Below are 54,481 nucleotides of genomic sequence, written 5' to 3'. Positions count from 1 at the left end.
GCGACCCCCGCCTCTCCCCCCTTCCTCTGCCGGCACCCTCTGGCAATTTGGGGAGGGTTTCAGACGCGTCCCGTCGCCTTGCAAGCGCCGCGTAGGGCACCCCAACCCCCGCACCCGCCCTCCCCCCCGGTCCCCCAGCAGCCGCTCCGTTTGCGGGGCGGCTTTGGTGAAGGCCAGGGGTGTCCCCGTCCCCCCGGGCCCAGAACCTGCCGCGGCCGGGCTGAGGCCCAGCCCCGACGGGGCGCGCAGCCGGTCCCGGCCCCCGAGCCCCGCTGGCTGCCCCGCACTGCTCCGGGGCGGCCAAGGGCCCTTTCGCCGCTTCCCCAGGCCCCTCTCCTCCAGGCTCGGCCCTGACCCCGGCGCTGAGCTCTCACGTCCGCTCACATCCCAAATTTCCCGAGGGCGAGGGGTGCCGGCTCGGTACCCGCTCTGCTCCCCGTCCCCCAGCATCCGCCAGCCCGGCAGGGATGCTCGGCCTCCCCCGGCCCCAGCACGGGAGATGAGACGGGGAGCTCGCCCCAATTTAGCCCTTCAGCGAAAACACAGGGGGAGGAAGGCTGGGGATGGGGCCACTTCTCTCCAAAACATCTCCTCTCGATGTGCTTTATTTACCTTCTCTTGTCCCAAAGCAGCCCACACCCCTTCCCTCTCTCTCAGCATCTCCAACAATTTATTTTGGCTCATTAAATTTAATTAAGAACGGAGTAGGTGTTCCATATTTAATAAAAAAAAAAAAAGAAAAAAAAGGCAAAAAAAAAAAAAGCAGGGGCATAATAACCTCCAAGAGGACTAAAATAAAGAATTGCTATTCAGATGCGGGCAGCCACAGTGCAATTTTTTATTACTCTTTTTTTTTTTTTTTTTTGCAGTGTCTTTTTAAGAGCATCTAAGCACACACACATAAAAAGCTAGAAGGCATGCATTCCGGAGTTATTCCTATGCATATCCCTGCAATAATTTTCCGCTTTCCTTCGATAAAATTGCCAAATAATAATGAATCATTTCATAAATAATGGGTTTAGAAGCTTATCAGGGCAGGCGGGCCACTGCTGGGGTTTTATCTCTCTCGGCCACATTGCAGTAGTGTTCCGCTCTCCATACTAAATAGGAAACTGGACGTGATGTGGAATTAGAGCCTACCCAGCTGAAGCCACCCAACACTTACTACAAATATAGCCGCGATGCGTAGGCCACAAAATGGCTCCACTCACTTTTCCCAATGAAAAGCAAATGGTGAGTAGAGAGGAATCCGGCCCTGCAGCAGGCCGGGGTGGTGGGTGTGGCGGGCTGGGGTTTCGGGGGGCAGCGAGGGGTGCTTGTGGGGCTTCTTGCCCCATGTAAGAGACAGGCGAGGGGGGGGGGAAAACCCCAAGTCTTTTCCGCGGTTGGGTTTTAATCTTTTTTCCTTCTTTGATGCGGGGTGGGTGAGGAGGAGAAGACGCTTTCTCCTTTGAAACTGTGGGGTGCGCTCCTCGGCACCCCCACTCCCCCCAACACCCCCCCCCCTCTCCCCGGGACCCCCGGGCTGCGGCAGCGAGGAGGTGGGTGGGAGCGGCCCCGGGGGAGCCGGGGGAGAAGCGCCCGCCGGGCCCGGCTGCCCCCAGCCTCTCCCCGGGGGGGGACGACCAGGACCCGGCCCGGCCGAGGGCCAGGGCCTGTTCGCTTGTTCCCGGGGGGGTCCTCCCCCCATATACCGCTCCCTTCCGCCCCTCCGCATTGGGGCAATTTCCCTACAAAAAGCCCCCGGGAAAGGTGCGTCTCTGGGCTGGAAATTTCCTGACGATCCGCTGCTGGAAAACAAAAGGATTTTGCGGAGCAGAAACCAGCGGGCGGGGAATTAATCTCCCCCCCCCCTCCATTTTTCTAAACGAAATCACCCCCAAATGAAGGCAAAACGCTGCGGGTATTTTTGCGGTTTTGTGTATTTCGTTTTTTAACGAAAGCGGGAGGACACGCCATCGGGATTATTTCGGTTTTTACGAAGGGGAAAACCTTATTTTTCATTATTTCGTTGGCGGGGCGGGGGGGGGGGGGGGGGAACCGTCCTCGCCTTCCTGTTGATCCGCGGCGGGGGAGCGGGCTCACCCCGCCGGCTGCCCGGCCCCGGCTGTCGCGGCACCTCGGGCCGGAGCGCTGCCGGTAACCGGCCCCTTTAGGAATTAAATTTTCCAGCCTGGCGTGGGACAAACGCCGCCGCCGCTCTTTGCGAGCCCGTCGGGAGAAAAACAACTCCGTCTCCGGCCCCGTCTGGGATTTCCTCCCGGAGAGACTGGGCTTGCAATGTGTCCAAAATACCTCCCAATTCGCCCCAAATATAGGGCTTGGTTTTTGTCCTTCCCCCCCCCCCCCCCCACTGCTTTTTTATCCGTTTATTTTTTCCACGCCAGGCCGTGGCCGCCGCGCGTTGTGGCCCCGTGTGCGAGGCGGCGGCTCCCGGCTGCGTGGCGGGGACGAGCCGCCCGGCGGCGGCGGGGGGGGACCCGGGGGTGGCCGGCTGTCCCCTATCACAGGGGCCGCCCCGGGGTGCCTTCCCCTCCTTCCCTCTCCCCTGCACCCCTCTCTCCACTGGTCTCTGGCAATCCGGGCCCACGAGATCCACCCTCTCCTCTTTTTCTCCCCCCCCCCCCCCTTCTCTTCCTCCCAGGATTTAGCAGTTTTATCCCGATGCGGGTGTCCTTCCTCTCTGTAAAGTCGTAAGTACCTTGAGGTGGGAGGAGTAAATTCAGCCTGACACTGAGAGCGCTTTTGTTGAAACAGGAGAGACTTGCGGTGTCCCTACTTAAATATGACACATGTGAGTAATCTCTTCTTATACAATATCGGAATAGGCAATTAGATTTTTCTTTCTAGAGGGCTGGCGGGGAGGGGGCTGGCGGGAAGGCAGAGAGCTTGTGCTTTAGGTTGGGTGGTTGGTTTGGTTTTTTTTTTTTCCCCAAGAGAGATGGTGAGATATGGCCAAAAAAATGGGGTTTCTCTCGCAATTCAGCCCAGCAGAAACGAAAAAAAAAAAATTACCCAAGGCAAAGGAGCGAGAAGGATGGGGAGGAGACCCCGTGTGTGGCAGCTCTCTGCTCCACGAAGCCCCTTATTTACAGGAGAAAAAAAAACCAAACCAAAACAAACACGAACGAGGGCAGGGAGGGTGCGAGAAACAGCATGGCAATAATCGCGATATCACTGCCTGCCCTCGGCGCGAGGTGTCCTGTCGCGACAGTATTCGTTCTATGAGAGAAGGGGGACAATGATCGTGTGCGGCGGCGGATGGAGGGCTGCTCCGCGCCGGGCCCCTTCCTCCTTCCTGCGGTAGCGAATGCGCGGGGAGACTGACTCCGTAACGGACTGGTTTAGCCCCCTCTCCCCCCAAAAGAGGCTTCAGGTATATTTCGCTGTTTTAAAAATAATAACAAAAAATTAAAATGGGAGGACAAGGCGGTCGCCCGTGGGACTGAGGCCGCTGCCGGCACGCCGAGCCGCGACGGGGTTAGCTCCGCGGGGCGGCAAACACCGCTGAGGTCCCCAAAACGGGGAGAAATTCCCCCAAACGGGAGGGGAAGGGGGGGGGGGGCCTGAGCCTCCTCCCGCCCGGCCGTAATTTGGCTGCATAATGTAACACCCCGCCGCCGCGGCGCGCCGGGTGCTGGCCGAGCCCCTCTCGCTGCAGCAGCCGCCCTGATGGTGTCAGCCCTCCGCGTGTAGCGGCGTAAATCACCGCGGTGCGCCGGGCGCCGCTCGGGCCCCGCTGCGCGGCTGCGGAGGGGGGCCGGCCGCCCCCTGCACGGTGCGTCATGCGGAGCCGGGGCGCTGCACGACGTCACAGCGCCGCACCGTTCCGCGGGGCTCCGTGACGTCACGGCAGGGCCGGGGCGCTCCGTGACGTCACAGCACCGCACGGCTCGACGGCGTGGCCCGGCGTACCCCCGGCCCCCTCTCGCAGCGGTGACGGGGCTCGTCCCGCCGGCAAACTCCAACTGATTTGGGGTGATTAGTGCCTCCCCTGCCCTCCCCCCCTTTTCCCCCCATTTCTCGCCGGCGAAGCCCGAGCCCCGAAGCGCCCCCCCCCCCCCCCCGTCGGGGCGGTGCCCGGGGCGGGGTACCCCCCCGCCCCCCGCCGGGGCCGCCCCTCACCGCTGCCTCTCTCCGCAGGACGATGGACAGGCCGCCCGCCCCGCCGCCCCCCAGTGACCCCCGCGATGCCCGCCCCCCCCGGCGGCACGACTCGGAAGCGGAGACCACGAGCGAGCCGGAGAGCAGCCGCGGGGGCATGGAGGCGCCGGCGGACCCCCAGCTGCTGCTCAACGGGGCGTCCAAGGAGGCGGGCCGGCCCTCCCCCGGGCCCCCCGCCGCCCCCGTGCCCGTCATCGAGCTGGTGCGCCGGGGGGGCTCCCTGGACATAAAAAGCCGGGAGGCGGCGGGGGAGGCGATGCAGAGAGCGCCGGGCGCCGAGCCGTGCCGCGCCGCCGAGGCCGCCTGCGAGGCCCGCATGGTGCAGCTGAGCCCCCCCGCGCTCCCGCTGCAGCCCCCCGGCAGGGCCATGCTCTACAACCTGGGCCAGCCGCTGGCCACCATCAACAGGTCCGTGTCTCCGTCTCCCACCCCCATCCCCCGGCGGGGCTCCCTCGGAGCAGGTCCCCGAGGGGTGCCCCGCTCGGCTGCGGGGCTCGGTACCGGGGAAGGAGGGAGGGGGGCGGCAGCAGCAGCATCCCTTCCGCCGCGCGGGGCTCGGCGCTTAGTCATCGCGGGTTTGTATGCAACTTTGCAAAGGAAGAAAGGGGGAAAAAAAAAAAAAAAACCGAAACGAAAAACTGTCGTTCCTGGGGGGGGGGAAGTCACGGTAGAAATGCCCCAGGCAGAGCAAAGGGGTCCGTCAGTAAGCGCGGTACTTGTCGAGAGCTGGTTTAGATCCTCGGAGCTACCCGGGCTCTCTCTGTCCTGCAAATAAGCGCAAGGGACAGAAAACGCTCTCGCAGGGGCAGAGCGCAGCCCGCCTGTGCGGGGACGGACCCCCCGCGCCCCGCTGCCGTCTCCTCTCCCGGGGGAGGCTGCGGTGCGGACCCGGCCCGGGTGGGCGTCCGTGCCCGCCGGCTGGGGGGCAGAAGGGCGCGGGGAGGGGGGGTGGGTTTTGCCCCGGAGCCGCTAGTCTGGGTGCCCCACGCCGCCCGCATCCCCCTGCCCACGCAGGGCTGGCGTCCCTCGGTGCGTGTCCCCGGGCGGCCGCGTGTCGTGTCGCGTCGCCGCACGACCCCGGGCTCGGCTTCGTGAGCCGTGAGCTCCCTCCGAGGTCACGGAGCAGCTCGGCTTCCCACCGGCCCCGAGCCGCCCCCGGCGCGCTTCCCCCCCCGCGGGGGCCGGGCCATGCCGGGGGGGATGCCGGGGTGTCCTCACGGCCTCTCTGCCTTTCGTTTGCAGCGGGTTTTTCGGCGAACCGGACTCCTTCTCCATGTACGGCGGCAACCGGGTGAAGAGGAGACCCTCTCCCTACGAGATGGAGATCACCGACGGTGAGAGCGTTTCGCCCCGGCGCTGGCTCTTGAGGGGCTCCCCATCTGTTGAAGGGGGCAAGTTGCTGAGCGGTGCCACACGCTGGGATTAAAACCCGAAATCGTAAAAGGCGAATGGGATGCCTGTGGTGGCAGGGTAGCTCCCCCCGCTGCGGGTCTGTACAGCAGAGCCCAGATCTGTCCCGACTAATGACCGGCAGCGTGCTCGGTGGATTTGCTTTCACGCAGCAAACCAGTTCAGCGTATGGTTAATTACATCCCTGTTCTGCAAATTGCTTAGGGATTAAATCCGAAGGAAGCCACTAAATTTAAGTCTTTGTTGAAGTGCAGGGGCTGGATCAGGGCCACTGCAGTGACATGCTGTGTTTGCAAACCTTTTCAGCCAGGAGACGTTCCTAACGCAGACCACAGCCTTGGGCAGAAAGATCCCACCGCCTTTAAACGGCCGAGAAGCAAAGGGCTAAACCTGTGCTAAGGTCTGCAGGGTCACAGCGGGATTGTGGCTGGTCCCTTTGCCAGCTTGTCTACGGCTCGATTCAGTATATATCCACAGCCTGCTGCAGTCTGCCGTGGAGAAATATCCCGTGTCTGGTCTTGTGGCAGAGCCTGGGAGCAGATGTGGAGGGTGACAGTCTGGTGTCCGAGCAGAGATCCCAGGTGCGGGGATCCCTGTCGGACTGGCAGGATAATTTCAAAGAAAAGAAGGCAGGGAGAAGGCAGGGCAGGATCCCGCTGCCTGCTCCCGGGCAGCCGGCGTGGGTTGCAGGAGGCTGCGTGCAGGCGGCAGCGCTGCCCACGCAAAGGGGTGTTTGCAAGAGCAATTTGCACGTGGAAGGCTGACACGTTTATCTGCAGAGTTAACAGCCCGTGCAAATGAGAGCCATTGAAATGTGTTTCCTCTTTAGCAATTGTAAACACTGTATTTCAATCGCCAGACGATTAATTTTCCTTCTGTCTAGCTAGCTGTCCCTTTCCTTCTACCCGGCTAATCTAAAATCCGATCAAATCATAATCCACATCGCTCTAATGTAATACAGTCCGAAATGATGGGCCCAGGGCATTATCTGCCTTCATCAGTCCCTCTCTCCCCACTCTCTGCCCTCCTCCGTCTGCCTGGGCCTTTCAGACCGCAGCCCCGTGGGGCAGGGGTTGTCTCAGCCCCCGGCACAAGGTCTTTTTGTCTGGGTTTCCATTCAGAGGCTTAGTGGCTACGGTGAAAAGTCCATCAAATCACAGTGTCTGACTGAAGCTTTTGACTTGCTGTTAAATTAGATATTAAGGATTACAGAGATATTTGGTTGTAACCAAGTTTTTGGATATGTGCTTTAACGCAGGTGTAGAGATTGGGCCCAATCCTGCAGGTTCTGGCTTATGTGAATTTCCAGGACTGGTCTCAGAATTTTTTGGGGGAAAAAACAGGTACCAGATGATGCTGTCTAACCAGGAGCAATTTGTAGGGATGTGCATCCCATGCTGAGGCATCTGTGTGGTCTGCCGGGCTTTGCTCATCGCTCTGACTGTCACCTGCCAGGTGACATCTGGAGCATGCCGGAGCTTCGCTCCTGTGGGTCCTCAGCCCTTGGGAGGTGCAGAAGGGCAGGAGAGTCTTGCCGGGCGCTTGGTGTTTGGTTTCCTCTGTAAGGAAACGAGTGGCAGGTTTTTTGCAACTATTTCTTTCTTCATTGTTGGGAAAGTTTGGTGCCTTGAATACCTTCTTAAAAAATAGATATAAATGGAGATAAAAATGTAAAACAGTATCTGCAAGGATATTCTGGAACTTTGGAAGCTCTTCTTTTTATTAGTTTTCCTCAGATCTCTAATTACAATTTAAAAAGCATCAGTCAATGAATTGGAACAAAATCCAGGCAAAAATTCTCAGCCGACTGCTTGAATTAATTATGAGGCAAGTTTCTTTATGAGAAATAAATCTCTTCTATTATAACACAGCTATGGGGCATTTTAAATTTCTCCATTGCTTGACATGCTTTGGCCAAAACCTGATCTCTTTCTAAAAGATATGTTTAATTCTGTTGATACAGGAATCAAAAATATGAGTGGTGTCAGAATTTGTGTTATATACTGGAGCTTGGTTTGGGTGCCCCTGGATGAAAATGAACAGGTCTTTTTTCTGATTTCTGACCTATTTGTGAATAGATGCCTTTTAGTCAGCAACTTTCAGTGAATAGAGATGCATGTTTGAAGCCTGTGAAGACTGGAAGTCTCTTGAGATTTTTTTTGGAAAATAAACAGTATCCAAGTTTTTTTTTCCTCATACCCTTATGGGAGTAAAAAGGTTTTAAGCTGCATCTCCTTCTGGACTCGAGGCTGGTTGCTTTGTCTTGTCTGGAAAGAGCATTTAAGTGTTGAAACCGTTGTATTATTGTAGCAGGTTGTAGCACATTCTCCACTGCCTTACTAGCAGTGCTGGGCAGCCTGGTGTTGTTGAGGTCCCCTTGGTCCCCATCACCTTCCCCACGACCTCATGGCACAGTGGGCTGTGCACAGCAGGGACAAGAAACCTTCCCTTTCCATGAGCTCTTGCACATTAATTCATATGAAGGGAATTAATTATATGTGCTGTTTGGGAGTGGAAAATTGCCTTTATTAAAGCATCAGACCAGGGTCTTAGAGGTCGGAGATGAGTTTCTCATTCTGACATCCCCCAGCTTATCCCAGGGGCTCTTTGCAATTTTGGGGGACTCCCTGCTCCTGAGCGCGCTGTGAGGAGAAGCAAGTTGTATGGCTGCTCGCACGCTGGAGAAGCCGGTAGCTTTAATCTGGCTGCCTGGGAGTGTGTCCCCATGCAAACCCTGCGGTGGGGGGTATTTTGTGCGATGTGCTGGGCTGAAGGGGCTCAGTTTCCCCTGAAGGGAGGAAAGTGTGATGGTGTTTAATCAGCTGGAACGTGGGATTCCTCTTCTTGTGTCGTGCCAGGTGGGATCTGTCAAGCTGCAGCCTGACTAGGATGCCTCAAAAATCACATCTGTTCGGGTGCTCAGCCACAGTCAAAGCAGCCATGAGTTTTGCTATATAAGAATAATGATGTTTAAATGCCCCCCAGGATGCTGGTGTCACTGGATGATAGCAGAGCTATGGCTTAAACGGCTCACCACGGCCAGGGACTTGCTCCCACCAGGAGGGAGTAGTTAGGCAAGTGTCTCAGAGTGGGGGCTACAGGGGAGAGATGGTGCGGATGGGAATATCCACAGCCTGTAATTTGGGGTACGACTCACCGATGTGGTATCTGCAAGTCTTTGCTTCATACTTTGTTATGGTTTTCACTGTATGTGATGCTTCCCATCCTATGGGGGTTTCTGCCATCATCATTCTCCCATAGTTTCATGAGATCGCTGTGTGCTTCCGCTGTTGGTGTCTCCTGGACGTGAGGATGGAAAGGGTGTAATAATAAAAGCATCTTAATGGTAGTGTCTCCTTACATGAACTGGTTTCCACGGACCCAAGGACCTGCAGTCCTGATTTACAGCGTTGCTACACCTGCAGCACGGTACTTCTGGGCAGATGTGCTTTTGGGTCTCTCCTAGCACAGAGACAATGTCTCGCTCGTGCCAACGGGAGTTGCCCTGATGATCTCGAAGGAGAATTGATGCGTTTTGTGCGTCCATCCTGTGTAACATGCTCTATCAGGAATACGGCTGTAAAATCACAGGGATTTAACTGGAGTTCGCAGGTAACTGAGCCAAATGGACACCTCTAGCAATTTAGAGTCCCTTCTCCAGTTACTGTCAGATAGGGAGTCTTTGCCATGATGTGCAGAGAGAGCAGGGAGTCCTCAGGTCAGCTGTGAAACTGCTTCATCCTCCATGCGTGATCAGCCTTCCAGCAAGGACGCTGCTTTCACTCTGTGTGTCTCATTGCTACCCGTCCTCATTGCTACGGGGTGAATCCGGCCACCCCATTTCATATAAACCACCCAGAGGGCTGGTGGCAGTCCTACAGTCTTTATCAGCTCTAGATCCTGCCTACATCAGGGAAGATCTCTGGATCTTAGAGTTGTCAAAGCCTCTGCTCAAGCTAATTACCTCCTGTCACAATGGTATGTCCTTAAGACGTTTTTGGGATAGAAAATAAAACCATCTAGTGAGATAAACTTTTAATAGGACCTTTGTTGCTGAGATACCCTAAAAATATAGCAGCCTTCTGCAGATGTGTCACGGCCTGAGCATTCCTCCTTGGAGAGGTAAATTTAGGCGTCTCAGGAGACATCTAAAAAGACGCAACTCTATTTTTCCTTTCCAGTGGCTTGAACAGAAGTTACGGCTACCTCAGCTTGTCAGGTTAGCTTCCAGTTAGCTGGAAACTCCTGTTTCACTGCCTTGCTGATGTGACTAAAATAAATCGGTTCATTTGGGAAACGGTGACCTATTGAGCAAAGTAATAAATGACCTGTTACGCCCCGCTCCTAATTCTGCATGGTTGCAATTGCAGGTCCTCATACGAAAGTGGTTCGTCGCATTTTTACCAATAGCCGGGAGAGGTGGAGACAGCAGAATGTCAACGGAGCCTTTGCGGAGCTTCGCAAGCTCATCCCCACCCACCCGCCCGACAAAAAACTGAGCAAGAATGAGATTTTGCGCCTGGCTATGAAATACATCAACTTCCTGGCCAAGCTGCTCAACGACCAGGAGGAAGAAGGAAACCAAAGGGGCAAAGTGAACAAAGACTCTGGGATAGTCCAGGAAGACCTCCTGCAGGACATGTTGTCTCCTAACTCTAGCTGTGGAAGTTCTTTAGACGGAGCAGCAAGCCCGGACAGCTTCACGGAAGAGCATGAAACACTAGATTCAAAGCACACGCGGAACCTGCACCACGCCATTCTCCCTGTAGAAGGCAACACGCAGCGGTGATGACCTTCCGCATCGCTCCTGAAGCAGCAAGGGGGGAGGCGAGACCCGAGCGTGCGGATGCTGGAACTTGTGCCCGTGGGATTTGTGACTCTGCCTTTCCCCGGGGGCTCGGGCTCCCTGTCCTCCCCAGCCCGGGACGGAGCGGCCGGCGCGTTGGCCGAGGACAAGACCAAACCAGATGGACATTCAGTATTTAGGTACGTGATCGTACAAAGAAGAAAAGCATTGAAGTCATCTTCATTGTACATACTGCTTATGATGTGACTCTGCAGAGGGGAAGGAGACGCGGCCAGCACCTCTCCAGCATTTAGGGGGTTTTCAGACCATTTGACGACTGACCGTCGCTTTTTAAACAGTCACTGGTTGAGACATGGAACTCCTCTTTCACTGCTGGTGGAGGCCACCAACGCTTTCCAGCTCCACGTGGTGCTGGAGACTGCTGAAACCGGCCAGCGCTGCAGCATTTCTCCAGCCTGTGGCATATACAACTGGTCCGAGCAGGAGCTGGGGCCACGTGTTCCTGTTGTCCGAGAGCTTTTGACTGTATCTTTTTAAAGAGGTGAAAAAATACCCTCAGCAAAAGAACTATTAAAAGGATTAAGACTTTTTCTTTTTCTCTCCTTTTTTTTTTTCCTTTCTTCCTTTCCCTTCTACCTAACTTTGGATTGTTTGGGGTTGTTGTATTTATGACGTGGGATTACTTCTGTTTAACGCTGTCATGCAGTATCCACTGAACGAAAAGGTACATAGGTGTTTTCTGCTGCCCTCCCAGTCCCTGATTTTTCTGCTGGTAACGCTCAGCAGGTGAGCTCCAAGCCTGTTGTGGTCTCCTAGAGTTTTCCCAGCTGTGTCTGTAGGGCCAGAGCTTCTCTCAAGGAAGATCAATTTCAGAATTGGTAAGGGAAAAAAAAATATTTGCTAGTGAAGCATCCCCTTGGACTGGGGGAATTTTAAATTCAAAAAGCAACAAAAAGGCAAAAGGAGTCGATGATGCATCAACAGTGCGCGTGTACATAGAGTTATAAAAGGGTTTTAATGGTATGCTTTGAAATTTTTGGTTTTATTGTGTGAAAATGGTGGTGGTTCAGCTGTGCCAATGCCCGCAGACTGGACTACAGCGCTGGATTTATTCCGGCGTTAGGAGGGTCCTCGCCTGCCTGAGGCTGGTAGGAGCCCACAGCCTCTCCGAATCTTGGGAGGAAGCCCTAAAAGCGGCGGTGGGATTAGCCTCCATTCCCGAGTGCTCAGATCACTGCAAAACTGATGGCTGTGACTTGAGCCGATCCTCTGATCCCTGCTGCCCCCCCCGGGAGGGTGTTTGGGAAACAGAAGGACCGGGGCGCAGGAGGCTGCTGCTGCAGTGGCTGGGAGCTGAGGACCACACCGTGCCATCACCGCTGCATCAGGCCCATCTCTCACCCACCACCTGATGCCTGATGGAGCAATTGCCCCAAGCCCATCCTCTCCCTCTGCAGAGATGTCAAGGCACAGAAAGCTTTACCATGCTACAGTAAAAAAAAAAAACAAACCACCCACAAACATCCTTTGGAAGGGAAAAAGTCCTTTGAGCGGGGACATGTTCTACTGCACTCGTTCCTTTTCAAGGGTGCTGAGGTACAAGGAAACACAGAGGATTTGGGCGGGTGTCTGCAAGCCCGTCCAGGCTTAATTCAAAGCCCCGTCATTTCCATCCCCACTTAGTTTTAATGCCTCTTTGTAAATAATAGGTGGGAGGCTGGTGCGTGGGTTGGCACGTTAGGTGGAATTAGTTGCCTGGGAAGGGGTCCTGGCCCAAGCAAGGGTTTCCAGCGTAGACCCCAAATCCTCCGAAACCACCAACCTCCCCCATCTTAAACTGGGGAAAAGGAGGAAAACTCCTTCCCAGGTCCGGATCGCCCGTGCATGGGGGTTTTTATTAAAGGGGGTTACCTGCAGGGCTGGGCCAGAGGAGATGTGCTGGTGGGTGATGGAGCAATGCTGAGGAAGAGGTTTGGGCTGCTCCCAGTGCCAGGGGTAGGAGAGGCGGGCGGCGGGGGCTGGCAGGAGGGGGCCCTCTGGGAGGGGAGGGGGATGCCGTCACACAGGTAAAGCTGTTCTTGGTTTTCAGCGTTCTAAATAAACCTGGGGTGGGGTGGGGTTTTACACCCTTTTGATTGAACTATTGTAAGGAAAAATCAACACTCGGAAATTCCTCATTCCCCACAAGTTTATTTTTTTTTTTTTTTTAACTTTTTGGTAGCTGAACAGTTGGGAAAATGGTACAACCTTGGTGGCACCCCCCCAACACGCCCGCGCACACGTGCGCCTGCTGGTAGCCCTTAGCAGAGCGCGCCGTAGGTCTCCCGGGGTATGTACAGTTGTACTTTAATTGTGATTTGAATGGTACATTTCCTCTGCCCACCTCTCCTCCTGCCTGCTTCATCCTGCTGTGTGGACCATCGCCCCCCGTTTCTGTTGGAAACAGCACTTTGGGGCAATGTCGTACTGTGTGAGTGAATTCCTGCCTTACGATTTTTGTTTTTTTCAGCCCCATCCCTTTCTCTGCCATCCTCCCCTTGGATTTCTGCATTTTTTCTGCAGAAACGAAGTAACCAGACCTGGTACCCTGAGTCTCAACCCACTGTGGATGTGCTATTTAGAAAACACATTTGTTGTAATGTGTGTGTATATATAAATATATATATATAATGAATATATCAAGAATATTTCTAAATAAAGTTTTACAAAGCAGCCTCCACTTGTTGTCTGCCTCTCTCCCACCTCGTCGCTCGGATCCATCACTACTTTGGTATTTCATTCCTGGGCATTGTGGGGCGAGGATGCCAGGATGGCCCATCCCCAGCCATCAAAAGTCATAAACAGGCAGCAAAAACCTTGCAAAAGGATCTGCTAATTTTTTTCTTGCTTGGCTCATGCCATCCAGCCTGGGCTGGGCTTTTGCAGAGAGAGCAAGCAGGAGGAAGAGCGCGCGGGGCTGGCAGGAAGGAAGACGAGTGGTGAAGCAATCCCCCCGCTGCAGGCAAGCGTTACCAGCCGCTGCCGCGTTACCCCCAGCACGTTATTTGCAGGTCCCCCAAAGGCTCCAATGGTCTTTCCCCCTCTGTTGGGGAGGGGGACAGTGTGGGGAGGGGGCTACTGGCGCCAATGCTGCTTCCCCTTCACACCCCGGCAGTGTTCGGTCACGATTTAACAGGCAATGATAGTAATTCCTCTTTTTAAAAAAAAAAAAAAAAAAGAAGTTATCACAGCCATGTGCACAAATACTTTAAAAACCAACTGAGCTGGTAACATTAGTTAGGGAGTGTTTACAGGCTAAGTGGTCCATTGAACATATGTGTGTGTATGTATGTATTTTTTATATATATGTATAACTACAGCACCATGCTGCTGACAGTGGCCAACACCATACCCATAGCATGGAGCAGGTGAACAGGAATGGCACCGCAGGTATTTTCTTGTCTTTAATTTCTATCATTTTCAGAGTCACTACCTACTTAAACAGGGTCTTTTAGAGCATCTCTTGCTTTTTTAAAGCATCCCCCCAAAAGCCTAGCTGCTAAACCCCCCCACACCCAGCAGCCCGGCAGCCAACGCTTGCTTTTAAAGTTTCTGGGTGACGTTTCCCCCTGGGTGAAAGAGGGGGGCCCTTCTCAGGCTCCAGCCTGGGGAGTGCAGGGAGCCCTGTCCAGGCACAGCCCCATGCTAGAGACACAGGGGACCCCCCCCAGCCAGGCTGAGCAAAGCTCCCGCAGCCGGGGCCGGGCTGGTTTCCACTCCGGGTGCTGGGCCAAGGCGTGGGGTGGGCGTGGGGCAGCGTGTGGCTGCTGGGTGTTTATCTGGGGTCAGGCGATCACAGCTGCACAGCTGGTTTAACCCCCGTCCCCCGTCCTGCTGCCAGCCCAGAGAGAGCTGATAGCTCAACCACCATTTATCTCTCCTTCCCACCTCCTGGCCCTCTCCCTCCCTCCTTCTATCGCCAGGACAATTCTTCCACCTTCCCCTTCTGCTTTTTTTCTTTCTTCAGTTAAAATGTCCTTCATGGCCACACAGCCTTTGCCACCAGCAAAGGGAAGAACATCCTCAAGGTGAAGGTTTCAAACCGCTCCCTGCACATATATATTTAATATATAGCTCTATAGTCTATAGAAAGGGCTTGGGAGGGTGTTGATACCACCCACTCCGTGGTGGGATGGCCAACGTGCATCACTCCTGATGGACCCCACTGGTGGCAAGACCCTGGGAGCTGCCGTGCTGGGACAGGCTCCAAGGAGGTGTCCCCAGCTGTGTGGCTGGTGGCCCCATGTTGGCCATGCTGGAAGGAGCCTCTTCCTTCCAGGACCTTCCTCTCCAGAGTATCTGGACCTCCCTGCTGCTCGGCCACCAAGATGCAAATGTCACAGAAGGTAGCAGACATCATCTGCCTTTTTTTTTTTTTCTTTTTTAAAGTAATTTTTGAAAGCTCTTCCCACTCTTGTCTTCCCATGGAAACTTTCATTCATTTCCCATCAAATGGTAATTTATTTTTTACAATCGTGTTGCATTGCAAGTGGTGATAAGCACTGCTCTGTGGATTCAAATATGTGGGGGAAAAACTCCAACCCAACCTGTCTTTTTCCCTGTTTATGCAAAACAGAGGAGAAAGTTGGGAAAAGCACCTTAGGGTCCTAGTCTCCGCTGCACAGAAGTGATCAGCGCAGCATGAGGGCGATAGCCTGGGTGTCATGGGTGGCGTTGCCCTCGGCTGGGGCAGGGCTGGGGTTCATCTCTCACTGGTGGCATCACAAAGTGATGGGAATTCTGGTCTGTCTCCTGCTGTGGGCAATTTTCTGGCAAATAGCTGTTTCTTCACAAACTTGAAGCAGGTGCATTTAAAGGTATTTTGTTCACCCATGATTCTAATGTGTCCCAGGAACCTGGTGATGTTCAGGCTCCTGGTGGCAGAAAATTCCCCTTACCATTGCATGGATTACACTGGGGAGAGAGAACAGAGGGGATGTGGCATTGAGATAAAATTGAATTTAAAAAAAAAAAGCGAAGGTGGGAGGGATGCGCATGTCCGAGACAATGAAACAAGAAACACAAGAAACCAAAATCATCCCAAATTTGGGCAGCTTTTATCTTCGAGCCTCATTATCTGGTTTTAATTACAGCCTTTCTGGCAAAGCCATGTTGAGGGCAGCCTGCACTGGCACCCCTGCCTGGGAACACCACCGGAGCCAAGAGCAAGGACCTGCTTCATTAAGGGCATTCCCACATTATTGAATTAAATATGCTCACAGAAACGACAGGACCCAAACATTCTCACCGCGGCAGACGATGAGAAAGCTTCACCTCTTCGCTATTACAGGCCAGCGACAACAGGAGGGAGTAATTTATGGCTCTCTGGGACTGCTCGATACGCTCCTCATCCCGGGGCTCGTCCCCGACGTTCCCACCACCGCACAAAGGCTGCAGCTGGCCAGTGGTGCCCAGGGGACACCACGCTGTCACATGCGGCGAGGAGATGAGCAGCGAGCGGGATCCCCTTTCTCCTCTCAGCCCTTTTCTTCCTCTCCGGTCCTCCTGCCTCTCCTTTTGCCTTATTTCTTGCTCCCCGTTTTTTTTCAGTTTCCATCCAAAAATTGGTGCTGGGGTGCTGGGGGAGCTGAGAGAGCTCTGTGGCTCAGCGGGGCTGGGGGTGGATGGGAGAAGATGAGGATGCTCTGAGACCCCGCGGGCTCAGGAGGGGGGACCCACACCACTGATGGGGATGCAGGAAACCTCCCATGGGGGGTCCAGCAGGCACTTTCAAACTTGTCCCCCCTGGTAGACATTCCTTTTCCCCTGCTCTCGGAGCTATTCTCAGCCGCCCCGGTGACCTTTCCGGGGAACAATTTACTATTGTGTTTTGGTGAAGCCCAGCCTCTATTTTTACACTCTGTTTTGCTGATGCAGGCGCAGGGAGCGAGACGGGAATCCAGCAGGAAATGGGAGGGAGCGTCTGGAGTGCAGTTAAAACTGCCCCGGCACTTTGATGTGCCGGGCAGAGCCCAGCTGGCAGCACGTGGTGGGGCCAGGGGCTTCGCTCCCTGCCCATCCCTCTGGTAAATCCCACATGGCACCAGCTTAACCTGGCCGTGCCAAGGTAGGAATGGGTCGTGCAGCAACGGGCTTTTGGCAAAGAGGCCAGCAAAGCTGCAGCGGTACCATGCTCCTCGGTGCGTGCATGGTGCAAAATGAAAGGCAGCTTTCTGCTGGCATTGTGTTGCTTAAGGGATGCTGGAAACGAGGGGAGGAGGTGACTTGCTGACCAGGCTGGGAGAGGTTTGGGGACTTGCCCAAGGGTGTCCGGGAAAGCCATGGCAGAGCATCCTGGGTTGCACCACGTGAAATGAGCAGGTTGACAGCAGGCGGAGGTGGCAGGTCTTTGTGTGAGGCGCCGTCGAGCCATGGTCCTCCCTGATGTGGGATCCTGAGCCAGGCTTGCGGCTCAAATGCCAAGCGTCACAGCCTAGAGTGGCTAGGAGAGCGTGGCTGCCTGCGTGCCCTGTTCACCCTGTGTCTGTGGCAGGGAACACCAGACTGTCTGTCCCCAGATGTTTAGCTGGGAAGCGAGCGCGGCCAGCCCTGTCCCACAGCTGTCCTGCTTTCACCACCGTCACTACCCGCAGCACAGCCCCCGGGCCTTGCCCTGAGCCCACCAAAACCAGAGGCAAGGGCCTCCTGCATGTCTGAAGGGTCCAGCCACAGTCTCATCCACTGCCCATGCAAGGCTGCCTGGGAGGGCACGTGAGCAAGGGGACGCTTTACAGCAGCTGTCCCATCTCCAGAGCACTTCACTTGCACCCCACCAGCGATACATCCCTTCACGCGCTGCTGGAGCTGAAATAAAACACATCAACGCCCGCTCAGTCGCGTGTCTTGCAAACATCCAGCAACACAGCATCGCTCCTCTGAGCACCCGGTCTGCCCCGTCCCTGGGAACAGCGTTGAAATGGGAGCTGGAGGCCGGCGGGGGTAGCCTGGAGGGCGGCCGGAGCCAGTTAGCAGTGTGCCGCCGTGGGTGCTGTGGGTGGGAAGCTGCTGCTCAGGGTCGGGAGGGCTCTGCGCTTGGCGGGCGTGCAGTTGGTGAACTGGTGCCCTGCAGATGCTGGGCCAGGGAGCAGGCGAGGAACAAGCCTGGCTGTGGCTCCAGTGTGGGGCATCACGGGAAGTGTGTTAGCAGTCACGCATCTGCATAGATGCTTGTGTGCACAAGGAGTCACAAACATACTCACAGCCCACAAACACCTGTCCATGCACGAGCTCATGCACATGACAGGTAAGCGTGCACGCTGACTTCCTCACAAATGCACGGCCCATGTGCTTTTACATGTGTGATGGTGCACAAACACGTTCACAAACGCACACACTCATTTTTGCATATCCCACACCTGTGGGCATGTCTGTGGATGCACCTCTGAGGATGTAGTCCTAAATACACGTATTTGGATGGATGTGAACATGCAGTCCTGTGTTTGTCTTCAAGCCGCTGAAGCCCATGACATGCTCACGTGTGTGTGTCCCCTGCCCCTTGCACGCTGCCCTGCTGGTTGTCCCCACCCTATAAAACACCAGAGTGGCTTTGCTTTTGGTTGCATCAGCGGAAATCACTCCCAAGCTGCTCCCTGCCTCGTCCTAGCAAACTCTGAGCTGCTTTTTCCCTTCTTCTAGGTCAGGCAGCACCAAACCATGCCAAGCAGGTACTGCATCCTTTTCCCAGGGTGTTTTCTAGGCTGGCAGGAACGGCTGAGCTTGCCCAGCGTGCCAGAGGCAACAGCCGTTGCTCCTATCTCGGCAGGCGCTGGGCAGGAGGGCTGTCCGCCCGGTCCCCATGGGCCACCCTCCAGCTGGCTCCGTCCCCACTCCGAGCTGCCCTCTCGATCTTGCTGCGTGCAGGCATGGGGGGCTGGGGATGAAGTCCTACAGCCACACACACACCAGCAGCCCGCTGGACAGGCACGAAGGGCGGCGTGAGCAGGAACGTGCTTTGTCCCCTCCAACGGTGACATTGCCCCAACGACGGCAATGCCACCGCCACCGCCCCACACGCTAGGGTCTGCTCTCCAGCAGGAGCTCGCAGTCGACGTCTTCACAGTGCCGTGGCCCGACCGGGGGTCCCGGCGGGCCTGCCCCACGCGGGGCTCCCACCCTCGCCCCGCCACCGAGCCCAGGCGGCCTCTGGTGCTCCCCAGGCAGCCGCCTCCGGGCGAGCGCCTGCTTTGAACGGGTCTCGGGGAACCCCTTGTCGCAGATAAACGGCAGATCAAAGCCGACCGCAGCACCAGCGCTTCCTGCCAGCGCAGCGCAGCGCAGCGGAGCCGGAGCGGGAGCGGGAGCGGGAGCGGGAGCGGAGACCGGAGCCGGCGCGGCCGCTCCCTGCCGGCCTCCCGCCCTCCCGCCCCCGCCGCCGCCCCCGCCCCCCCGGGCCCGGCCGCCGCCCCCGCCCGCTGTCCCGCAGCCCGCCGCGCCGCCCACGGCCGCCAGAGGGCGCCGCCCCGCCCCGCCCCGCGGGAGCGCAGCGCCGGGAGAGGGGAGAGCTCCGGGCTTGGGGGGGGTTTAAAGAAACTGGATTTGTTAAGAGGGTTTATTGTTTCCTTGGTGTTTTCCAAATGAAGTATGTTAAAGGCTGTCCTTTCCCCTTTTCCTTTCCCCTTTTCCTTTTCCTTTTCCTTTCCCCTTTTCCTTTTCCTTTCCCCTTTTCCTTTTGCTTCTTCTCTTCTCTTCTCTTCTCTTCTCTTCTCTTCTCTTCTCTTCTCTTCTCTTCTCTTCTCTTCTCTTCTCTTCTCTTCTCTTCTCTTCTCTTCTCTTCTCTTCTCTTCTCTTCTCTTCTCTTCTCTTCTCTTCTCTTCTCTTCTCTTCTCTTTCTCTTCTCTTTGCTCTGCTCTCTCTTCTCTTTTCTCTTCTCTTCTCTTCTCTTCTCTCTTCTCTTCTCTTCTCTTCTCTTCTCTTCTCTTCTCTTCTCTTCTCTTCTCTTCTCTTCTCTTCTCTTCTCTTCTCTTCTCTTCTCTTCTCTTCTCTTCTCTTCTCTCTTCTCTTCTCTTCTCTTCTCTTTTCTCTCCTCTCCTCTCCTCTCCTCTCCTCTCCTCTCCTCTCCTCCCTTCCCTTCCCTTCCCTTCCCTTCCACCCACACTGATCAGCTCTCCAGGTCTTCATGGGGTTACCATAGACTGACAATCATTACATTAAAACCACTATATTTGAACACTGCAGCTATTTTCCTGCAGAGTTTGGTATTTTGGGGTAGGAAGGCATAAAGAAAGTTTGGGACAGCTGGTGTTCCCCCCAGCTCAGCCAGGCCCTGGAGGTCTCAGTGCTGCCCTGCAGGTCCCCGCTCCCCAGGATGTTGGGGGCGATGGGCTCTGTGCTTGTGGTCACCGGCTCCCCGTTGGCTCTGCCAGGTAAGCACAGGCTGTCGAGTCCCCCAGGATTTTGGCAGGGGCAAGGTGACCCTGCGAACGCTCATGCTTCACGGTGGGAGTGCCGGTGGCTGTGCCAATGCCCTACTGAGTTTTAATTAATAGCTCGCCCAGTCCTGGAAACAGCCTCTCCTCTTCAATCCCAGGCAAAGGCATCTCTCAGGGGTCTTCACCTTTTGTCCTCAAAACCTATTCAGGGCTGGATTCGAGGGCAGGCTGTTCTCAGCCGCTGCAGCACAACAGCATGGCTTGGCGTTGTTCAGCCCTTTCCTATCCATCCCGTCCCTTCCGCAGGAGCCCTGGCTCCCTGTCCCCGTCTCACAGCACTCAGCTTAGCTGCGGCAGCATCCCACCGGGGCTGGCAGCCTCCAAGGCTTCAGGAATGGGTTAAGGCTCCCAAAAAGCTCCCCCAACTTCAATGTACCCTGAGAAATGCCTCTTTCACCCCTTGGACTCACATGAAATCCCTCTGGCCTTTCCATGTCCTTCCCACCCCCTTCCCCAGCAACAGAAGCCGCTGCTCAGAGCAGAAGATGACGTGATTTTTCCCATCTCCTCTGCTACCTGCATCTGTTTGCTTGGGTGGCAGCCAGAAAAGTGACTTCATACATTCGATTTCCCCCCCCCCCCCCTTTATTTTTCATTTTATTTTCAACCAGCCCAACGCTCTTGCCTGTTGCAGAATCGAGGGTGAAGCATCCAGGCCAAATCCTGGCCCTGTGTTATGGTAATCGCGGCTGCCGCCCAGCAGATGCAGCTCGCTGAAATAATAAGGCTGTTTAACAGGCACGGAGGAGGAGAGGGGAGCTTTTGTTTGGCACTTGCAGGGGTTGGAGTACACTTGTAAAGCAACAACTGGAGCTCGTTGAAAAGAAGTGGAGGTTATTAGATGCGTTTTGCTCGCTGCCGATGGCCCCATCATTTTTTTCCCTTTGGATGCCAGGCAAAATCTCCGGTGCCGAGAAGGAAGACGAGAGAGATGCCACCTGAAAACAAGCTGCTTTTGCTGATCAGCATGGAAATAAATAGGGCTGGTGCCCACTGGCAGGGCTCTGGCAGGTGGAACCCCACGGTTCAAGGATGCTCAGGCTGATGTCCTGTATTGGGGGTGCTCTTCACTCTGCCTGGGCCCTTCCTTTGCCCCAGTAAGGCTGCGGGAACTGGAGGAAGGAAAGCACCTTCCTCAGGTGGTACTGAGCAGGGCAGTCCTACGGAAATCAGGCTCTTCTCTACCTGTTGGGGACCCAGAGGGTCATGCAGGGGTGTCCTCCTCATGGGACAAGGCCTTCTCTGATGCTCCTCTGCTTTCGAGGAGGCTGGGTCCTGCCTGTTGTGAGACAGCAAAGCCAAGCAGGGCTCAAGGGTGCACTTAATTGTGCTCAGAGCTGTCGAAACACAGGGCTCATCACCAGCAAAGGTAGTCCAGAATTTGTCAGGACTTGGAGGGCAAGAGGTTGCTGATGGGGATGAAAGAAATTCAAGTGACTGCGGGAGCTGGGGTGACATAAAACCTCATCTTTGGGCGTTATAATCCCATTTCGAAGTGTTGCAGTTTTGGATGAGAGGATGACAGAAGGTAGGTCTGGGTGTCATGGGGTTTTCATCTTCCCCCAAGTAAGTGGGGACAGGAAAATGATTAGATGGGTTGGGAGTCTGTCCATCCATCTCTCTATCTACCTATCTACCCCTCTGTCTCGATGCATCTCTCTCCCGCCCTATCTTTGCTCTGAAAAAAACACCAATCCCCTTCAGAAGCCAGGAATAAAATCAATATATTCCCTCTCCAATTCAGGTAGCTCCCCATAAATCTTCCCAGCTTCAGTTTGGTCTCCTAGGACTCCCGGATCTGTTGGGAACCTATTTAATCAGCTGAGATGATCAGCGCTGTTTGTTGCCGAAAGGCCCTTTGAACTCTTTGTCTTTTCGTTGAATGATGCTCACGTCCCCCAAGGATTTAGCCAGACAGGCCCATTCTGTGTGACAGCTCGCAGGTTAATAACGCCGGGCGCTGGCAGCGCCCACCAAAGTCCGGCTGCGAGCCCAGGGCGCTGGGAAGAGTCGCAGCCCCTCTGCCAAGCCCTTATCGCTGCATCTTCCCGCGGCCCCTCGCTTGGCTCGCTGCAAAGCTCCATAAAATCACACCAAATTGCAAGCCTAGCATGAAGAGCATCCAGCCTGGTGCCAGGGGAAGAGAATTATAGCTCCTTTTGGGGAGGCTCGGCAAGGGCTAGAGGGGGTGTGTGAAATCACAGCCCCCCCATCCTGGAGGTGCAGGCTTGGTTTTTAGCATATTTTAGTGCATTTTAGGTTTTAGCTGGTTGGGAATCAGCTCCACATCGGTACCTTTGCTGAGGGATGGTGGCTTCTGGAAGAGGTTTCCCATGCTGGTCCAGCCCTTGGGAGCAGGGGGCTCGGCATTGCTCAGGATCCAGCCTCCAGGTAGCAAAACCAGAGCTGTCCAAATCAGCAGGACTCCTTCCACTGGCTTGGACCAATTTTCAACCAGGGAAACACTGAACCGTCACCTTCAATAGCCAGATTTCTCTTCTAGGCTGTGTTGAAGTGGTACTGGAGGTGGCTGGTACCTGCCTCCCCAACAGCCTCCGAGCAACCCAACCTGGTGAGAAACAGCCAGATCCTCACCTCGTCTCCATCCAGCTCTGGTCCAAGGGGTCGGTGTTTCTCCTTCCAAAGGCTGCTGCTCTCCATAAACCACAACTTAGCATGGACCACCATCAAGACAGGCAAAGCAACCTAATCTATGAGCGCATTAGGGTGTCGGAAAACAATAATCCGAGAAGGAAACACGTTATCTGGCCTTGTTACTTTACAAAGTAATTTAAATTAATTTTTCCCTAGAGTGGTTAGGGAGCACTGCAACTTGCCCTTGTCTATTCTCTCCAGCTAATGAAGCTTTACCAGTGACTGCTCGTGAATTCCTATTAAGACCTCATCTTAGAGGTTACAGGGCAAAGCAATTTCTGCTCCTGGGAAAGATGCCTATGAATTTGTAATTGTAAGTCCATGTTTGATAGGGATTAGCATCTGAAAGGGATAGAGTGGTGGGTAGCAGAGAAAACATTATTTCAATTAGCAGAAGAAAAGCAACTTAACATCTGATTATAGTTTACACTTTTAATTTTCTCCTATTCTGGCATCTGGAATAATTATTTCCTGAAACTATCCACCCCCACCAAGCCAGCTAACTCTTTCCTTCTCCTCCTTTTGGCCATCTTGGTTGAGATTCACATGGAAATAGTTGATGAGTTGGGTTTTTTCCTTTCCTTTCTTCTCCCAGGCAATAGCCAGACTCACCAAATTTGAGGCCAGAGAGGAGGGTGCTGTACCAAGCCAGACTGAAATGAGATGTGATGCTTCTCTTCACACTGAGGAGGTGCAGGACAAGGAGGATGGGGCTTTGCTCCACGGCCAGGCTTGTGGCCAGCAGCTTGGCACGGTACTGGTGCCCGACTCTCCCAGGCAGAGCCCCGATGCCTAAAGCTTCTCTCTGTGTTCAGAAATTACTTCCAATCCCCGCCTTTCCTCCCACCCCGTAAAGGCAGGTGCCATTCATTCTGCAAGGCCTTGGCCCTTGCGCTAACCTGTGCTCCGGCTATTTTTTTCTGGCTTCTTGGCCTCCTATTTCCTAATGACGATGCAATCAGTTTTTGGGTGAGAGATTCCTCGTGAGAAGGCTTGTTGTTATTTAAGGAAGATCATGAAATCCATCCTTAATGAAAGGACAGGAGAAAACCCTTCCACCAAGTTACACTGAAGCCTGAGATTATAATTTTTATGGGCTTCCAATCTTTCCTGCCTCATGTCTTATCAGCGAATGCAGCTGGAGGCTTCAAAAACCCTCCCAGCTTGCTGCTGATTTTATGGGACGAAGATTAGAGATGATCGGATAGTAAATTATTCATTCCATTCGATATCGCTGGGCAGGAGGGAATATCCAGAGTGAAGTCAGCTCCCTTCTCCCTTTCTGAGCATCACGTATTGGGATCCTGGCTATCTGCCGCTCCAGCAATGCAGTGGCACTTTCCCCTGTGCTCAGAGATGACTAGGGGTGCAATACACCCTCTGAACAGACGGGAAAGCCGAGGGGGAATCATGGATGCAGGCTCATCCCCAGCAATAAGACAGACCAGAGGCAGGTGGATTTTCTTCTTATTTCAGGGATTTTTAGTTTGATTCCTCCCAGCCCAGGGCAAGGTGGGACAGATCAGGTAGGTGTTTTCTCAGCCTAATTTTCCAAGGTTGCGGGGCCTGAGGCTGATGTGAACGTGCTGTCAGACCCCTGGCAGACATTGACCCAAGGGACAGAGGAGCAGGGAGCTCAGGGAGGACAAATCCTGGCAGCTGTGTGCAAACGGGCAGCTGGAGAGAGGAGAGAGCCCATTGCTGCCCTTAGATGTACAGAGAAGCAGCATCAGGCCCCAGCACAGATGGTGGCCGGCGTGAATGCTGCCCAGAGATGTGTGCCAAAAATCAACTGGTGTAAAAAACGTCATCCAGAGGGTCCCATGAAATACGCATGGGCCACGGTGACGCTACTGAGCAGTTCTCAAGGGAAAATGAAGGGCATACCTGGTGCCTGATGCTGGTGCCATATCTGGGCCCCATCTCAGACGGCTGCTGGGTACCAGCTCCCAGTGAGTGTCCTGCCAGGAGCAGTCCTGGCTGACCCCACCGGGGCATCCAGGCTGCCTGGGAGGAGATGTGGAAAATCCACATCCTCCCCAAACGAGGGCCCAGGAGGGATCACAGCCACCACCATGCCACTCGCCTCTCCCTGCTGCTTATTCAAGGCTTGCAATTAGCATCAGCCCTGGGGGACTCATGAATGGTCTAATAAAATATCTAATAAAATGCTGAGAGGTGTTTTTTTTCTTGGCCCTGTGTGTGTGCAGGAGGGGAGCAAATGGCCCAGCTGAACCCCGGGCTGGCGGGGGGAGGACGGGGCCGGTATGGGACGATGCCCCATTGCCACCCCATTGACACCGGGGTTTTCATCAGCACATAAATAAGAAAATATATTGCTGTTTAAAATTATTGCTGTTTAAAGGCATTTTTAAAGAGGGAAGTGGGGTACAGAGCTGTGACGGACGAAAAGCCTGAGAGGGGGCTACTATGCCCTTTTCATAGCGATTGTAGCTCCTGTCTCTCCCCGGTAGCATCCATCCCAGGCAGGATTTGAAAGCCAATGTCGATGGGAAATGAGAGAATTCTGGGGTAAGCAAGGAATATTTGGGTTTGATGGCAAATGTCTAAAGAAACAAGCAATTAAAAATTGGGTTTGTGTTGTTTTTTTTTTTCTTTTCTTTTTGGAGCAGCTATTGAAAGGTAACAAATTCATCATTACTTTTTTTTCCCTAGGAAAAATACAATCTTTTCTTTAGGGGATGTTTAGGCTTGATCTCATATATTTTCTTTATTTTTATGGCTCTCTCTGAGAGAGGGGGAGGAGATGGAGAGGATGAAGGAGGGAAGGAAGGAGGGAGGAAGGAAGGAAGTGAAGGAGAAAGAAAAACAACCTCCATTAAAACACAGAGCCCCACAACATTTTTCAAAGAGGAACTGGCATCTGTGCTCTGAGTCGTATCACCCAGGAACACATTTTAGGCTCAGGAATGTTGCTTAGAGCAAACGTTAATTTTGGCTAAAAACAACATATTTCTTAGGGGGAAAACCCGCCAATTTTTGGAGGATATCAGTGTAAATCCTGAAATTCCAAGACCTGCTTTGTGCAAGACCTGTTGTACCGGCAACTGCTCGCATGGGTCTCTGGAAGAGAACTGAGCTGGCTCTGGCTCCGCTTGGGTTTGACTAAATGCTGCCAAGCTGATTTGCCCTTCTATGCCTCAGTTTCCCTCACCTGTAAAATGGACCTGTAGGGCTTTGGCTGGGTGATGCTGAAAGCTTAAATGAGAGAGACAGCAAGATTTCCAGCATGCTGCAGCAGAAATGCATAGCTTCTTATCTCTGCAGGTCCCAAGCCACAGCCAGAATGACAAAAGGAGAAGCTGGATGGCAAATTATTTGCTGAAATTTTGGACTTTGCCCCTGCAACAAGGCTGTTGCCATTACAGTGACTTGCTATTTCTCATCCCCCCAGGCCGGACCCAGGGATATGCAACCAAGCAGGTGCCGGGAGCTTTTGACCACGAGAGTACATACCTTCCTAATAGCTGCCATGGGCTAAAGAAGATGCATTGGAGCACAGGGGAGCTTTGAGATAAGCAAACGAGCGATTCCCTGGCCTCATCAGCAAGCCCAGAACAATAAAATTTCCTTAAATTTCTTATAAATGTGGGAACGTGCAATAGTAAAGTGTTACTTGCTCCTCAGGAGGGAGCCAACAGCAAGACCCCTGTCTGGAAGGCACAGCAGCCCTGCCTTCATCTTGGGGTCTCGTCTGTCATGTCCTGTCCCCCCAACACACCATAGGATACAGGTCAATCCTTGAGGCATCCCTATCCTTGGAAAATCAGCCCAGGGTCCCTGGAGCTGGGCTGGGCAGAGCCCTGGGGCGAGAAGACAACCTGGAGTACACGTGCAGGAGGACCAGGAGGAACCCGGTGAGCAACCTGCCGCAGCCTTAGGCGTGACTGCGGGGTGGATAGCAATAGCAGAGAGATGTCTCGGACCTTGAATTTTCCAAGGGTAGCAGCAGGACTAGTTTCTCTAGGACTTCTGATCTGCTGATAAAGCCTTCAGCTTTAAACAGCTAGTTTTTTTGCTGGGCTTTTGCTAAGAGACAAGCAACAAGCAAGTCGCAAAGATCACAAGCTCTGTGTGCTTTCCCGGATAGATAACGTGGAAGCAAGTCATGGGGAACCCAAAGTTCACTCTCATTTTTATTTCTTCACAAGCCGTTCCTTTTTCTGCGTAACAGGACTGGATTGCCTTTATAGGGCCTTATTATGGACAGGTCCCTGTCGTGCCACTTCCTTGCCGGGTGCAGCAGGGGAGTCCCTGCCCCACGGAGTTCGTAAGCAAAAGCTAGCAGGGTTGGGAATGGGATTATCCCATGTTGCAGGTGGGGATTTGGCCATGGAAAGGAATTTGGGAGAGAGCCAGGAACTGGCCTTCAGTCTTGTACAGCTCAAGCCAGCTCTGGCTTGTTTTCAGGATAAATGACATTATTCCAGATCCAGGGGAAAGAGGAGGGATGAAGGAGGGCAATCCTGCACCAGTGGGTATGTATTCCTGAGGGTGCTGCACGTTCCTGAGCGTGGGTCCCTTGTGGGTGCCCGCATGGGAACCTGGCACCCAGGCAGGGTCCCTGGGGGGGAGACCACCGACCCAGAGGCCGGGAGCTCAGATGCTGCCAAGGAGGATGCTCAGCGGCCCTGCGGGGCTGGGCTTACAGAGATGGTATGACACACCACCAGAAGAGCGACGATGAAACCACTGGCTCACAATTTTAAAATTTCCTTCAGGAGTAACTGAAGTTGCACAGCTGTGAAGCCAAATAGCTTTTATTCTTCCTGTGGGGTGGGTTTGTCAGCCATCCAACCCCAGCATGGGCTGGGAAGCTGCTTAACTTGGGACCTGCAACCTTCCCCATCCTGCAGCATCTGCGCAGCTGATGCGAAGGGCCAGCCTTGCTATCTGCTGCAGGTCTTTGGGTGTTTCTACCTCATCTGGTGTCAAAGAAATTTTGGAAAGAGCCCTGAAGGCTCAATAAAATGAACACCATGTTTGCTCTGTTTAACAGTCTGTCCATTAAACAAGGCATGAGAGGTGAGAGGCAGTACTCGGCATCGAGTCTGGTTTATTAAATGGATGTTTTTAAGCCACAAAGGTGTTTTGCTGGGTTGTTAATGACACTTGCTGAAAAGAAAAGAGCAAGGAAGTGAGCAGGGGCTGTGCCGGGCAGCTCCCTGCATCCCCAGGACCCAGGGTCCTGTGGGATGGGAAGGGATGTCAGAGCTGTGGCATCGCTGGACCCCCTGGCTCTTCTGCTGTGGGGAGGGGGACTTGGGGGACACCCAGGTCCTGTTCAGCCACATTCCCCAAGTGCCGCCACCATGCTGGGGAAGAGATTTACCCATCTGGGTGTCATTTCTTCCTCCTGGGACGATGTAAATGCTTTGTGGCTGAGTCCCCTTCCACGCCCTAAGGGGACTGCCCGGTTCAAGTCACCGTGCCCCAAATTCCCCACCAGCCTCCGTGGGAGAAAGAAAGAGGCACCTCCTTCCACCCCTTCCCGCAGCAGGATTTGAATAACCAGGTGTGAGCATCAGCCTCCCTCGTTAATGCGTTTGATAATTGACCAAGCGCTCATTCCTGTGGGAGGGCGGCGTGCCCAAGCGCAGCGCCCTGCGAGGAGGAGCCCCGCTCGGCTGCTCCTCCGCACCCCGAGAGCCCGTGGCCCTGCCTGCCGCCATGCCTGCCCGCTGCCGCCTCCTCCTCCTCCTCCTCCTGGGGCTGCTCCTGGAGCTGGAGCCTGCCTGCTGCCAGGAAGGTAAGTGCAGGCAGCTGCCTGACCTCCTGGGGAAACTGAGGCAGGGGGAAGGCAGGAAAGGTGTGCCGAGCCCCGGGCAGGCGGGAGCTGCTCGGTAGGGTGGCTTTGGGGACAAGGGACAACTGTGAAAGAGCCTCTTGGGAAAAGAAAAAACATCCCAGCTGCTGCCTAAGCTTTAGCTCTGGCTTCACATCAGCGGGCGATGGGGACGGTGGGTGTCCGGTGGGCTGGGAGGTCTTGCCGGAGCCGGGGCACGGAGACTTTCTACCTGTTTTGCTGAAGGCTGAACCTGCTGTCCGAGGTTTATTTCTCCTGCTTACACAGAGATAAAGCAGCTCTGATTTACCTCTCGCAGGACTGTGCACTGAGATGAGTAATCTGTTTTCTTAAGGCTTTTTTTTTTTCTTCTTTCTTTCTTCTCGCTCTCGTCCCCGGGCAAGTGTTGTGCTGGGTCGCTCCCCGAGCTCACAGGTTTTCCTGTTAATCTGTAATTTTGATTATTGCTGAGGTGAGGGAGCAAATATTTTCCTCTGCAAATTGCCCTCCCTTTCCCTTCCCGAAGACTTAATAGAGACACTTCCTATGGCTAGGGCATTATTTTTAGGAAAATTGTGGAAGGACTTGTCTAACATTAGAAATAATGAGGCGTTATTAAAACTCATCTGATGCTGCCAAAGTCCTGGAAAATTCCGTCCTTTCTCCTTCTGATGCCCCAGCCCTGACTGCTCTTCCTGTATTTGTTTACCAACTTGCTGAGGATTTAACAGGCTGGGGTCTCCGCTGTCAGCAGGATTGAAAGTTTTGCTGTTGCCTGGAAAGACAAAAAAAAAGCCTTTAACGAGGATTCAGAGCCTGGCACAGCTTCCGCAGAGAGTGGAAAAGACAGGGACCAGCCAATGCTTTCCAAGTACTCGGGGAAGATGTATCAAAAAGCAGATCTGTGTCTTCAAACCGGCTGTTGAGTATGGAAACGGAGTTACAACATGTGCAAGGGCTTATATTGGTATCAGCACTTCTCTTGGTCTCATTTGTAGCTGCAGATGCATGGACACACGTCTGCCAGGGGTGCAGATCCCACATTGCTTAGTTTGGCTTAGAAGATCTTGTTCGGGAGGAAAAAAGCCATCATTGCTGTGGGGCGGAACAGAGAGGAGGTGGCAGAGCCCAAGGGACAGGCTGTCCTAGGAGGGACATACCTGGTAAAGCATTTTTCCAGGAACACAGCCCCGTTTCCACAGATGAGACTCATCCTTTCGGCCATCCCTCCTGGCAGGGCAGCAAGGTGTGCTCCAGTGGGGCTCCAGCCAGGCGGTGCCCCCCAGGGCTGCCATCCACATACTCAATCCCCGAGAAGATGCTATCAAGCTCTTGCCTCCGCCTGGTTCCCATTCTTCCTTTCTTATGCCCACGCAAGTTCCTCATGCCCATGGGGGTATTTCAGCCCGATGCGGAGGCATTTGCTGATTCCCCCTGCCATCCTCATCTCCCCCTGCAGCCAGGCTCTACATGGTCTCTCAAAGCCAGAACCACTTGATTTTTGTTTGGTATTTTTCCTTTTGGCTTTGGATGCTCTGAAATCTGGTGGAAACAACCGTCTGAGTGAGGTTTCGCTTGCAAAAACATACAGTACCTCCTGAGCACGGCTGCTTGGAGGAGGTTTCCTACCACTTATCTTCTTGCCCCCTTTGCTTGAAGATCACGAGATGCAAATTTGACGATTTCAGTCATTGCTGACTTCATTCCCCGGTTGACCTTGAACTCCCTTAACCCCAGCAGAAACCTCACTGAGGGCTGAACCTGACCATCCCCTCCTAGGCTTAGGCTGGAAACCCTGGCCCTGGCAGGAAAAATAAACCACAACTAATAAATAAATGTGGCTGAGATAACAGCCAAGGGCAGAGTGAGGGAGGAAGCAAAGCGGGCCAAAGCTCAGCCTGGAAGCAATAGGTGTGTTTGGGGCTGCACCCGCGGGGGTGGTGGGCAGCAGGGGCAGGAGCATCTCCTGCCCATCAGGTAGGGCAGGAGGGGACCAAGCTCTGCTCTTCATCACTGCCCCCCCCCCCCCCCCCCCCAGTACCCCCAGCAGCAGCCTGCTGATACAATGGGATTTCAGCCAAAACACGCTGATACAAGAGGGAATTTCCGCCTGAATTCTTCCCGCTTGAGTTTTGGCCCCGGGACCTTGCAGTAAACACGGCAAGTGTCTCTGCAGGGAGGCGGGGGGGCTGAAGGCCGTTGTTCAGGGCTGCTCTCCCGGCCGCTCGCCCAAGGGTGCCACCGCTTTCCAGACTGGCACAGGCGGTGAATCAGTCGGCCAGGCTGATTTCACTTCCAGGAGGAAAAAAGAGATTTGTTTTGTTTTGTTTTGTTTTTAAATAAAAGCCTCTTGCAGTAAGGATTCAAGGAGCTGGAGGTCTTAACAAAGGACAGTCTGCCTCCCCAAAACCAGAGGAAGGAGATGAGGGCTGTCAGCAGCGGAGCCAGCGTGGAGCTGGCTGTGGATGAGGAGTTTGCACACGTGGAACACACAACCCCGTCTTTATTGCCGCTAGTAAAGATTATTTGCTGTTTATAGCAGAGATTTGTCTCCCATGAGACAGATGAAGCATTCAGCTAGCATAAAGCTCCTGAGTCAGATTGAAGTACCAATGCTCTTGTCCTGGGGCAGCTCCGCTTTGTGGGTGCCAGTGGCAGGGGCTGGGTCCGAGTGGTCCGAGGCTGATGCTGGGGCTGGTGGGGAGCATCCTCCACCTGCCCCATCTGCCCGCACAGAGGGACCTCATCTGTATGCAAGGGTTGGTGTTTTGATCGGCAGAAAGAGGAAAAGCTGTGCCTGAATAAAGTAGTAATTAAATCCCGAAGGGATGTTTTTGCATGGACAAGGTCTCCTTTCGGTGCTGATGCGAATGCTGATATTCAGGACAACACTTAAGGATGGGTTTGAATACATCCGAGTGCTCCGTTGCCCAAAAGTCGTCGAGAGGCGAGGAACAGCCGCCCCAGAAAGGTCTGGGACAAGGTTTCCTCTTCTCATCGCCCTGCCCTGGAGTTCCTCCTGTGTCCAGGAATACGTCTCACAGCCTTCCCACCCGTGGCTGCATTACCACTCGAGCCTAGCTAGAGGAAAATGAATCTATGAAGCCATCCCACTCCGGGGGAGCCAGGGATGGCATGGTCGGCTCCGGGCCCCCTGCCACCGCCTGGCCCCCCGCCAGCCCCGCCTGGCCTTTGCGCTGGAGGCTGTTGCTCTGAACACTTCAGCCTTCAATTTCCCATTGTAAATCAGCTTGCTGTGCTGGAAACTTGTTGAATGGTAGATTTTACTGAAATCCATGCTGGCAACCGCTTGCTGTGAGAGCGACAACCAAATTTTACGCTGTCCCTGTTGTGGGGTCCTTATTTTACTGGGCAGTATTTGGAAAATAACCTGGGAACAACGTCTGTGGCATCTGGGGATGGAGAATAAAGAGTTTGCTGAAACCCCTCTGCCTTCTTTCCCCTGCCACTTTGGGCAAACATTCTCCCTCCCTCCATGTCCCCCAGCCCTTTGCCCCCCCACCCCAGAGTCATCTGCGCCCCACTGCGTATGCATATGTATGTATATATGGGGCCCCAAAGCTGCAAGACACCACGCTCCACATGCAAACACCAGCGAAACTGCTGTTATTTGCACTTTATTGCATTGCTATCACGCAGGTAAGCCTGCCTGGATTAACAGCAACATGCTTTGCGTGGCTTTGCAGGACTGAGCTCTTGGCTGGACGTTGCTGAAGCTGGACAGGAGAAGCTCGGCAGATAAAGCCTGAGGATTTATTTCTAACACATGCCCTCTTTTTTTTCTGCAGCCCGGGGCAGTCTCCAGCCGTGGTCACAGGGTGTCATCGCAGTGGTTGTGTTTCTAACCCTGGTGGCCATCGCTTTTGTGGTCAATAGGTTCTGGTGCAAGGAGAAAGTGTAAGTGTGGGAGCCCTGGGGTTTGCTTTGGGTTGGGCTTAGCTGCCTCTGCACGGGTCACTTCCAACCGCCTCCATCCCCGTGCCAGGGCTGGGAACACTGTGCTCGCTGTGCTGGGAGCCGGGTGGGGAGAGCAAAGACTCCCTGTCCTGGTCTCTGCTCCCTGTTACTTATTGCCAGATGCGAGCGTGCACCATCCGTCCCCGCTGCTCCCTGCGCAGGGGCACCCCCAAGCAGATCACTCAGATGCTGCTGTGAGAAAGCGCTATGCTGGGGACGGGAGAGCTGCAGCATCGTGGCTGGTTTACACGGGCACACATCTCAGAGGGCTGACCTCAACCTAGTTTCCTACAGATCTGGGGGTGCAGTTCCCGAGTGCATTATATCCATGGGAAAACAAGCCCAAAACAGCTTAATTTGCAAAGCAGACCAAGCCAAGTCGGCAGAAGGCACTGGGAAGAGCTGGGAGAAGAGGGAGGTAGCCAAGCCGTGGCAGAACTCTCTGCCCGGAGCACACGGCACAGGCGAACAAGGTGGCCTTAACCGTCAGAAAAAGGCTCTATGGGATTGGTTACATCTTGCCTGCTGCCGGCCGAGGAAAGCCACAGCCTGTTTCTCCTGCTCAGCTGACCCAGGCTAACTGGCTAAGTTGCAGTAATAAGATCTTGAACCTGAGCCCACAGTCAACAGGGGATGAAGAGCGAAAGTGCCCTATAGCCTGGTTCCCAGTTCCTCTGCACTGGCACTGGTGCTTTGCACCCAAAGTTGCTGGAGTCTTTTTGTATCCGCACATCCCTGCAGCCTCTCCAGGCTGAGGAGGTGGGGGCTTGGGGTGTACCCCGATGCTCAGGAGGTTGGCTTCTGCCCCAGATGCATTTAAAGGGGGCCCTTTGGGATGCATTCAGGGCCAATGCATAATGCAATGTGTGTATATATATATATTTATATGGTCTAATTTACAACTGCAGTCTTTGTTTCCCAAAGAGGAACCTTTGTCCTCAAACTGGCGGAGCCCCCAGCCCATGGAGTGGGAGGCAGGGATGGTGTTTCCCACCTCTGCCCGTGCCCGGCTGCCTCTTCCCAGCCCGGAGGCAGAGGATGCTGAGAAGGGCTTGAGGGGGGATGGCGGCTTGTTTTAATTAATCTGGCCTCTCTTCAGAAGAGCGGGCAGCAAGGCTCGGCAGCCTGGCGCACTGCCAGCTCCGTGCTGTCACTGTGACAGCAGCTATCAGCTCAAGCCGCTGCCTGTTTATGCCAGTCTGTTCCTTGGAAAAGCCTCTGAAGTTGCCCTTGGGCACGCGCTGGAGGAGGTAGGGATGTGCATGCAGGGTGGATCTGCACCCACCCTCTGCAGCTAAACTTCCCCAGCGCCGTTCAGGCCACGGGCTCGCTCCAGACCCGAGCTTTTAGACTCCGGCTGAGGTCAAACACCAAGTCCCTGCCCCGTGGTTCCTTCTGTGAGCAATCCAGACTTGCATCTGAGAGAAAGCAGCTCGGCCTTGCACGTGCTGATGTGCATGTATGCACCCCTCCTGCGCCAGAGCTGCGGCACCGGCAGAGCCTCGGTGTTTCTCTTGGTGTTAGCTGGGACACATAGGGGACTATTTGGCAATAGATTACATAGAAGAAGACTGGAAAAACCAGTTCGGAGGAGAAAACAATCCCATGTATTGACAAATGAGTCTTGCTGACTGCCAGCCCGGCACTGGGAGTACCAGCTCCAGAGACAGGGGTTGGCACTCAGCATCCGGGCACGGCCCCTGCAAACGTGCCATGAGGACGTCTCTCCTCACCCATGTCCTGCTGGGAAGGGGGCTGAGCTGGGTGTCCGAGGCCAGGATCACACATCCAGGTCCCTTATTGTCTCTGTAGTGTCGGAGCAGTCCCTTCCTCTCTGCCATCACCACTGCGAGCTGCTCCCTGGCATGACCCCTCCGTTGCTCTGTCTCAGCTCCTCTCTTCTCCCCCTCCAGGGAAAATGTCGAGACGGTGGTGAGTGTCGAGGACAAGCAGGAAGCTGTCATGTCCAACGGCCGTGAAGGGAGATACCTAACCGCTGCAGCTGACTTCAGGTGAAGGACTTGCTCAGACCTCCTTCCTATGGCTCCCAGGCTCTGTTCTGTCCCCCTGGGGACAGCTCAGACATGCAGAGCTGTGGTCTCTCCCACTCAGGGTCTCACATGTCCCATGCACCTGGTTTTGGGGCTTTTATCTTCTCCAGGGGCTAAAGAGAAGGTGGTGAGGGAGGATCCTCTCCTCCCCAGTCTCTCCCCATCCCTGCAGCTGAGCCCCATGGTTCATCTACCACCTTGCAACCTGCTATACCACATTTTTCTTGTGCTACATCACACCTTTCAAACAGAGGAAACCACCAAAAGTGACCATAGGTTACCACACAGATGCTGACTGTCAAAACAACGCTCGCTAGAAATTAGAGCAATTCCCACCCCACGCTTGGCTCTCCTCCTGCCAGGGGGACCCCTCCTGCCCTCCCCACCTCCCCCCTTGCTCAATGCACAGCTGGCACCAGCAAGGTCAGGGCCCCGGTGGTGCCTTTGGGGAGGCTGGTCTTGCTGGGGGTGAGCTCACCACGGTGCTTCTCCCTCCCAATGCAGGTCCAAAGAGAGCCAGCACGCCTACGAGAACACCCTGGAGCCAGAGGAGAGGGTGATCACCACCGCCATGTAGCAGGCACCCCGGCCAGCCACCCACCTTCCTTCTCTCACTTTGCTTCCCGCTGTCGCGATGGGTGTTTTCACAGGGACCCTCTGCACCGGCATCCCCCATGCGTGGCAGCTCCCCGACCTCTCCACGGCACCACTGTCTCCTGATCTTTTCCCTTCCCACCTGCGGGATGTGCTTTTCTGCCTCGGGGGCTGGTGTCCATGCGGGCATCAGTCCTCAGGAGAGGTCCGGAGGTGCCACCTCTCCTGCCCAGCAGTCACCCCACCTGGTTGGCGAGGCTGATATTCCCAGTCCCAGGGGGGTGCTGACCGGCTCCAGACATAGAGGTGTCCCTGCCGGCTGCCTGGCACCTCCCTGCACCCCCAGCTGCCTTCTGGGGAGCTGCTGATGGAAAACGCCCTCTCTTCTCCCTGTTTCACCCTCCTTTTTACAACCTACACCATGCATTTTAATGTCAGAACAAATCTTCTCCCCTGTATATATATCTTCCCAGTGAGCGATAAAGAGAATTGTTGCCCATACGACAGCAAAGAGGGTTGTTTTGCTAATCACCCAAAGGACTTTCTGGCATCTCGCAGCGCTCCCAGCCTTCAGGCAGTTTGGGAAGTGAAGGACACCGGGTGGGGAGGTTGGGGGGGTGGGAAGGGTGCTTAGACAGAGGTCTGCACCCCCATCTCCCTCATGATCCCTCCTGGGAGGATCCATCTCTTATTTCCTCACTCGGATGAAGCCAAGAGTGCTTTTGTGTGTGTATCTGTATGTCAACAGGGGAGAGAAAAAGGTGGAACATTTTTTTTGCTCAGCATTTGGACTGCCCCAGAGCTGCAAAGGGCCCTATGGGGAGGTGAGCATCATTCCCCTCCATTTAGCAGATGGGGAAACTGAGGCACAGCACCAATCCAGCACTTCCCAGCACTGCTTAATGGGTGAAAGGCAGCGCTCCCTGAATCCCACCAGCCACAGGGCGCAGACCCACAGCCAACTGCGGACCATTCCCAGGGCTGGAGGCTGCGAATGGCAATCACTTGCCAGTGTTGCCAGGATGTGGCTGGGGGCTGCTCCGGGCAGTGCTGGCTGGCCATGGTGCAACCTGCTCCTGCCAGGCTGTTCATTAACCAGGGTCCATTTTTTGCTGTGGTGGGGACAGTGCTGGGACCACCGTAGGAGCAACGAGTGCTCCCAAGCTGCGGCGTTTGCAGATTGAAATGAGAGACCTGTAACGCCTTGGCCTTCCCTGGGACATCAGTTGCCCAGGTGGCATGCAGGGTGCTCCCCTTGACCAGTGAGGAAAGGGTTAAGGGGCTCTGCAATCAAGGGCAGCCCAGTGGCTGCAGGTGGAGCAGGACTGGCAGGGATGGGATGGGATGGGGAGTTAGTAAGAGGAGCATTTTTGGCAGCCCCTGGGTTTGGGGGGAGCAGAGTGGTTTTGGGGCTCTGCTGTGCCTGGGGCTGTGCAAACGCAAGGGGGAGGAGGTGGCAGGAGGACATGGCAGGGGAACATCAGGTGCCTGAGCCACCTCTTGCTCTCACTTTCTGCTGAGCATTGAGGGAAGGGGAAATGTTAGACCTGCTGTGAAACAGCAGCTGTGATGGGTTTGGATCTGGGAGGAGCCCTGGCCTCTGCTCAGGAGGTGCTTTGGAGGCTCATTTGCAGGCAGCGATGCCAGAAACAGGCAGGGGGGTGCTGGGGCTGGAGGTATGTCTTTGCCTCTCACTAGCAAAGCTTCTGCTCTGTGTGTTTCAACTCTGAACGGGCTTTCCTGCTGCAAGGGCTGTTCTCTGCTCCTCTGCGCTTGCCAGTGACCTTAAAAGCCCCAAGCCTGTCCTGGAGGAGGTGCTGCCCAGCACAGCACAGGCAGCAGGCTTCATCCCCAGGCAGGGGCTTGCAAAACACCCTGTTTTCCTACAGCACCAAAACCTGATGGGTATTCCTGGAAGCAAAGATGCGACAGTCCTGGTGTGGAGCTGTCCTGGTTTTGGCCCAAAACGGGCCACCTCCCACTGCTGGGAGCCCTCTGGGATGGAGTAGGGAGCTGGAGCTGGACCCTGGTGCCACCACTCGCAATGAGCCACTCTCTCACTTCCCGCAGGCGAAGCTGTCGATGTTCCTAGTGGGTGGTGACACAAAAATTCAGACATGGGAGTAAAACAGGAGCCTTACAGTAACAGACCCAGGCTGAAAGCATTCTCCCTGAAAAGCCTCACGTAGGCAAGCGTTTCAAAAACTCCCTCAAGACTCGGCATTGGGAAATCACAGCTCCAGTTGAGAAATTGCGTGGAGGTAGAAGAAAACAGGCAGAAGGGTTGGAGGGGTCAAGCCCTCGGGTGTGGAGGCACAAGGGCTGCCGTCCCCAGCACCGCATCAGAGCTGTTCCCTTCTACCACCTTCCCTTGGGCAGCTGGAGGCTGAGCCAGCCCCAGGCTGGGTCCTGGACCTCCCCACTCATACCCCTGATGGGTGCTGCTCCCCTGACTTTTCTCTCGCAGGTGCCAAACGTCACACGGGTTTGGAAAAAACAAGCTCCTCGGAGTTCAGCTGTAATGCTTCGCTCAGCAGGGTTTAAGAAGGATTAGTCATTGCGTGTTCCCGCCACGTCAGCACTCGGGCTGGGGGCTGGGAGTGTGGCAAGAGGAGGGGAACCCATTAATTTTTACCTCTCAATTGCAAAAGGAGTTAGAAACAGCATCCTTATAATGAGTAACAGTGGGAGTTTATTCCCTGCCCTGCGCACACCCTGAATATGTGATGAATGCTGTTACCCCGGCAGTGCCTGGGTGCGGGTTTGGAGTGGAGGTGTGCTGGAGGCTCGGTGGGTCCCTTTCCCCATGGATCCTTCCCGTGGTTGTAAGTCCAAGCAAGCAGAGGGATGGGGTTTTACCGCTGCACATTTTGGGCTAGCCCAGGAACCTTGATGCTTGGTCTTATCCCAGCCAGTGCCCCTTCAGAGTTCACTTTCCTGGGGAAAACATCTTTTGCAAGAGCCACTGTGTTACCTCCCCAGTGGGACCTCACCTCTGCACGGTCTGTGATGCTGTCCTACCTCAGTTTCTCTTGTCCATCAAGCATGACCCAAGGCTGGTTGTGCGAAGCGGGCTGCCTTCCCGCAAGTCGTGCAGCCGGCTCATGGCTGCTTCTTGGTATGATCCTAAAAAGAACAAAAGGGAGCGAGCATAAATGAAATTTATTGTTGGAAAATCTTAATTAGATTTTAAGCCCCAAAGGGAGAAAAGTGAGGTATTATCTGACACAGCTAATGAGTGTTAAGGGTCCATTGTTATATTTCTTGTTTACCTTTCTGTGCTGGCTGATACGGCCCGGATCCTCGCCTGTACTGCCATAATTAGGATATCTCATCTCTCACTGATAGGGTCGGGGATGCTCTTTAAAGCACAATGCTGTCTCATCCCTCCCCGGCAGGATGAGCGTGATCAGGAAGGCAACTTCTGGTGTCCCGGTGCTCGTGCCTGCTGCCTTGACCCTGTGAGCTGGGGGATGCCCTCCAGAGCCAGGACTGTACCCGATAGCCCCAGGTGGTGGGCACCTCCAACAGCCCTCAGTGACCTCTCCGAAGGGCCCTGAGCCAACTTGCCTGGAGGCCAAATCCTCCCCAGCACCTCTCTCCATGCGGTACGGGGCGTGACCATGTCCTCCACAAGTCACCCCACGCCCACTGATGAGGGGGAAGGACACCTGTAGGTACCCCATCCTACCCCTCACTCCGTAATGCCAGTATCTCTGAAGCTTGGGCTTCAGGAAGACGTTCAGGGTTGGAACCTGCTGTGGACAGGATAGTCTCCTTTTGGGCAGAAGATATTCAGGGTGGTCTTTTTGCATTACCACTTTGTTACAAGTTGTATCACAGCTTTTCTTTGTGGCCTAGGAGGGTGCAACTCATCTCTTGGACCCCCAGATAATGGGGCACCTTTATTCTGATGCTTCCCTGATCTCTCCTGAGGCTCTTTAGCCTTGGAGGTTTAAGATGTTTCTGTTCCAGCTGCGACCACAACCCTGGAGCAGCTTGGGCAGGTGGACACCTGCCATATAAATTATTCCAAGGTGATTTAATTAAAGACTTGCTGTAGGCAGGTAAACCTCTGCTAGAAGGACCACCAGCTCCAGCCCTGGCCCTGAGCAATGTAGCCTGGGGTTTATGTCCTGGCATTGGGTGTCTTGACACCCACGCGATGTGATTTGGACCTCCAGAAGCAAAAAAGGAGCCTGTCCCACTGTTGCGGTCCTTCGGGCTGGGGAAGGAGCCCAGCCACCCAGGTGGGAGCTGGGAGCATGGCGTGTAGGGGGGGTGGTGTGTGGGCAAGGGGGCTGCAAAGTTTTTGGTCTCGATTCAAGCCACTGAAAGCCCGAAGTAAAATACCATCCATTGTTGGTTTATACACCCGTAGTAGCCAAACAAACATCCCCGGAGCCTGTCCTTATCGCTTTATTACACCTGCTAGAGTGAATAGATTAAAGAGGATGGGGGAGGGGGGAGAAAGCAGAAGAATCCAGCAGAAAAACTGGGTTTTGGGATTGTTAATTATTCTCTGGGGTCTCTAATCTTTAACTGGCAAACAGCATCACTAACTGTCTTAAAGCCCATCCTGGAACATCCTGATAATAAGCCATCTGCATGAAGGCACCCCGTTATCTGCCCTCCTCCAGCCGCCTGTGACATGGCTGGAGTGGGAGATAATGAATGTGTGGTGTGTAATAACGACACGTCATTCATGATTATCGGCCTGATACCCAACCTTTTAGCTCCATTGTTTGTGCTTCAAAAAAAGAAGAAAAAAAAAAAAAGAAAAAGAGAAAATAAAAAGGAGGATGGAAAGAAGAAAAAGGGGAATTTTTGGTGCTATGGGCTGTCCCAGGGTCCCCGAAGTGTCTCCCTGCCAAAGGGGCTGGCTCTCGTAGCATCTCCCAGAGGGTTTGGTGGTACCCTGGAAGGACTCGCCAGTGGATTGGTGGCTGCTGTAGCCATGGTGATGGAGGGAGAGAGCCGAGACAGCGCAGAAATGTCACTGACTGGCAGGGAGACATTTGGGGCAAATGCTCGGGCGATTAGATCTGTGTCACCGGGCGCTGCCCGGCTCTTCGCACTGCTTTTTGCTGCTCTCAAAGCCGTTTAGTGGTGGCTTGGCAGAGGAGGTTATCTTGAACACACTGCTGTCCAGAAACTGCCAGTGTTTGAAGGCAGGGGGATGTTTGGGTTGCCCAGTTTGACCTGGATAAGCTGAAAAGTAGAAAAATTTTCTCCTGGTTGCTGCTGCGTTATGGCTCCCCAATGCATCGCTGCTGCGAGATCTTCCCCCAAAAGCTTTGGTCCTTCGAACTGCAAATCTGGGTTAAGCGTGATTCTTAAACGGGGAAGACTTTAAAGTGTTTGGCTCAGGTTACCTCAATTATTGTCAGAACTGCCTGGAATAATGATCCTTTTTTTCCATTAAAAAACGGCAGTAATTTCTCTTCTGTTTCCCGAGCAGATTTCCCAGAGCTGTTTCCCCGGCGAAGGTCTCCACTGGAAGTGGTTGGGGTTTGACCATTTGTAACAGTCAGGAGGACTCTCAGAAACCAAACAAGCAGCCTCGGTCATGACAGTGAGTAGGGTGATGGCCTCAAAACACAGGGCTGGGAGGCCAAGCAGGGCATCGTATGGAGACAAGGATGGGCAGCAGCTGTGGGTCCTCATCAGATCTAACTTTTCGTGCTCTGACCTTATCCCCCCGTGCCCAAACCAGAAGATGCCATAGGGACATCTTCAAGTGCCACCTAGTTTCCTTGGCAACCCACCACCAAGGAGTCTGGGCCGGGTCTTTGTGGCCAAGCGCTCACCAAGCTCATTGCTTGGGCCACAAGCCGGAGAGTGGATGAGCAGAGCTGCAAGGTGGCTTGCTTGTTCCCGGATGGGTGGCTGAAATGTCTGACAAATAGAGCCAGTAATGAAAAGCTGTATCAAACTACTGCCCTCCAACGGCCTTGCTGTGCTGGAGCTGTGGAGGAGGAGAGCTGGAGTCTGACCTTTGAGACCAGCCTGAGTCCACCGGCAGTGCAAGGCTGGTGGCATCAGCACCTACACAACCTGCACCCAGTCTCTTCCTGGGGTGAGAAGGGGAGGGAGCGGGAAGAAGAGGAACTCAGTCTCCAGCTGCCTTGCAAAATAAATACAAGCTGCACCTTGCTGGTTATTCACAGCATCCCTGTCCCATTAGGTGCCGAGACAACCAAAACAAAGGTTCGGATCCAGCCCTAGAGGAGTTTTGTTTCTCAAACTGAGGATGCAGCAGGAGGTGGAGACAGGGAGCAGGGGGTTGTGGGGGTTTATTCAGATGGGGAGATGCTCAGATTTGGCTGTCCTGGTCTGGGCACAAGCAGAGTTGAGCTGCCCAGACAGACAGACACGGTTTGGCTGTGTTAGTGCCTGCAGTAATGCTGGTGATGCTATTGCCATAGGCAAGAGCTGGACAAAGAGCCTTGTCTCTCACCGTGGCATGGCACGTGTGCAGCCCTCCATGCCTCAGTTTCCCCTGATGCCTGCTAAGTGCCCGGGCACTCTCAGTGACAAGCTTTCCCTGTGCTGTGGGTAATACCACCGTCGTGCTGGGGACCGCGACAGAACAGTGCCTGCTCTGCTGCCCTGCCCGGCTGAGGGTGGGGATGGGAGGGGGACGGGGATGTCCCCAGGGATGGGGCCCATCCACTGCCCTACGGGGCCTGGCCATGCTCCCTGCCAAGCCCAGGGGGTTTTGCCAGGGACCAGGGACGACTTTGGGTTTTTCTGGGTCTCCCACTGCCACCTAGTGATCCATTTCCCACCCTGGACCTGCAGCTTAGCCAGCGGGTCCCCCTTGGCCTGGGAGCCCACCTATGGCTGGTGCTGGGGTGAGGGCCTGCAGTAGGTGCCTGCACCCCCAAAAAAGCCCCGCTCCAGGACCAGCACCCATCTGCACCCCTTGGGCAGCTCACTTATGTACAGAGCAGTCCGTTATCAGCCTCTGCAGAAAAGGACTTGAGACGGACTTGTGCTTCCTCTCGGGACTTTTTGTTTTTGCAAGCTGATTTTACTCTTGCCACCAGCATTTTGGGGGTGGTGGTGGTGATTTCAGTTTTGCTTTGTTTGACCCCAGATCATTTCAGTTGTTTTCTTACCACAGAAACTCCCAGAGGCAGAGGTGAGGGCTTGGTGACCCATGGCGTGGGAGGGGTGGAAACAGGTTCCTCAGGCTCAATGGGGGGCAAACCCGCTGAAACAGCCCTTGTGGCTTGAGGAAACACTCGCAGGGCTGCACCCTTGGGCACAGCCTTGCCTCTGGGCTGCTGGGACTCATTCTGTAACCCCCCCGGCCCCCTAAATGCAAAGGAAGCTGAAGCCGAAGCCAAAGCCATGCTTGGGGAGCATCTCCACAAGGCTTTATTCTCATTTCAGAGAGGAGAACAAGGCTGATCACACATTGTTTTCAGTGTGGTGAGTGCTTTCTCCAGGTTAGCTGATGTCACGTCTCTGCGCTGGCTCCTGAGCACCCTCAGCTCAAGGAAGTTCAGCGCTAGGGCAGAATAACCCGCTGGCCTTCATCTCCATAATGGCGGGCACAGTGCCAGCCCCAGAACAGATTAGAGGGAATAATTTGGAGGGCGGTGCGCGGGGATGCAGTGCGGCTGCAGGGAAGAGCTCTCCCGCCCGGGCACATCCAGGCTGGAGGCAGAGGAGGGACGTTGTGCTCAGGCAGTGTCCAGGCTTTAGACGTCCATGCAAACCGTGCCGGCGTTGTTCACTGCCGTGCCTGAGTTGGGAACTGGCAGTGGTGCAAATACACAGGCGCGTGACAGAAGTCCTGCCAGGCAGCGTGCAAGGGCAGGTTGGAGGTGAGGAGATGAGCAGGACACGAGGATGCCTGCAGCGGTGAAGGCTGAGCCACAGCCGTGCTGTGAAACCCCCTTGGCAGTGCTGTTCCCATGCAAGGATGGGACATGGACCTGCTGGGTTCACTGTGTGTGCAAGGGGGCTCAGTGTGCCCCCCTGGACGGCAGCAGGGAGGGAGGTTAATGTGGGAGAGGTCCGAGGTGGCCAGGGTGGGTCTGTTTGGTGTTCCCCTCTTAAACTTCTGGGTGGAGGGTGGTTCTTGGGAAAGCGCTCACCCGCCACCGTGGTACCCCACAGGGTCAGTGAATCTTCTTCAAATGCAAGTGGATCCCATTGCTGGACCTGAGGATGATCTGTGGTATCAGTGTGGGAGGCTTGGATGGGTCGGGGCAGAGCTCAAAGCGGAGCAGAGTCAGGGCTAGAGCCACCTTCATCTCATTCATGGCAAACTGCTGCCCAATGCAGTTCCTGAGGAGAGAATGACAAGTGCTCATACTGCAGCCTTCATCCCCTACCGCCCCAGAGCTGGGCTCAGCCCGTGCGCGAGCTTCTCGAAGCAGCACCTTTGGGGTACTGGGGGATCTCCAGCTGCTGCAAGGATGATGCCACACCTTATCTAGGAATCCACTCATGCCACACCAAAATGCACCCAGCTCTGCAATGGGATATTGCTGTTTTTTATTAATAAGCATTGAAAAAAGATATGAGATTGACAGAACTGGGGCTTACTTCACTAAAAAGTGCTGCATGGATCCAGCTAAAAACCCAGACACCTCAGAAAGGTTATTTTTGGCTCTGTGTGGAGTATCTCCTCTTGCAAGCTACTGAGACCTCAGTATCCTACATCTGGCTATTGATACAGCATGGAAACCACAGGGACTTAGGCCCAGCTTGTCTTTGAGGTGCACTGGGTATTTACCCCTAAACAAGGGAGACCATGTTCTTAATGCAGGCAACAGAAAATTTAAATATCTCCACAAATCCACAAGAAAAGTGTGTGAAACTCTACAGCGACCACAGAGCTTGGGGTGTGGGAAATGCTCTGGAGATGATGGAGCATGGTGGAGATCCTGTTATGGAAAGCCTGCTTGAGTTGGCCAAGCCAACTTGGCTCATGGGTGCTGAGGGAGGATTAGCTTCAGGAGCTTGGCTCTGAGCTAGATCTCCCATTCAAGGCAGCCTGTGGGGAAGGAGAAGGATGAAGAATCTCCCACCTGGATCCAGCGGAGAAAGGCAGGAAAGCATGGGAGTGCCTCTGTGCTGAGTTCTCTGGAGAAAACCTCAGGGGATCATATATCTGTGAGAGCAACAAAGGCCGTTTGGTTAGTGTTGGTTCTGACATGAGCGGCACCAGCTTCTCCTCTAGTCCCCGAGGCAGGGCTGGATGTGTCCTCTGCTGCCCCAAGAGGAGCTGCAGCTGACATTCATCCCTCTGCAAAGCCAGCCAGATGGATGAGAATAGGGCACTGATGGCCATGCAGATCTTTCCCTTGGAGATATCCAGATCACCCACTACAAAGCCCAAGATGCCTGGAGGCATTTTCTCATCCATGGCAGTAATGATCAAGTCAGAATCCCTCCTGTCCAGAGATGCCTGATCCTGCGTCTCCGGAGAGCCACTAGAGAGAGGCAGCTGTGGACTCTCCTTCAGGTTTTCTGGCTATTTCTTTCCTTGAAGCCTCTAAGACATCAGCTTTGAATCACACACTGCTTGGAGGGCTTGAGACTTCTCATACCACTCTGGGACCTAAGTCTATCCAGGGCAGCTGAAAGTAGTCTGAGTACCTCTGTGTCTCCATGCATGAAGATAGACTATTCAACACCCTTTCCCAGCACTTTGTCATGTTCAAAGCCTCTGGGGTGTTTGCTAACTTCATGGAACTTTACGTTTAGATATGGACTGTTAGAATAAGAGGGGAAAAAAACCCCCATGGCAGTGAGACACAGGCTGCCTTGTTCAAGGGGAGTGCATGTCTGGGCTCAGAGACCATCTTCCCCTTCTTGTTGTAAAGGTAAAATACCTCAGGGTCTTCCCACACATCCCGGTTCCTGTGAATAGCAAATATGTTCAGTCCAACCTGGCAGCCTGGAAAAGAAAAGTGAGAAAAAGCTAGTGACATCTCAGAGTGAAGACCCAGGAGAGGTGTTTGTGGGGTGCTCTCCCTCCCTGGACCCTACAGGGGCTGTTGCAGGAGATCTGGCAGGGACGATGCCCAGCCCGTCCAGGCAGGTAATCTCCTGAAACCCTCACATGGAAGAAACAATGGCCTCAGAACTGGGCCCCATTTTCGTATCAGTGGACGAACTTTTAGTCTTGGCCAGGATCAACACTCTGCAAGTCCCCTTTGAACTCTGAACACCCCAGTGCCCTGGAACATGTCCTTGGGCTCTCTCCAGCCACCCTTCCAGGAAAGCTGTGATGGTGAGCTGTGGTGGCCCTGTACAGCCCTTTGGAGAGAGAAAAGAGGCTGGAAGCCCCACCAGCCCCTCCACACAGCAGCTCTAGCGAGGATGCCCCACTTGTCATGGACAGCAGCATGAAGGATGAACAAAGTCAACAGACCTGCTGGCAAGCTGCGTCCATCGGGAAATGTGACAGATTTAGAGAGGTATCGGGACACAGAAGGAACTGGTGGGAACAGGCGCAAGCTCTCTTTGATGCACATAGTGGTGTAAATCATCTTCCCAAGGTCGTCCCTGAAAGCAAACCGGATGGTCAGGCTGTGTTTGAGTGGCAGCAATGAGGACACCAGCAATGGGGACTGGGCGGGCTAGGCCACCGTGTCTCCTGTCTCCTGCTGGGGTTTCTCCTTCTCGTAGTCCTCCATTTGCTGCCAGTATTGCTACATGAAAAGCAGAATGCCCCAGTGCAGATGCAGTATAAGGTGGATGAAGTTTCCTTCTCAGAATGAGGGAAAAGAGTTCAAAGTAAAGGAATAAGAAGCCCTAGCTCACCACTCAATGGTATCTCGGTCTCCCAAGATCCCCTGGATCTCCTCCCTGCACCGTTGCTGGTACTCTGGGTACAATGACAGGCAGTACAAGAGCCAGGAGATCCCACTGGCTGTGGTATCGTGACCCGCAAACATGAACGTGTCCACCTCAGCACGCAGGTCCTCATCGGGTAGCCCAACTCCATTTGTATCCTAACAAAGAGGAGAGTATATCATTCTCAAGCGCGCATTAATTGGACTTGCTCCTTTGGGTATAAAAATAACCCCAAATGCTGATGAAGAAGGGCCCGATTTGGTATCTTTTGTATCTCCCTGTACATCAGGAAGTAAGCCAGTAGAAAATATATCCAATACATGTAAGAACAGTCAGACCTGCTGATTGCTGACTCTGCGGTCAACAGAGCTACAGAGTTGGGCTTTGGTGGGATACCAGATCCCAGCCCTTCAGAAGGACACCCTATTTGATCCCCTACCAAGGGTCCCTGTTACATTTTTCAGTAGTTTGGTTTGGCCAACTTTTGTTTCAGATTGAGACACAAAAGAAAGCAGTGGCTCCAGAAAGACAGAGTGAGCACAGAGTATGACTCCTTCCTGAACACCAAAACGGCAGCTTCGGTCCAGAGTATCTGAAGATGTCTGTGAAGGTAAAACTACAGAAGGTAAGAAACCAAATCTCTTGAGAGGACTACAGCCAAGGTGGCCCCCTTGTAACCTTTCCAAAGATCTCATTCTTCTCTGGTTTCTGATAGCTCACTTATTTTAAACTATTAATGTGCTCAATGAAAATGAACAAGGAAGATGAAAGTCTGCCCGAGCTATTTATGTTCAGTCACCGTATCTCACACATTTGTATTTCCTTCTTTTTCAATCCACCTTTCCCTGAGCTAGGAAATCTGGAGTGGGGAAGCTGTTGCCAGCAACTCCAGCCAGGGGTGGTGAGCTCTCTGCTGATGCATCCTTGGTGCCATGCAGGTATGTTCTTTGGCATTTGATATGATTATTTCAAACATTCACCTTGGTACAAAGAAGAATGTCCAGAAAATCCAGGTGTCTCTTCTTCTGGATCTTGTCAAGTTCCTTCTCACTGGAAAGCAACATCTTTCTTTCTTTTATTACCTTATCTGCATAGAATAATGATCAGTTAGATGCATCCTGCCCCTCCAGAGACCCGATGTACTTGTCTGCTCAGTCAGCAGCTTGGACTCTGTTTGATGTGTAACCCTCTGGCCAGTGCATGCTGCAACCCCGCTCTGAGCTGCTCCAGATGCAAGTCAGGGAGAGGTTCAGCTGGGAGACAGGGCTGGGGAGAAAGGGGGAGAAATACCTGTGTGGGTATGCGCCAGCTTGCAGGCATGCTGAAACTCTTGGCCTTTGCGAGTCAAGTCATAGAAGATATCCTTGTAAGAAAAAGTCTGGAATCTATTGTTCACGAGGCAGCTCAGGTCATAAACAGCTCTGATATAGTAGTCTGAGTTGCTATAAGGAGATCAAGGTTAAAGCTGGTGTTGCTTGTAGCATGCTTGTTGCATGTAGCAACATGAGTGGAGAAATAGGAGCACTTGCTCTCCCAGAGTTTGAAAGTTCAGGCACTGACCTCTGAGTCTGACAGTTGGTGTTATAACTGAAGGCACATTTCATGATGCTGTCTAGCGTCATCAGGCTGACGTCTTGAAAGACCTCCACTGACTTCCTCTCTGTGTTCTTCTTTTCCCATTTATCCTAGTGGTGGAGACAGGGGTAAGGAGGGACAGAGTACCATCTGGGATCAGGTCATATTTTCCTGTCCCTCTTCACAGATCCACACTGCTAATTACTTTATTTTCTGCAAGCAGGGCCCCTAGTTCACTATATATTCTGTGAATTTAATAAAACTTTTCTGTGCATTTCTTTTTCCACGTTTACCATTACTGGGCTAGGAAAGGATATTCTATCAGTGGTTGATTTTATTGGAAAGCAGATAAAAGAGAATAAGTGGAATGGCCAGAGGAAGGTGAGGGGAGCAATTTCAGAACTTCAAAACTACCCAAAAAGTTCCATGAAACTCTAGGAACCACCTAAGTCCAGTCTCTTTCCCTCAGTCATTCCCAGACCTGGTTCTTTTTGCTGCTGCACAGCTGAAAGGTAAAAGTAGCAGGAGTGGTGATTCTTACCAGCATGACTTTGACTGAATCTGACATCAGGGCCACATAAGATTTCAGCACGTCGTAATGAAAGGCTGGGGTGAGCAGCTTCCGATGCTGGAACCATTTGGTTCCATGCAAGATCAACAGCCCATGCCCTGGAGACACAAACAGCAAAGGCGCAATCAGCTGATCACGGCTCTGACAGCCTTACTGCTGCTTTTGGCCAAGCACAGGCTAACGTGCAGGGTCTGGCAGGAGGAAGAGTTGGTGGTGGAGCCTTTTCTCCAGCCTCTCTGAGGCCGTTCACAGCAGTGCTCTTTGGATGGAGGAGAAGCATGCCCATGTGTCCTTCACTGCAACCAGCTGTGCACACCTAATCTACCCTGAAACCAAACCCATGATGGCAGAGGCACAGGACTTGCTCTCTCAGATGGGTTTTTCTGCCCTAAATGAAATACCTGGGGGCCTTGTGCAGCACACGCTGACAGTTGTTAGCAGGACCCTGGAGGGCTACCTCAGAGCTCTGTGCAAGCCACGAACCTTCCTGTCCTTGGTGTGTCTCACCCCGGTTATCCGCGGTAGCGTTCAGTCCCTAAACAAACTGAAAGTTGCTTTATGAAGGCCAAGGTGTGTGATCCAAGGCAAAGCCACCTGATGTGCTCCATGACTAGGTGGGCACCATCAGTACTAATGCTCACACTCAAACAAACCTTCTTATTTGCAAGCTCTGGTTTTAGAATGGAAGAAAGCAAAATAAAGGAAGACAAGAGAGAAGCCGCTCAAATGTGCAATATGGCTGAAAGGGATAATGGAAGAGAATGACTTACCGATCCAGGGAACTAAGAATTTGTAGGGTACATTGGACTTGCGATCTGCAAAACAAAATAGATACCAGAACAGTATGAATGGCTAATGGATTCAACATAACAAAAAAGAAAATTCAGGATAAATTGACATTAGATTTCAGCCTCTAAACCACAACGTAGAATTAGTCTCATTTCAATATGGAAAATAATCTAACACTAGAGGTAGAGTTTAAAAGTGGTCTTCTATAAATATGACCTTAGTGGACTTGAGAAAACCAGAGAAAGGTGTAGTGAAAATTGTGGGTGGAGAAGAAATGGCCATGGCAAATCTCGAAGTTGAGAACAATGGATGGTAGTGGAGATGCCCATGTATGTACCACTCACAGGCATCATGCTCCACAGAAAGGAGCAGAGAAGAAGACTTGAGATGTCTTCTGAGAGCCATTGCTATGCCAGACCACCCACATTACTGGGTTTGCTGGGAAACACAGATATTGTAGTGGCAGATGCCATAGAAGACAGTAAGACCAATGATAATGGAGAAAATGGACTGGGAGGAACAGGCACGTGGTCATTGTTTTGCACGAGAATACAAACTGCTCCATGAAACCTGGGGTGGGCTGGGAGTTTGTGAAGGGGAGCAAAGGAGGAATTGCAATAGCTGTGAAGGAAGCTGGCAGAGGGGATGACTCCAGGCAAGTTTCCCATTATTTTCTCGGTAGGGAAGTGTCAGGATATGACTTTCCAAAACCAGATGTAGAGACTTACCTGTTTGGCCAAGTATGCTTTTGGCATATTCAGGATGGTGGATTATTAGAGAAGGCAGGACTGGTCCAAACCATCTAGGAAAGGCATAGGGGTATTCTTCTCCCCATGACACTATCTGGTCTAACATTTTATCAGCAGTTATCTGCAATGACAGTTAAGCAGGGACTGAATTCAGGCAGAGAAAGAGGGATGTGTCAGGGACAGCAGAGGCTAAACTTGCCCTCTCATGGAAAGCACATGCAAGACATCCTCTCCTGGGAAACGGGGAGAGACCAGGTGGACTTGGCACAGGGAGGCTTTCCATGCTCGAGGTGGAGGAGATGCTGGGCATGGCAAAGGGACCGTGCACAGGTGGCAAAGCTGCCTGAGCCGCCACGTCCCTGCAGCACAAGGCAGGTCCATGGAGGGTCCGTAGCTGGGGCCCGGCTGCAGTCGAGCTGCGTTAGGACAGCCTGGGCTTGGAGAGGCTTGGTGTCACACTCGGGAGCTACAGCTGCTATGGGCAATGCCAGGATGCCCAGTGAACAGGCCAGGGGGACCAAGGCTGTTACAGCCCTGTTCTCTAAATTCAGCAGTGCAAGGTGGGCATGCAACATGAAAGCGAAAACATCTGCACTATAGAAGGATGAAAATGCCTGCGATAAAATGCGCTGCTTTTGTGGCCATGTCTTCTAAAGTGGGTGTAGGGGGAGAGACTCTTATTGGTAGAAGGTTTAATGCAGAAAAGAGACATTTTATAGTTGCTCATATTTAAATAACTTCATGAAAGTCCCAGAAATCACCTAACTCCATGTTTAAGCACATGATCCCAAACAACATGTCTCTGTTTTTTATCAAAATTATGTCCATTTCATATCCAGGCACCCTTTCTGCCTGCCCTGCAAAAGTCTTGGCACTCCCTGCACAAAGAGGTCCTCTCCTGTAGGAAGGAAAACGAGCAGGGGACATGCACACCCCACCCGGTGCCCCCTCACATCCTGACTGATATCTTCCACTGTTGTTGGCACAAACCACCCTGATTGAGCCTAACTCCCTCCTTACCAGGTGATTGTGGCCATAGAGCCAGTGTTTTGGGGGACCAGGGAATGCCTCCAGAGCTTTGATGAGTTTCTTCTTCTCCCGGTAGAACTGGACCACCTTCAGCAGCACAAAGATGCCACCAAGCACCACAGACAGCTGCAAAACGACAGCAGAAGGTCTGGCTATGTTGTCCAGCAGAGATGCCATGCTGGCCCTGTGTCCGGGATGCCTGACACTGCCTTCTCCTGCCCACTCCTCTTCTGCTCCTCCTGCGCCTGTGCCTGATGGGGAGCTAGGTGCAGGTAAAAATCCTCTCCCTCCTGCTCTGCTGAAGTTGAGCCTGATGAAGCGCTGCTGGCAGCAATTTATAGCAGCAGGAACATCATGGTAAGCAATGCGTCAGCTTGGCCGGCAGCCCGATTGCCCACTGCTCCCGCTCACCCTTTGACCTGCTTCCAGCAACCTGTGGATGGAGGCGGCTTGTTAACAAACAACCTGTACAAATTTCCTACTTTCTTTGAAGTCCCGTACACCCCAGCAGCAAGTAAAAGCACTCACAGTCATCCATGCCCAGGTGGACGAAGCCATAGGAGGGAGGAGGTGAGAGGTAGCCAGGCTTGGGCTCTAGCTGAGCTCCAAGCTGTCCTCAGCCAATTCAGGTCTGGAAGCTGTTCATCTGCTGGCATGAAGTGAGGAACAAATGGGCCACCTCTGCCCAACACATGGGCTGCACAGATCCAGCCACCTTCAGCTATAAAAGCAGTGCCCTGAGTGACTGCAACATCACACAGCACTGCCAGACTATAATCAAGAGAACGGACATAACCCAATCAGCACACAAGGAACCGTGGCCCAGGTCTCCAAGAGGTACTACCATGGACAAGCCAGGAGACAAAACTGCTGCCCAGAAGAATTACCATGGTCAATAGATAAGACAAGGAGAGGAAGAGCAGCAGAGCAGTAAAATGAGCTGCAGCAAGATTGAGGGCATGTCTAACCTGACAGGGAGGCGTGATGGTAAGGTCATGTTCCCTCTACAGTCCTGGTGAGTCCTCCTTCCCCTGTCTACACGGCATCTCACCATCTTCCAGAAAAGGCTCCACATCACCGCATTTACCTCTCCAACGCAGTGCAGTTGTGGACTGTGCAACGCGGTTGGGCCCCAGGTAGGACCCCTTCTAGCAGTCCCTGAGCAGATCCTACCGGTTACCTGAGCTCACATCCCGTAGGCACAGAAGCCTGGAATGGCTTGGAGGGAATTGCGGGGTAGGTGGAGGACTTGGGCTGGAAGTCTGTTGCGTGTGGGTGGCTTCCAGGCATATTGCGAAGAGGAGGATCCCCCAGATGGGCTGAAATCATTTCCCATTTGGATGTCGGGATATTATAAGGATCAGATGGGTCATCAGCTGCTGAACATGGTAGTCTGATGAGCTACTACATAGGGGCTGCTGAATTTTGTGGGTCTTTCTCTTCAATTTAACGTCTGAGATGAGGGTCTTCTGATGTTTGGACACTTTTCTTTAGTTTTTAGTCTAAATTACACCATGGCCAATTGAAACCCATGTTTTCTGCTAGTAGAGTCACTCTACCGAAAAAACTACTGTTTATCTGGTATTCATTGTCCAGACGTATCCTTTTTATAGCAACAGAGACATGGAGGTTGTTCGCTGAAGCGAATCTGCACAGCCCCAATGAAAATATTTAAACTTTTTAGACACAAAGAATATATGAAAAATCTTACAAGACCCACTGTCTGGGAATTACCTGACTCCACAAAAATGTCTGAAAGTTAGTGAAGTGAGTAACTTTTCCCTCAGCTGGCTTGTGGCCTATTTGTTAATTAATGACTGCCAAGATGAAGCCCTAGGTACAGACAGTACCATTTATATTTCAGTCTCAGGGAGTTGTGAAGTGTGTGGCTGCTACGACCCCTTCGAGGGATTGTTGATATATCGCTCATCCATTGTTACACGTTGCTCGCTGCGAACAGGCTGAAGGTCACGGTGTGTGCCAGTTTGTGTGTAACGTGGGAAGGGGCCCAGCTGCGAAAGCTGGACTCATCCCGTGCTCTTTGAGAGAAAAATCGACAGGCTGCAGAAATGCTTAGGTGCGGTGCGCAGCACTCCTCAGGAAGCAGCATTGTTAAAGCAACTCCCTTTTCACCTGAAATTTTCACACGCAACTTCTCCGAGCTTTCAACTCCTCTTGGGAGCTCACAGCATAAAGCCCCATATCTGAGGGCATTTGGGGGAGTTTTACTTTGCATCTGTGCAGATTCCCTTGCTGAAATTGCGCATTTCAGCTCCCAAGCCAGCCTCTATCATGCGTGTCCAGATGCCTGCTAAAGTTTGGGCTGAAGAGGGGATCTGTCCATTGCTTCTGCATGCTGGTAGTAGAAGACTGCCCTAGAAACACACTTTTCTCTTGAAAGACATCAACTCTGTGATCGACTCTTAGTCTGTTCCTGGGCTGCAAATACCCTTTTGCTAGTCTGCCAAGGTTGTCTGTAACACTAAGTTTCTTTGGCATTTCCCTGGAAATAATGATTGCATAAGTTCCTCAGCTGGGATAAGGTGACCCAGTCAACACTACAGCTGTCCACATGGCACTGGGCTTTTGTTAGCATGGCAGGAAGACGCATTGGAAAGAGCCAATGACAACAGCTGAAAATCTCTTATATCTCCCCAGACTTGGGTGCTTTGGCTGCTTGAGCCTTGTCCTAGCACATTTCTTCAGCTCCCCAATGTGACTGTCCCCTGAACTGGACCCCTGTAACTTACACTAAGATGGTGTCCCTGGTTCTTCAGACTGGGAAGAAGAGGAAGGAGGAGTTATATTCTCTGGCTGGCATTTGTCATCCTGCTTTCTCATCGTCAATTGCTGACATGCTGAGTCCTTTGGGCCAGAGCCTGCTAAGTCATTACAGCCACATCCGTCAACAATTTTAAAGTTCAAAGAACACACCGACTCTCCTTGTGTTGCCTTGGAGGACATCCCTGGCAGGCACTGAACAGCGTTAGCTTTTCACACACTTGGCCATCTTTATGAAACTAAGTGTATCTCGCCAGCTGGATCTGTGCAAAAGTTCAGAGGAGAGTTAAAGGTTGTTCTTTAGAGGCAGAAAGCTGCAGTCTGTCAGATTGGGCATTTCTTAGGGAAGGCTTTGGCTGTAGCCAGAGCAAGAGGGACCCGATCTGCCATGACAACTTCACACTCCTGAGCAGGAGCACCTGACTCCAGGGACCTCATGGCCGTCGAAAGTGTAGGAGACACATCTAGTACCTCTGGATCTTCCTATGATCCTCCACCTGTCCTGCAGCACCGTGATTAATGGGCTTCCCATCAGGAGAGGAGGCAGTGCAAGCTGGTTGGCCAGCTGGCCAGTTGGCTGGTTGGCCAGCTGACTGGGAAGCGTGTGGGTTGCAGCTGGTCGGGAGGCTCCTGCTGATACTTCTTGCCTACCTGACGAGGAGGAGGATGAACATGCAGCACAAGGAGCCACTTTTGGGCTGTCTGAGCTGGATCCATGGCTCTGCAAACTGCCTTCAAAATGTGGGGCTGACCTAAATAGCCTGGGCAGGTGAAGGGTGTGAGGAGAACAATGTTACCATGCGCTTTCTCTCATTATCAGATGAGGTCACAGAGAGAGTTTGGACAGGTCTAACACGATGCTTAGGTTTAACCTTAATGTTAGGTTCAAGTGGTGTATGCTACAAGAGACCCCATTCCCCATCTCCAATGCATCATGGACTCTGCCCCGAAGCTGTCCCTCCTCCAGGCTTTTTTTCCACTCAACCAGCTCTAAAATGGCCTTTAGGCTCTTTCAGAGATCCCCCTCTAGGAAACAGTCCATAGAAAACTAGCCTCTTGTCTGGCCTTGCCCGTGACTATGGAGGGAGGAGAAGGGGAGCTCCACGGAGCTGAGAACATTGGAAGGTGGGATTGCTACTGTGAGTCCCTCATGTGAAGACCTGCAGCACGCTCATAAATCCAGCAATGTCATGTAGTTGGGTGCCTTACAAGGTCCACATAAGGAAAACAG

The 54,481-nt window shown here is 53.4% G+C and overlaps 3 protein-coding genes across 5 annotated transcripts; 2 read left to right on the top strand and 1 right to left on the bottom strand.

The window, feature by feature from the left end:
• Window positions 1-1,129: 1,129 nt before the first annotated feature.
• TAL1 (TAL bHLH transcription factor 1, erythroid differentiation factor) lies at window positions 1,130-10,973 on the top strand. 3 transcript variants are annotated; one of them, XM_050900838.1, is made up of 5 exons: window positions 1,130-1,233; window positions 2,645-2,794; window positions 4,144-4,572; window positions 5,407-5,498; window positions 9,945-10,973. In XM_050900838.1, coding segments are annotated over exons 2-5 (942 nt in total). In that variant the 5' UTR covers window positions 1,130-1,233; window positions 2,645-2,792; the 3' UTR covers window positions 10,364-10,973. The 3 variants fall into 3 exon arrangements, with proteins under 3 accessions (XP_050756795.1, XP_050756794.1, XP_050756796.1); XM_050900839.1 differs by lacking the exon at window positions 1,130-1,233 and adding an exon at window positions 3,021-3,376 and having other exon boundaries at window positions 2,784-2,794; XM_050900837.1 differs by lacking the exon at window positions 2,645-2,794.
• Window positions 10,974-28,164: 17,191 nt separating this feature from the next.
• PDZK1IP1 (PDZK1 interacting protein 1) lies at window positions 28,165-35,526 on the top strand. Its single transcript, XM_050901290.1, has 4 exons — window positions 28,165-28,273; window positions 32,119-32,227; window positions 34,201-34,299; window positions 34,843-35,526. The coding sequence occupies exons 1-4, from the start codon at window positions 28,195-28,197 to the stop codon at window positions 34,913-34,915; spliced, it is 360 nt and encodes a 119-aa protein (XP_050757247.1). The 5' UTR covers window positions 28,165-28,194; the 3' UTR covers window positions 34,916-35,526.
• A 7,541-nt stretch (window positions 35,527-43,067) lies between these two features.
• Window positions 43,068-50,646, bottom strand: LOC127019124 (cytochrome P450 4B1-like). Its single transcript, XM_050901050.1, has 12 exons — window positions 50,461-50,646; window positions 49,420-49,561; window positions 48,673-48,717; window positions 47,873-48,000; window positions 47,317-47,441; window positions 47,047-47,198; window positions 46,737-46,843; window positions 45,724-45,914; window positions 45,332-45,465; window positions 44,790-44,854; window positions 43,983-44,065; window positions 43,068-43,236 (listed from the first exon to the last, which is right to left on the bottom strand). The coding sequence occupies exons 1-12, from the start codon at window positions 50,644-50,646 to the stop codon at window positions 43,068-43,070; spliced, it is 1,527 nt and encodes a 508-aa protein (XP_050757007.1).
• Window positions 50,647-54,481: the final 3,835 nt, after the last annotated feature.

The sequence above is a fragment of the Gymnogyps californianus genome, chromosome 8 (genome assembly GCF_018139145.2).
Source record: "Gymnogyps californianus isolate 813 chromosome 8, ASM1813914v2, whole genome shotgun sequence".
Lineage (NCBI taxonomy): Eukaryota > Metazoa > Chordata > Aves > Accipitriformes > Cathartidae > Gymnogyps > Gymnogyps californianus.
Note: the sequence above shows the minus strand (reverse complement) of the source record. Positions and strands in the feature narration are given on the sequence as shown.

What these genes read in the sequence shown, in the direction of transcription:
- TAL1 (XM_050900837.1), top strand. An exon ending in CCGCTGGCCACCATCAACAG is followed by an intron (nt 4,573 to 5,406) that starts GTCCGTGTCTCC and finishes TTTCGTTTGCAG; the next exon opens with CGGGTTTTTCGGCGAACCGG. An exon ending in CGAGATGGAGATCACCGACG is followed by an intron (nt 5,499 to 9,944) that starts GTGAGAGCGTTT and finishes TTGCAATTGCAG; the next exon opens with GTCCTCATACGAAAGTGGTT.
- PDZK1IP1 (XM_050901290.1), top strand. Translation starts at nt 28,195, where the DNA reads ATGCCTGCCCGCTGCCGCCTCCTCCTCCTCCTCCTCCTGGGGCTGCTC. An exon ending in TTCTGGTGCAAGGAGAAAGT is followed by an intron (nt 32,228 to 34,200) that starts GTAAGTGTGGGA and finishes CTCCCCCTCCAG; the next exon opens with GGAAAATGTCGAGACGGTGG. An exon ending in ACCGCTGCAGCTGACTTCAG is followed by an intron (nt 34,300 to 34,842) that starts GTGAAGGACTTG and finishes CTCCCAATGCAG; the next exon opens with GTCCAAAGAGAGCCAGCACG.
- LOC127019124 (XM_050901050.1), bottom strand. Translation starts at nt 50,646, where the DNA reads ATGGCATCTCTGCTGGACAACATAGCCAGACCTTCTGCTGTCGTTTTG. An exon ending in TCTATGGCCACAATCACCTG is followed by an intron (nt 49,562 to 50,460) that starts GTAAGGAGGGAG and finishes CTGTCATTGCAG; the next exon opens with ATAACTGCTGATAAAATGTT. An exon ending in ACCAACTGTCAGACTCAGAG is followed by an intron (nt 47,199 to 47,316) that starts GTCAGTGCCTGA and finishes ATCTCCTTATAG; the next exon opens with CAACTCAGACTACTATATCA.